The sequence below is a fragment of the Papaver somniferum genome, chromosome 1 (genome assembly GCF_003573695.1).
Source record: "Papaver somniferum cultivar HN1 chromosome 1, ASM357369v1, whole genome shotgun sequence".
In the NCBI taxonomy this organism is placed as follows: domain Eukaryota; kingdom Viridiplantae; phylum Streptophyta; class Magnoliopsida; order Ranunculales; family Papaveraceae; genus Papaver; species Papaver somniferum.
In genome coordinates, this window is record NC_039358.1 from 192,876,846 (window position 1) to 192,948,934 (window position 72,089).

The 72,089-nt window shown below is 37.9% G+C and overlaps 1 protein-coding gene and 3 long non-coding RNA genes across 9 annotated transcripts in view; 2 read left to right on the forward strand and 2 right to left on the reverse strand.

The window, feature by feature from the left end:
* LOC113310681 overlaps positions 1 to 3,299 on the forward strand; it is a 4,038-nt gene extending 739 nt beyond the window's left edge. Inside the window, exons 3-8 of one of the 4 annotated variants that reach the window (XR_003341340.1) lie at positions 50 to 139; positions 1,154 to 1,250; positions 1,422 to 1,473; positions 1,642 to 1,727; positions 2,010 to 2,084; positions 2,842 to 3,299. This is a non-coding gene — a long non-coding RNA (uncharacterized LOC113310681). Of the gene's footprint in view, positions 1 to 49; positions 140 to 1,153; positions 1,251 to 1,348; positions 1,474 to 1,641; positions 1,728 to 2,009; positions 2,085 to 2,841 lie in introns of all 4 variants that reach the window. The other 3 variants (XR_003341339.1, XR_003341336.1, XR_003341333.1) reach the window with 3 other exon arrangements.
* A 1,867-nt stretch (positions 3,300 to 5,166) lies between these two features.
* On the forward strand, positions 5,167 to 9,713 carry LOC113310695. Of its 3 annotated transcripts, XR_003341344.1 has the most exons (3): positions 5,167 to 6,269; positions 6,799 to 6,863; positions 6,948 to 9,713. It is a non-coding gene; the product is annotated as an uncharacterized LOC113310695 (long non-coding RNA). The 3 variants fall into 3 exon arrangements; XR_003341342.1 differs by having other exon boundaries at positions 6,799 to 9,713; XR_003341345.1 differs by lacking the exon at positions 6,799 to 6,863.
* Positions 9,714 to 9,980: 267 nt separating this feature from the next.
* Positions 9,981 to 12,418, reverse strand: LOC113310704. The gene is made up of 3 exons (XR_003341346.1): positions 11,945 to 12,418; positions 11,056 to 11,181; positions 9,981 to 10,265 (listed from the first exon to the last, which is right to left on the reverse strand). It is a non-coding gene; the product is annotated as an uncharacterized LOC113310704 (long non-coding RNA).
* A 17,778-nt stretch (positions 12,419 to 30,196) lies between these two features.
* LOC113356333 lies at positions 30,197 to 37,069 on the reverse strand. Its single transcript, XM_026599445.1, has 2 exons — positions 36,962 to 37,069; positions 30,197 to 30,609 (listed from the first exon to the last, which is right to left on the reverse strand). Exons 1-2 carry the CDS (start codon positions 37,017 to 37,019, stop codon positions 30,197 to 30,199), a joined length of 471 nt encoding a protein of 156 aa, XP_026455230.1. The 5' UTR covers positions 37,020 to 37,069.
* Between the last annotated feature and the right edge of the window lie 35,020 nt (positions 37,070 to 72,089).

Sequence of the window (72,089 nt, forward strand, 5' to 3'; positions counted from 1 at the left end):
TACTAGTACTATCTATACTATATTAATGAATTTTGATCGCTAATCTCAGATGAGAAAGCAAATATTGAGCTTGATGGTGGAAAATGGAGGCTGGAATTTTTAACAAGCAGGATGCACCGTTGTAGTGCATTGCACGAAGGTAAGCAGGATGCACCGGAATTTTTAACAAGCACAATGCCCATTTAAGGTGTTGCTTGACCGTGTTCGATATCTCAGCATTGCACGAAGGGAAACAGATTATTTAAACTGAAGTCGAGAAGCTTAGTGGAACTTGTCATTTTATTTGTCGTAATTGGTGTTTCCGGTCTGTCTTAATATTTGTCAAAAATTCATATGTCACGTCAAAAATTCACATGTCACTAGTCAAAAACTGGTTTTTGATTTTTGTCTACATACTCTGCTACTTAGTAATGAGCTGCACGTGACATTAGGAAAAAAAAAATGAGCTGCTCGTGACATGATAGAGGGACAATACGATAAGTTAAGAATAGGTGACTATATAGTAGTTGGATTCTGTACAACATGAACCCTTTTATAATCTAGTTACATTTTATGAGGTGTGCATATACAATTATGGCATGCATTTTTTTTTTATTGAATTTTTTTAAAGCCACCCTAATCTAGCAAACGGCAGATTATGTTCTGTGCATTCGACTGTGAGAAAATTTATTCTTTCCAGCACCCTAATCGAAAAGTGTTTGTTTTCTGGCATTTTTAAACACATATAAAATGTCTGTACCTTTCTGTTTCATTTTTCAGTTTGCTATTGTTTCATTAAATGGCTTCTTCTTGTCATATGGTAATTTTGTGCATCATAGTAGAACCACATATTTGTTCAAACACTACAGTGCGCCGGTACACACAAGATACACAGACTTCATCTGCTATATTGTGTGCAAGTACGTGCTGAAGTGTTACAGACACTGGTTGTTGGCGTGTCGACAGTTGACATGCCAAAAGCCTGATAATGCATGTCATTGTTACAAGGGTTTTAATTTGTTCTGCATAATTACTTTTTTTCGGGTGTTATATTTGACAAATTTGGTGGACAATTTCATAATTTTGAGCCACAATTTTGTCTAGTTGCTGCTGTAACCTTGTTGTTTGGGATTAATTAGTTTCTGCTGAAACCTTGTTATTTGGGATTTACCAGGAAAAAGCTTGATCCTAGTCTTGAAGCACGTGTACCAGCTGTAATCTTGAGCAAATCACAGTTTTGTCTGTGACTTACGTAATTGTTTCTATTCTTGGTAAATTTTCATTCTTTATGTTTCATTTTGTTATTCTCGTCTTTCTAAGCCTCTGGAGTAACTAAAAGATTTTGTCACTTTTATTGTTGCTTGTTTAGGGGAGTCGGTTTTCTCTGAGTATATTTTCAACTAGTCTGATTTTATAGTTGGGTACTTTTATTGATTTTGGAGTTTGCAAGGGTCAAAGGAAGGATGGGGTTGCTTGTACCGCAGGCACAGATAAGTATGTTACTAGTGCTTCGTCTCTTACTAAGTACTTTTTTGGCTTGCGTTTACAGCAGTGAATCCACAGCAGTGAATCCACTTCTATGGCTTAAATTTATATCTAGTTTCTAACCCCGGATTAAATTCTTATTATGAATGGTAGTTTTATGTTTAGAACTTCATGCAGACTATTATGAACTACTATGTGTACTTGGACTGTCATCAACTATGGTTGCATTAGTTAATGCTGTTGTTGGCAATATTGGATTACAGGTGATGTAATGTGTTTGAGTATTGGGTTTTGGATGGGATAATTAACTGACATGTGCAGGACATGATTTGTGTAAAAACCATTAATATATTACTATACCAGCTCTTGTTTATGAGAGTTCTGTCGTAATTTTTTGCATTTTGATTCAGTAATGCGGCTGACAAATTCTAGGGTCCCTATGTCGTGGCATATTCTTTTAGTTTATTCAAGTTTCTCTATAGCATATTTAGTTCCTAGTGTTATTGCGAATATTTTTCGGATGCTCATATTGCAATCTTGATTAGGTGCGGTCTCCGGGAGCTAGGGATACAAATATTGGGCTTACACACTGTTGTTCCATTGGATCACCAGATCCGCAGGTAATTATGGCATCTGATTTATGGAAACATTGAAGTAGTTACATTAGACAAACCGGTGGTGTAATGGTAGCACAACTGACTCCACGTCAGAAGATGCGCGTGTTCGATTTACGTTAGGTTCACTAATTTTAGTACATCAATTTTTGGGATCAACATTGGTTGTTGACACGAGATTTTGGGGTCAACATTGGTTGTTGACACGAGATTTTTGGGATCAACTTTGGTTGTTGACACCATATTAATTTTTATTTTATTTTTTATTTTCTGAATTTTATTTTTGGGATCAACTTTGGTTGTTGATACCATATTATTATTTTTTATTTTATTCTCCGATTATTGTTTTGGGGATCAACTTCGATTGTCGACACCATTTATTTTTTTTCTTATTTTTTGATTTTTGTTTTTTGGGATCAACTTCTCTTATTGACACCAGATTTTGGAATCTTCGGTTGTTGATGCCATATTATTTTTCTATTTTTTTCTTATTCTCTGATTTTTGTTTTGTGTTTTGGGGATCAACTTTGGTTGTTGACACCGTATTAGTTTTTTATTTTATTTTCTGATTTTTGTTTTAGAGATCAACTTCAGTTGTTGACAACATTTTATATTCTTTTTCTTATTTTCTGATTTTTGATTTTTGTTTCTTGGGATGAACTTTGGTTATTGACACCATATTATGATGTTAACTTTGGTTGTTGACACCATATTTTTTTTTTTTTTTTGTATTTTCTGATTTTGTACTGGGGATCAACTTCAGAGTTGACACCATCGGTGGTGGTGGTGTGGATTGGCAATGGTGGTGGCGACGGTGGATTGGTGGTGGTGGTGGCGGCGGTGGAGTGGTGGTGGTGGTGGAGTGGTGGTGGCGGTGGAGTGGTGGTGGAATGGTAGATGAATGTCGGTGGTGGTAGTAGATATATGGTGGTGGTGGTGGTATCGATGGTGGTGGTGAAGTGGTAGAGAAAGTAATTTGTTGTATTTTATAATAATTAAATATATTATATGAGTGAAAGTGTTAAGGTATTTATTTGTAAATGGATAAGGTTTTTAAAGAATCCTATTATTGGGGCTTGAAACTCAAAGGATTTTGGGGGCTTTATTGGGTCATGAAATAACAAATCCAATAACCCCTGTTCTATTATTTTGTTAATGTCTAATATACCCTCGATTGAATTAGTGTTAATTATGGAAATTAACTAAATTAATTATGATTAGTATATGAATTATGATTAATCATTTTACTAATTTTATGCAAATTAAAAAACTTTTTTTCATCAATTGTTTTGTTCTCTTTTCTTTTTTGTTTGATTTAGTAGAGGATTCTGAGAATGTTTTTTAACTTTTTTGAAAAACAACCATCTAATGTGGTGAAACATATCCTTAAATTACTTAGAATAACCCTATATATATGGAGGATTTTGTTGATTCAAATCGGAAAACATCCATTAAAAATTTGGATTTTTTTTTGCAGTTTTGGCTGGGAAAACATCAAATCTCAGCCGCAATCGGCACTTATTCGCCGAAAATACTTTCAGCAAAAAAATATTGTATACGGCTAGCATAACATTACATCCCAGCCGCAACTCAACAATTTACTGTTGGGAAAACCCTGTCGTAAGCAATCTCGGCTAGGAAAACCTCGTCGACCTATACGTTATATATTCTAATTATCAGAACCATTTACGGCTGGGAAAATTCGATCTTAGATACGGCTGGGACGTACGAGTCGTAAGTTCAATTGCGGCCGGGAAAACCAGGCCGTTTTTCATCTTCTGTTTTTTTTTTCTTTTCTTTTTTTGTGATTATCAGAATAGCTTACGGCTGGGAAATCCCAGCCGTGGGTGTACTAACGTCTGGGAAATACTAGCCGTAATTGTTTTCGGCTGGGAAAACCAATCCGTAATCTAAATTAACGGTTGGGAATTTAAGAACTCCCGACCGTAAACACCTTCAGATTTTTCTTTTTAACTCGAAATTCATCGAATCGGATTTTTTAACCATCCAAAAGCACAAATAAATGATGGGTTTTCTTAGCTTTTTCTTTTTATGATAAGTGCATTCATCATGATGAAATTATGATCATCATCTTTATCATGATCAAAGGAAAATGAGAAGATGATAGTTTTTAGTTTTCTTTATGATCATCATCCTCATCATGATGAAATTATGATCATCATCTTCATCATGATTTATGAATGAGAAGAGAAGGATGAGGAAAAGATAATATAATTAGTTGTCTTTTTATGATCTTCATCTTCATCATGATGAAATCGTGATCATCTTCATCATGATTTGTCAATGAAAAGAGATGCAGAAGGAGGAGATTATAGATTTAGGATATTTTTTTCTGATGAATAGTGAAATTTGAATAAGGTATTTTTGACTTTTTCATATTCCTAGAGTCCCCTATCCACCTTTTGACTACACGTAGCATTTTAAGCCCCAAAATCCATTTGGGTTCAAATCTCAATAATATGATTCTTTTTAAATAATATATGGATATATTTATAGATGTATAAGGATGTATTTGTTAGGTGTCAAAACTAGGGGTATATAATTAATATACCCAAAATAATTTGGGGTTACTAACAAAACGAAATAAAATCACTAAGAAGTAAAATCCAAAACCTGTTATCACTGATTTTTTATAATGATTAATCTAACCTTGATTAATTAATCAGTAAGTATTGATTATTGGGCCGGCCGAACGAAGCGAGGGAGGATCCTATATATGATGACTTTATGTCAATGTGAAGTGACATTTTTTTCTAATTTGACACAAAAAATTGGATTTGGTTCAACGATAAAAGGATAACACCGTCCCTCTTTACTTTTTTTTCTTCATTAAAGAAATAAATAATTACAATGTTGAGGACATTTTTATAAAATGAAAAAACAAAAACACGAAATAGAGTTAGAGGTCCTGGGTCGAATCCCGGCCATCTCCAAAATTTTCATTTTTCCTTACTTTTTCTTCTTCTTCTTCTTCTTCCACTCGATTTCTCAGTAATTCCTTACGCACGAGTAACCTAATTAAATTCACACAATTTCGCCATACATAAATATCAAATCGAAACAGCAAAGTGAATACCTAAATACACAAAAATTAAATGAAAAAACCACCCAAGTATCGATTCATCACTCCAACTTCACCAACAATCGCGACAACCAGTTCCAATACTAAAAAACCCTCAATCCTCAACCCTAGCTTTCCTGGCCAATAAACCTAATTGCTCTATGGAATTTACTGAAAACAACGATACGAACATTAATTCATCAAGTCAAGATCTTTTGCCTACTTAATTCATCTTTTAACCAATTCGTACCATGCCAGTAGCCACAAATTGTTTCAATGGGGATTTATAGAATGAGAATTTAAGGTTTCCAAATGGTTTAATTTAAACCATAATAATCCCTTAAAAATCCATACTTTAAACCCTAATTGAAATCACGAAGAAAAAGATCATGAGTTACGAAATTAATTTATCAAAGAAAAAAAAGAAAAAGATTTAGACAGTGAAAGGAGGCGGAAAGGACGAAGAAAAGAAATGAAACGGAGAAAGAGTTTGGGTGTCTTCTGAAAAATGGGAGAGAAAGAAAATGAAATGAAAAGAGAAATTTATTGTAATAACCCTGAATATTATGAGGTTTACATGTATGGCCCCAGGGTTATTTAATAATCTATGTAAATTATTCTGGAGGCCCTATGATATTATTAAAAGCTAGATTACTAAAATAACTCTACAATAAATATGAAATCGAGGTTACAGAAACATTAGCTCCCCATTTCTCTCTGATGTCTTCGTTCTCGCCTCTCTCTATCCCTCTATTGACACTACCACTTCAGATTCAGAAATTACGATCAAAAAATTAGAAAATCCAAAGATCGGATATCAAAACTCGAAATCAAACTCAAAAACTCTCATCATTACCCTAATTTTGATAACCTAAAATCCATTAGGTTGGCTATAAGAAATCTCCAAATCTTTTCACAATCGTCGTTTTACTAATTATTCATCATCATTTCGATAACCACCATGAAGAATTAGGGTATGTAGGTTCAATCTTTCAATATATTTACCACAGTGAAGCAAATTCAACAAGCCGAAAGAAAGAATACAATCAGAGAGCAGTTTTGGAGAACAAGCAAGCAATAGTCGTTCAAAGGAAACCAGCTAGCAAAAAGTACTAAAATCTCTTCTTATTTTCTTATTTTCATTTTGATTCATCATTAAAAACCCTATTATATTCTAGATTTATATAATGTGAAGTTGTATTTCGAATCTCTACTAGATTTATACAACATTAAACTGAATTTGCATCTTGATTTTCATATACAGATGTGTGAATATCTCATGCACATGAAAAATTTCTATGATTAGTCCACATTAGCTAAATGATGTGGACTCAATTGTGCATATTGCCTGCACAAGGTTTTGTAGTTAATGTTCAAAAATGAAAAACTTATGCAGTTCCCCTGCACATACCTTAAAAATGTTGTCTGTTTAATTGTTAGTTAACAATGTTAAATATTCTTTTTTCCTTGGAGGCGGTGGTGCAAAATAATATAGATACTTAGGATTGAAAAGGTGGACTACAAAACTTGGGAGTTGAACTAATGAAAAAAAGTGATCAAAGTAACAATATGTGTTTGTGGATATATCCTACACAGAATGATTGTTTCGTTTTTCTCTTTTAAAAATTGTTTTATCAGCCGTGCTTCAACATAGATACTTACTCAATGCGCAAAAGGATGTTTCGAGTTCGTTCTATCAGTTAGTAAGTCGAAACATGCATCTATATGTGTTTCTATTCGTTTGTCTTATTTCCTGTAATATGACTCATGGTGTTCTGTTTTTCGAGGAATTTATACATCCTTGAAAGTTGTCGTGCCCAAATTCGAGCACGTAGAGAGTACAAAAAATATACTTACCCTGGTCTCAAAGGATTAGCATTAAACATTGGTCTGCGCATGTATCGAATGTCTACACGCGTGGCCTTACTATCAACTTGTTGCCTATTCGGAACGTAATGGATATGAATACTGGTTATGGAAGATAAGTCACTTATGATATCCAGAAGGGGTGCTTCATCACAGAACACCTTATCTATTGCGATATCCAGCATTCAAAAATCTCTTAAAAGCAGTACTGGACGATAGGGAAAAGCTCGCTATGTCGTACTGATAGGTAAGGGTGGTAATGGTTGTTTTTTGTTGATGTATTTCAAAGAATATTGCATTTGTTCCCTCGAATTATGATGTTTTGACGAGGTTAGTATGTCTCTCTTTACTTATTCGAAGGATTTAGAATCCCCGTAGTGATCTTGCATATGTTCTAATTTGCTAGATCTCACTTCCTATAGGTGAAACCTGTTAGAGATTCAATATCTCAAGCGTTGCATGACTGGAAAAATCCTTCAAGGTTTTTTTGTGTGCAGATATTTTTTTCAAAGAGATCTTTTTTGCTGAGATTCATCATATGTGAATATGAGTGCAGATATTATCCACACTGAAATTTGTGTGCAGATATTATACAGTGTGGATGTTTTCTACGGAGACTTTCTTTTTTCCTTTGGAATCAAGATGCCAAAGAAGATAATGATTTTGTGTCTAGGTTTCCTACAACAACCGATCTTGAAGAAAGATGGACTTTTAGTTTCAAAAATTTGTATGTACATATGAGCAGGTAGTATCTACACTCTCGTTTTTGTGTGCGGGTATTATCCACACTAATATACGTTTTTGTGTGCAGGTATGATCCACACTAACATTTTTGTGTGCAGGTATTATGTACAGTCTTTTTATAGATTTTAGGTGGGTTCTGTTTGTGCATGCTTACCATTGGCATTTGGATAGAAACATGAAAGTGCACCTTTAATGATTTGAATAGTTCAATTCACTTACAAATTCATATATCAATCAGAAACGGAGAGTTTACAAGTATGACATAACATACTAAAATTTGTGTGCAGATATTATGTACAGTGTTTTTATACATAAATTTATTTGGATGTTTTCTACAGAGACTTTCTTTTTGCCTTTGGAATCAAGATGCCAAAGAAGATAATGATTTTGTGTACAAGTTTCCGACAGCAACCGATCTTGAAGAAAGATGGATTTTTAGTTTCAGAAATTTGTATGTACATATGAGCAGGTAGTATCTACACTCTCGTTTTTGTGTGCAGGTATTACCCATACTAATATACGTTTTTGTGTGCAGGTATGATCCACACTAACATTTTTGTGTGTAGGTATTATGTACAGTCTTTTTATAGATTTTAGGTGGGTTCTGTTTGTGCATGCTTACCATTGGCATTTGGATAGAAACATGAAAGTGCACCTTTAATGATTTGAATAGTTCAATTCACTTACAAATTCATATATCAATCCGAAACGGAGAGTTTACTAGTATGACATAACATACTAAAATTTGTGTGCAGATATTATGTACAGTGTTTTTATACATAAATTTATTTGGATGTTTTCTACAGAGACTTTTTTTTTGCCTTTGTAATCAAGATGCCAAAGAAGATAATGATTTTGTATACAAGTTTCCGACAGCAACCGATCTTGAAGAAAGATGGATTTTTAGTTTCAGAAATTTGTATGTACATATGAGCAGGTAGTATCTACACTCTCTTTTTTGTGTGCAGGTATTATCCACACTAATATATGTAAATACAAAGATATTCTTATGCAACAGATTCGTATGATGGTTGGTATTCTAGGACATACATTTTTTATGCTGAAAGACAGATGTAATATTATGAATCATGAAATGTACATTTTTTATATGAATCTGATACTGCTTCTTGCCGTAGCTGTCTACGTGAGGACGATTTTGTTAGTTTTTTTAGGGAGATTTATATTTGGGTTCTTCGTTTCCTTTTATGATTAATAAAGTGGTGCATAAATTGGTTAGTTATGCAGTATGAGTTTTTGCAGAACTTGAATATCTTGCATCTAATTCAGTTTGATAATTTTGTTGCTGTTCGAATTTGAGTTGAGACAGGGTTCTACTAGGAGAATTAGCGAAACAAGAATAAAAAAACTATTGGAAGAAGAGTTGACAAAGTGAATGGATTCTGGACGACGTTCTCCCAATGTCATTGCACTGGTTAAGGACTAATAATAAAGAGATACTGGACTCCAAGGATATCTATGAAGTCTTTGAAACATCGCAAGCAGTGAACATGGAACTCAGCAAGTCCCAAGGAAACAACATCAAATGTAAATGAGGCTAAAATGGAATATAGAAGGCAGAAGTTCTTGGATGCCAAGCGTCTCTCTATTGATGATGTATTGAACTAGAATCAAGCAGTTGCTAAGGTCGAAGATCCACCATAGAAATTCACCATCCCAACAAGATTGTATCATAAACTACTTTGTTGATCTTCTTTTTCATCACAGTCCTCTGTTTCCCAAATAGAATGTGTGAATATCTTCTACACAATTTGAGTTTCTACATATTTTCTAAGCTGGAGAAATTCTTCATCGGTTGTTCTATGACAACAAGAATCCGTAGTTAGAGTTGTTAATTTTTGATATATGTGCATATTTTTCTGGCACTTGAGCGTGTTCATATTATTATTTTTTTTGGAAGATTGAATTTGTACATATTATCTGCACCCAAGTTTGTTCGAAATTTTTAGCATGTAGTTTTACTAGATTAAAGTTTCAGAATCATTTAAAGTGATCAAATGATAGAAACTACATTTACAATATGTTTGTTACAGTAAGTGCATAATAGCTGCACTGAATATTTTTACATAAAGTATTCAAGAAAAGACGAGTCACTGAATATTGGCAAGGCTAAGGATCAAAAAATACATCGAAAAAATTTGAGAGACGAAAGGATGCTAAGTAAATAATATCGGAAGGTTGAGTAAAATTGTGAATAATAGATGCACTAAAAAAAACTGCAGATAATAGCTTGAGACTTGTACATGCATCCAACGTTTTCCCATCTAGATTATAAAAAGAACTCATAATACATTAGCAGACTTTTAGAGTCGCAATTGGAAATTTCATAAATACAGACTCAAACTCACTTGACAATCTAAAATAAAAAGCTTGAAACCTATCAACATGTATCCAACTTTTTCCCGTCTGACGAGGACTGCCTATGCTCTCTTCCTTCCAGTGCATCCTTGTTTGTCTACCGACATTGCTCAATTAACCTAATAAACATATACACAAGAGTAGATAAGCAACATTTGGACAAAATTGTGCAACAAATACTTAGCTATCTAGTTTACGGAAACGAAGTGACACAATTTCTTTAGAACATAGAACTAAGCAGGAATAATTTTACAAGCATCTGCTTGATGAATAAACTTCACCTATAAAATCAAAAAATGTAACATAAAATTAGAATCACAATCTCTTAAAAAAACAAACAAACTTTGGTGCATAAAATTTTCACCCAAATTCTGTGGTGCATAAAGCCTGCACACAAATTCAATGATGCATAAAGTCTACAAGCAAACTATTTGGTGCAGAAAGCCTCCATTTAGTATTATTAGTGTATAAAGCCTGCAAACAAGTTCAATCATGCATAAAGTCTACAAGTAAACTCTTTGGTGCAGAAAGCCTACACGTAATATTCTTAGTGTATATATTGAATGTGTATATTTTCTGCACCGACTGAACTGTAAAGTGTGAACTTTTTTACCAAGATATGATGCACCCAAACAAGGACAATCAGGCAAATTGTGTAAAAAGGTCACTAGAATAGATCTGTAAAAGATCAAACAATCCAATTGCTCATTCAAATTGTGCAATTTGAACATAACCAATGATTCCCACATGACAACTGGTCAAAATTTCTCTGTGCCTTACCAAAATCACCACATCTCAAGTTCATATCTATCATATTAGTACTCAATATTGTAGTTACTGGTATTAGATTAATATCGACAGTGCCAGCTAACGATCACATGAACTTTAACAAGCAGAAAGAAGACAAACCATAGATGTAGAGTTAAGTGCAACATCGCCGCCTCCAAAAACGAATATTTGCAAGAATTAGTAAACTGAATTTACTGCACCAATGGTAGTTCAACATCCCTGGCTCCATAAACCGCATCCAGAGACCTACATAGACCAACCGACCGATAACTAATTTGTTGGTTTCGGTTAGCAACATCTCCAGATTAAAGTGCATAAATTTCTATATATATACAGTGCATTTGTGGAATGAACTTAAGTATGATGAATAAAAATGAAATATATAGCATTCACCAGATGTACAAAAATTAAAGGATATGATTAGATTGAACATGCATATTGCCTGTGCGCATATTTCTACCCCGATTGAATGTGTGCAGAATTTCTACCCAGATTGAATGTGTAAAGATTTTCTACACGGATTGAATATTCAATGATGCTTGTAGAGATATGAAGTTTTTTACCAAGTTATAATCCACCCAAACCAAGCTAATTATGTTGTTGTGGAAGACTAAAAATATATCTCATAAAGTGAATACATAACAAGTCATCACGATAAGCATAAATTTTAGGTGATGCGCAAAACTATTTTAACCTAAATTTAGAAACACATAAATGTAGAAGCTGCATATTCACTTTAATTTCCATAGTTCCCACTTAAAAAATGATGTGTGAGTCATCCTTGAGGTTCATATACAGCACCAGTAAATACTCTACAGTAAAATGTCATGAAACACCACTAACAACCAAGAATCGAATAATGAACGATACTCTAGAGTAAAATGCAATGTACCTCTAAAACAATCAAAAATATTCATTCAGATAAAACATAAATCTTATAAATCCATATGGTTCAATTTGAAGTTTCAATACATAAAAATTAGTTCAGCAAAATCAAAACATTACCTACCTGGATTCATCTAAAACTGATTTCAAAATCTTCATAGGAGATTTTCTGGAACTCTTTTTATTACCATCAGATCCTCCCATAGATATCTCATCAGGATCTCAGAACTTGGAATCTTGTTCAGCTAAAACATTCATCATACCGACCTGATTTTGAAGAGATTCGTCTGAAGTCACTAAATCGAATCTATAACCTAAACCTAATCTCACAAAACTATTGTTTATCTATCGATTTGCATCAGAAGATGAAATCCCAAAATCAAATCTGCTACCTTTTTCTATTTCTCCCGATCTGTCTCTCAAAATGAAATTAAAAACTGAAAAGACTATTTTAGGATCGATCATCATCATCAACAATATCATCAGGATCGATCTGCTACTGTGATTACAAAGAGTATCGTCGTCATTGAATTTGCAGAGGTAGTCTGGTGGTGGATCGAACAACAAAGACGATCTACAAGTTTGAAGGGAAAAAAAATAGTCTTCTCAATTCAACTGAAGGCTATTTTAGGAATATTTTTTTTATTAATGCTGGCGTCAGCAAGAACAATTAATTAAAGTGAAAAATACTAGAACCCCCTACTATATGGTTTAAATATATAGAAGCCCCACTAAATGGATCCTCCCCTATCAACTCCATACTTTCACTTTTTAATATTTCTAGGCCCAGAACTTTAGATATCAGGGCTTGGTAATAAAGTTTAGGGTTTGGGGGAAATTCGTAATACCAAAAATGCCCTTTACTATATATACCTAATGAAATAGGCTATAGGTTTCATTTCCAGATTCATTTTCATTTTAACTTTCTCTCACTTCTCTCTCATCTCTGCTATGAAAATTTTTAGGGTTTTCAGATCGTCAACGTCGCTGTTTTACGGAGAAGAAGAAAACGATTTTAGTTTCATCGATCTCAACTGTCGATGTTTATGATTCTCTGCTGATGATGTTTAATTGATTTACAGCTCAATCAACTCGATTGAACTTAATAGATATGATCTACACGCGTCAATTTTAATCTGGATTTTTAGTTGATTAGAAGATATCTCAGGTATTGACTTAATTAGTTTTTGTTTCAATCGATATATAGATCTAATTGATTTGATTCAAATTGATTTAGCAACTGATCATCAATATACGAATTCTCAATTAATTCCAATTTGTTGTTTGAAACTACTCTATGTAAGATTTGCTGCTTGATTCATTTGGTTTTCCTCATTTGGTAATTCTATTTTCTTAGTTTGATTAGGTTTTGATTATAGTTTTTGGTTGATTTTATTTAGATCGGAGGAGCGGAACCACGTGATTTTTCATGAACCAACATATTTTGCATCTAGGTATGTGTTTATTATTGTTGTTGTTGTTGATGCTGTTGTGAAGTTCGATTTGTTGGTTTTTTATTTTGATTTTTCATAATTTAATTTTATTTTGTTTGATATGTTTTCATAATTCAATTCAGATCTCTTCCTAATATGCTCTGTGAAGATGGATCCTGAGACGAGAAGTGAAGAAATACTTTTTGCAGGGTTGTTATTGGATGAAAAGATTTATTGGCTGTGCAACTGCTAGTTAATTGATGGGAATTTTAATGTCTATGATGTTGAAGTGAATGAGTACTTGGATATGGCCTCAGATATTGCAGTCAATGCACTAGGACATGGTGATGAAGATTGGGTAAATGCAGTCAGCCAATTTTTTTTACTCAGTGCATTAGTAATTGTTAGTGTGAATGTTATTGTCTGAGTTTAGTTAGGTTTCTGCATATTTTGTTCTACGCAGGATGATTATAAATCAATAAATGAATGTTATTTACTTGCCTTTGTGGGATTGGTCATTTCTTGAGCAACTGACTAGGTATGGATTATGCATGGATAAAGAATTTTTCAATATCTGTTTGGTTTGAACTCATATTCGGCAAATATCTTCATGCATCTGGTATGCTAACCGTTGGGCGTCAAAACTAATTTTTCAAATATTTGTTCAAAATACCAGTTAAACTTGGAGCTAGATTTCGTGAAGTTGGAGGGGTCATTAATGGACATGCTACAATGTGAGGGCTATATGTGGTAATTTTAATTTGTTCTTTACAATTTGTTATCCTTACAAATTCTGCTATCTTTAATATGTTAAAATAAGTGAAATCATACTGCGGACAGGGTATTGGCGATACGTTCCATTGTGCTCCTAACATTCCTCACTATGCAAGTATCTTTTGTGAACTGGTCTTTGAATAATATAAGTCTTATTTTTCTTAACCTAAGATATAGCTCCAAGTCACCTGTTTTTTTTTTTTTTTAATCGGTTCCAAGTCACATGTTATCATATCCTAAATATGGCTGTTTGTTTTAGGCTGAATGAATAATGGTGCATTTCATCCCACTTGGCTCTATGTAGTCCGAAAGAACAAAAAAGCACAAGAACATCTAATTGAAACTAGTCCATGATGTGTACATTATTAGTGTAATCTATTTTGTAACTCAAGCGAAGTGGCTTTCTACTGTCAGTTCGTGTTAAACCTTGACAAAAGTACAGGAAATAAAGCTGTTGGAGTGATGAAAGCATCGCAAACTTTTACAATTGAACCTATGATCAATGCAGGTTATAATTTGAGACTTTTAAATTGTGAAAACATTATGTTTGAAAATGCACCTGGATTTTTCAACGTGCGGCTACAATGTGGAGCAACCTAGCAGATGACCGTATAAGTATAAGTATAGATCTACATTATTAATTGAAATCGAAGCATAGATCTACAATTTTCTACTCACTCTGGTTGTTTTGATTTAGATTTTTTGAAAAAACTTGAACAAAAAATCCATATCTATTCGTCGTAAATCTTAATTTGCAGCTACGATCTAAAATAATGTTTTGAGATTCAGTATCAAAGAATCATTGTCTCTGTTACCCATAGATTTGATTTGATTTTTCATCCACTCATATGAACTGGTCTGGTGATGTTGGTGGTGCAGGTAGGGGTTCTTTAGGAGGATGAGGAGGCACTGGTGATATCAGAATTGATAAATTGAATGAGAACTGCTTCATTGGTTAGTTTGTTTATCCAAGTGGCTATAGATGAAACAACAGAAAACACTCTTGAATCACAAAAGAGTTTGATTGCTCAATTGTTGTACTTTTCTGAGAAATTAGAAAGCTCTGATTCATCCTTATCACCAGGCTCATATGTGTTGACATATATGAAAGAAAGCAGTGCTGAGAAGTAGAAGTCAACTGATAAAGATGATTATAGGTACTTCATTTCAGATGTCATGCTGCCAATGTTTTGCTCTTGAGGTAAATTTTTTGGTTGTTTCTTACTGGTTGTGTCTTAGTTATTTGGTTGTTAGGTACTTCATTTTCCGATGATTATAGGTACTTCATTTTCCGATGTCTTAGTTATTTGGTTGTTAAGTATGCCTCTTTTACGAGTACCTAAAGGTGTATTTTTATTGCTCTTTCAGGGGGGAGTCAAACTCCGCTTTCTGTAAATCGTCAAGCTTCAGATGATGCAGATGCTGGTGAGACTTCTATCTATATTATGAAACTGTGGTTCTTTATTGCTTAGAATGTTATCATTTAATTTGCTGTTTGGTGGAAACTCTAAACTAGCCACCTTTTGATGCTTTGATACAAAGTGCACCTTAGTTCATTTTTAACCGAAAGTGCATATTTCATCATGTTGTACACATAACAGCATTAGGACAAATAAAGTATTAAGTACTTATACCCCGGTGAATTTTGGGGCTTGTATTCTCTCAGGTCTCTGTGCCAGGTTATTAAAAATTACCTCACATACCATGCTAAATATTAATGACCCGTGTTCTAAACACCTTTCCAGGAAATGGAATATGTAGCAGGTGTAGCGACTTCTTGGTTATTTGCGTTAGAATTACAGTGTTATACTAAATGAATGCTGGAAACTTGAAACAGTCAATCAGACCTTCACATTTATAATCTGTATGAAGTTGTTTGTCTTAGACCAGTCAAACTAAAAGTTACTGGCATGAATTCTTGTTGACATTAGTTATTTGTCTTAGTATTATACGTAATCACTGATGATCGGTTTTTTTTTTGAGCTCTTCATATTTCTGAACAATCTGTGTGCTTGGCTTGGAAGTCGAATTTAGTCCCATTTAACAGTGTTTCTTTTTTGGTAACCAGAGGTTTTTTGATGAATACCTCGGGTAATTACCACCATGATCTTTTTATGCTTCTAATGTTTGCATTCCTTGGCAAAAGTTTGGGTGTACACATTTGAGAGGCCTACTGGGAAGATGCATCCTTAGCTAATACAACTAGCAAGAACTGGTTTTATAAACACAGCAATATGCTATCTTTTTCTCGAGATGTATAAATGTTGGTTCTAGAATGTGAGTTTGTTTGCTAGGTACACACCGAGTTTCATTTACGTGTCTTTGATAATCTGCATCTGAATCTTTTTTGTAATGATCAGAAGATGAAGTGGAGCAACCTAGCAGCCCACTTAGTTAGATACATGTGTAACTCTTAGTTACACAAGTGAGATGCATGTGTAACTATTAGTTACACATGCTAATTAGATGTGTAGATACCAGTTACACATGCAAATTAGATGTGTAGTTTCTACTTAGATGTGTAACTTTTACTTACACATACTGATTTTGGGTACACATATCAATATGTATGTGTAACTCCTAGTTACACTAGTCATATGCATGTGTAACTGCTAGCTGCACTAGCCAGATGAATGTGTATCTCCTAGTTACACATGTTATATGCATGTGTAACTCTCAGTTACACAATTCAGATGCATGTGTAACCGCTAGCTACACTAGTCAGATGCTTGTGAAACTGAAATATACATTGTTTTATGTACTGTTCATTTTAATCGTATAAATACTGATTGCTTGTTGTTATATTTCAGGTTTTAGATAACTTCATAAAAGCTAATTGCTTAAACGTGGTAATGGTCTCGCTAGAACTGGAGTTGACGCTGAATACACAAGTCAGATGCATGTGTAACTCTCAGTTACACTAGATAGACACATATGTAACTCTCAATTACACTAAACAGATGCGTGTGTAACTTCTAGTTACACATGCTAAGAAATTATTGTAAATGAATATTAAAGTAATAACTTTTTTTTTGTGTTTTTTTTTTATGTCTATTTATTTGCATATATATACAAGTGTAACTTTGCATTACACATATCATAAGGATGTGTAACTTCTGGTTACACATGCCATATGCATGTGTAACTTCTGTTTACACCTTCGCACTGTATTTTAATAATTTCGGGCCTAGATTTAATAATTTTGGGCCTAGATTTAAATTTTATTTAATTATGGGCTTGACAATATGCATAAGGGTATCAAGGTCTTTTAAAAACTCGGGGCCTAGATTTAAACTTTTTTTAATTAAGGGCCTCATATTATGGGTTATCCATGGGTTGGGCCTGAGCCTAATTTCCCCTAAATAACCCTACAAGTTACTGATGTGGCCCTCTATTCCGGTTGGGCTTGAAAAATTCGGATTCATCTCAAGCCCAAGCCCAAGCCCAAGCCCAAGAGACTAAGAATGAGTAAGGAGAGGGTCAAACACTTAATTCTCACAAATGAAAACCCTAAATGCAACTGTGTTTTTTTCGAGCCGTCGATTCATTTTAACCAAGCCACGTGTGAACATTTCTAAAACTCATCTTCTCCGTTGAATCATTCAGCTCATGGACGGTCACATATCTTTCTGAAACTAATTTTTAGTCGTCCAATTATTTATCTCATGGACGGTAAAAGATAGACATAAACTTTTTCTTAAGTAATGGGTAGATTTGTATCCCCACGAATGTATCTTCTCATGTACAAAATAAACGACATTTTGAACAAACATAGCTGCAGTTCACGGGATGGGCATTTTTTTTTGATAAAGGGAAATTTTATAACAACTAACTGGAAAAACATACATTGTTTTGCTTACATAGAATACTTAACCAGATTTTCTTTCTAAAATTCTTCCAACATCTAGAATCAACATGCACATCTGCATGTCTATTAAGGAATTTTGCTAAATTATCCGCTAGACTATTACACGATCAACGAATATAAACATAAGAAGAACTAGCAAGAAAATTTTGAAGATCTAAAGCTTGTAGCAGAAAAGCTTTTGTCCTCCAGTTAACAACAAAACTTTTCTTCTATAGACTACTTATCACATTATGGTTATCGTTGAGGAAGATTAGTCTTTCCTTTCCACTGCTTTGTCCCCATCTTGTAGCTTCTCGGCAAGCTCTGGATTCTGCCTCTTCAGCACTTGAGCACCAGCCTGTCCCTCATGTGAAGTCAACAATTAAACCTTCATTATTTACTTCCACAATACCATAAGAAAATTTGTTAGTTTTGCTCTGAAAAGCAACACCGAAATATATATAAGCTGCATCCTGCAATCTGTTGCAACTCTCATGGATACAGCCTGGATGAGAAATATCACATTGAGAAGTAGACTTCAGATTAAAAGCACAACCTAAACCTTTCCGCAAATATTGGGGACTGTCCTTCTTAATGAATTCTATCAGATCATTAGGATTAGGCGTAACATTATCAAAAGCAACTTTAAACCTATATTTCCATATATACCAAAGGACATAAGCAAAGACATTTCTGTTAGTGCAATCCTTCAACTACATAAGACACCAATTCTTGTAGGATATATTAGCAGCATAATAAAAATTTTGAGAGAAAGAAAGTCCTCTCCATATAGCTTCAGAAAACACACATCTAGTAAAGAGATGATCATTTGTCTCAATCACATAGTTATTACATAAGGACAGTTGACATCAATAGGCGTATATTTTCCTAAAACTTCCCTAACAGGCAAGCAATCACTTGAAGTTTTCCAGAGAAAGAGCTTAACCCTAGGCAGGATATTAAGATTCCATATTCCTTTCCACTCTATAGGTATGTTCACATGATTTCTATTACATAAAAAATTATAAGCAGACTTAACAGAAACAGATCCATCTTGAGTGCTTATCCACATCATGGTATCTTTCGCGTGTCACAGTCCAGCTCGAGCAATCCAATTTTTTTGATAGTATCATTATCAAACACCCTATTGATAAGATTAAGGTTCCATTTACCTTCTACATCAATGATATCTGCAACTTTAGTAACTAACTGAATGCAACTGTTGTCTTTTGGTTTAGGGGAATCACCTTTAGGTAGCCATCTATCAGTCCAGATTTCTATGTCTCTACCGTTTCCTAACAACCAACAATGGTTTTCTTTAATAATGTCTAGACCTTTACATATGCTAGTCCAAACCCAAGACTTAACAGACTTCTTCTTGTACTTCAGAGGATCAGAGTTAGGGAAATATTTATGCTTAAGAATGATGCACCAAAAATTTTCTGGATTCTTAATTAATCTCCATGCAAGTCTAGTAAGAAAAGCAAGATTAAATTTATAAGGACTCTTTATGCCCATGCCTCCATGGCTTTACTAGAGCAAATGAAGTCCCAGGCTTTTATGTATAGACCTCTACTACTTTTACTTTTCTGCCACCAAAACTCTCTTTGCAACGTATCTAATTTATCTAAGGTTTTTTTGGGAAGAAGAAAACACATCAATTGGTACATTGGCATAGCACTGGTGACAGAGCAGATGAGAGTAGTCCTACCTGCTTGAGAGAGAAATTTTGCCTTCCAACCTTGAACTATATTATAAACTCTATCTAACAAATTTTGGTAATTGAAACTTCTGGATCTGTTAAAAAACAGAGGGGTCCCTAAGTAGGTGTCATTTTTTGTGATTCTACCAACTTTAAGAATTCTAGCCAAAAGCTTACAATGTTTGTTTTCAACTTTTTGCTAAAATATATTCCTGATTTCTGATAATTTATAACATGACCCGAATAATCACTAAAGATTTTAAGAATATCTAGTAGGTTTCTAGCTTGAACTATAGTGGCATAAGTAAACAGAAAAGAATCTTCTGCAAAAAAATAAATGAGAAATAGAAGGACATTGCTTAGTAACTGTTATACCAGAAATCTTACCATTAGCTTCAGCATAAGCAAGAAGTCTAGAAAGGCTTTCATACATATAATGAAGATATAGGGTGACATAGGGTCACCCTGTCTAATACCTCTAGTAGGAAAAAAAGTTTCCCCTTGCGAACCATTAACAAGCACAGACATAGAGACAATAGATATGCAATTATAAACTAAGTCACAAAAATCTTTAGAGAAACCAAACTTTTCTAACACAAACATTACAAAATCCCATTCCAACCTATCAAAGGCTTTCGAAAGATCTAGTTTAAGGGCCACATGGCCATTTTTTCTTTTACTCGTTTTCATGGTATGGGGGATTTCATGTGCCACTATAATGTTGTCTGTGAACTGTCTGTTGGGAATGAAGGCCGATTGGTTCTGAGATATAATCTTGTCTAACAATGGCTTAATTCTATTGGCTATTATTTTAGTCATTATCTTATAAAGAGCATTACTAAGACTAATCGGCCTGAAATCACTTGGTGTTTTTGGAATTTTAGTTTTAGGTATAAGAGTAATAAAAGAATGATTAACAGTCTGATTAAAACATACGTCTCTAAAAACATTTTGAACCCAGATGACTATGTCATCTTTAAGAAGTTCCCAATGTTGCTGGTAAAAACCAGGGGGAAAGCCGTCAGGCCCCGGTGCCCCCCAAGCATTCATCATAAATAAAGCTTCTTTTATTTCAGATTCACTAGGAATTTCATTCAGTTTTTCGTTGTCGTCTACACCTATAGAAAGACTTAGAAACTCATCAAAAATGAGATTTATGACGTTCTCATTGCTGCTAGCTATATTTCTGAAGTGATTTGTTAGCAAGTGACTTAGCTGTTATTGACCTTCAATCCAAAGTCTTGTACTATCTCTTAAGGCATGAATCTTGTTATACCTATTTCTATCAGAGGCATGTTGGTGGAAAAATTTAGTAATGCTGTAATTTTTATTAATCTAGGTTTCTTTAACATGTTGGCCCCAATAGGCGTTCTCTATCTCATACCAGTTAGACAGATCATTTTGAAGTTGCTCTATTTCTTCATTGTCAATATTCTCAAGGATATTAGATATGTTCCTAAAAATATTACCAAAGTCTTTTCTATTCCATACTCTCAAATCAACTTCTAGTTTTTTAAGTGTCATAAACAGATTGAAGTTCTATGATTTACTTTTTTGAATGAATGTTTCTATAACTTTACTATAATCCTTGTGTTCTACCTAGCATTTCATGTACCTATAAGGTTTCATACATTTATTACAAGTGGGGTATGTTTCTAACAGTATCGGGGCGTGGTCCGAAGCAACCCTAGTAAGATGTTTATTACTCGATTTTGCAAAAAGCTCTAGCCATTTATGATTTACTAAGACCCTATCAATCCTTTCTTGAATATGTTGTGTACCAGTTCTTCTGTTTGTCCAAGTAAATGGGGGGCCTGTGAAGTTAAGATCTAGGGTTTGTATATAGTGAAAAACGTAAGAGAAACTACTAGTCGAGGGACTATTCCCTCTTTCCTTATCATCCTTATGAAGAATAAAGTTCATATCACCAATAATAGCCCAAGAAGCATTCACAAAACTAATACTTTTAATGAAATCCCGTTGTTCATTCCTAAGATTATTATCTAAAGCACCATATATAAAAGTAACGAAAACATTCATGTTATCTTTAAGAACTTGAAAATGAAAGACATTATCTTTAAACATGCAAAGTTTTGCAGAGACTCCCTGATTCCATGCAATGGAAAAACCACATGATCTGCCAATTGATGGCATAATAAACCAATCTTTTACTTTTAACCTCTTAAAAACTTTCTCCACTACTGAAATGTTAACTTTTGTCTCAAACAGGAAAATCATGTCCAAATTATGGGATTTATTTAAGTGCTGCAAATGATCTTGTTTTAACATAGACCTAATACCCTGGAGATTCCAGGATAAAACCTTGAAGTCATACCCAAATTCCTTATCTTTCATGACCATGTAACAGAAAAATAGCTTTTTATACAGTGGTAAAAAACTATCCATGATGCAATTGAGGAAAAGACATAATAAGTGCAAATGCCTGTAACACACTTTTTTGAACAAATCTCTTAAAAAATAAACATGCTTGACTCTAGTTTAAAGGATTTATAGATCATCGTAAAGGACATAGCTATGCAAAATTTTATATGTAAGATATGCTTATAATTTAAACAACTTAAAAAGGTGAAATCTGTAAAGAAGTAGTTTTCACAGTTTACCTCATGAATAGTAGTTTGCTGCACATGGAAAGAATTATCAGAGCTAGTATCATCTTTGGCCATCTCCATAGTCTTCCCATCAAACTTTTCAGCTTCCTCTTCAATAATACTTCAGCAGAGAGCATTCTCCTCCTCATTAGTAATTATCTCAGCAGTTTTTCGGGTTCCCCCAACCATATCCACGACAAAGTCACTGTTATTTTTCTTGACCATGATCCAAGAGTCATCTTTCTTCCTATCCATTGCAGTATACTGACTTAGGAGTCTAAACCAGTCATCTTACCTTCTCTTTTGTTTCAATTCCTTCTGACTAACTCCACTGTTATCAGTAATAGGAGATTTTCCTTTCATTAATCTTCTTATTTCTGCGTTCACCCTATCTTCAAAGTTACTGCTACTTCCCTCATTAGGATTTTCTCCATCACCACATGCAACTCTCCTTCTGTCGCCAATCACACTTACTCCAGCCATCTCCTCATTATTGAAGGTGAAACTGTTGTCTTCATCTATTTTCCTCCTTTTTATACCTCTTCTTTGAACATTTTCTCTATCAATTTCACTATCATATATTCTTATTCCAGCAGCAGAGGCTAAGTTCTCCATTCCAATATTGTTTTGAGTAGACTGATTTGGTTCCCTTGTTTGCTTCTCTTCTTCATTATAAACAAACACCTTAGGACAATTTTTGTTGTAAACTCCTCTTCTAACTTTGCACTTCTCCTCAGAATGAGCAGCATCAACATGCCAGCACTTAAAACAGGTACCATGTGGAATCTCCATAAAGAAATTTTTCACTTTGATTGTTTCTCTGTCATTTGAGTCAATAAGGATAACTTTAACTTCATGGATAAGAGCTTTTCCTTGGGAAATATCTGCAATAATATGAGATTGAAACTCTTCTTGATTATTCAGAGGACCAATAAGAGTAAGCACTTTTCCAATTTTTTCTGCCACTTGTTTTGCCACAAATCCCTTCTCTACCAAGTCACCTCTTCAGATGAATTTGACCAATAATCCTGAGCCGTAAAGTCTACTTCTTCCGCTCTAGTTTCATTGTTCCACATTCTCATAGAAGTAAGATAACCTTGGACTCTATTTGGTATTGAATAGATGGCAGCAGCTAAATCAACAGCATTTGAGAATCTGATGATGAATATCTTGGGATTAGCTGTCTTCCTTACAATTATTCTGCCAGTTGGAGACCAAGACAAGTTAAGAGCATGTATTACTTCTCCAATTTTAAGACCCATAGGATCATCAATTTTCTTTATTTCCTTAAAATTTTTGACAATAACTCTAGGAAATTTTTTATTTTCTATATCAACTGCAGCATTTCTAAGAAACTCTACATATTTCTTAACTGAAATTGTAAGAGGTAGTATTATCCTCTAGAATGTCAGTAAGATGTGTAATGTGGTTCCTAGTTGGAATATCAGACATTTCTCTTGGTAGCAGAAGAAAGAAAAGTTTATGGTTTTTTGTGTGAAGTGTAGAAAGAGAAGCTGTGGATTTGGTTTTTTGTTTCTTATTTGTAAAGGTGTACTGAAAGATTTGGCTTATGGGTTTTTAAGAATAACAAACATAGGATTTATGTATATATAAATGTATTCTCTGAGGTTAATTGACACTCGTATGCAATGGAAAGGAGGTCACTGAGAACTGATATGATTACTACTACGGATTTTCTGATTGCATGCAATCCTATAACTGTAGCTTCTGTAAAAATTTGCCACTTGTGCAGACCCTCTCAACATTTCTGATTTATGAAGTCTAGAAATAGTTTTATAGTTTTCAGAAGAAACATTACTACTCAAGGTAAATGACACTTGTAGCAGGAGATCGATATAACCGAAGTTCTGATAAAAATAGTCACTGAGATGAAGGATAATGTTGATGCTATCACTGACAAGAAGACTACTACTGATACTATTCCATTTTTTAGAAGTATCTCCCAAGTAATTTCTGAACATGATAGTAATGATTACTTCTTTAAAATAACAACCAGGAATTGACTTGAGGGGATTGTCCTTACTCAAAAAGAAAGATCCTTTATTTGCACCCAAGGAAAGTTCCTTTTGCTGACTAGAGAAGCAATTCTCTCCTTTTCTAAAAGAAGTTGTTGACCGGAGATGGACTCAACTGAGCATTATCTCCAATAATGCTTTCCCTGCATAAACAGAAAAGCAGGCAACAAATTGCGATAATTAAACAAGAATTGTAATTTCTCATATTAAAACCTAAAATAAGACTAATTTAGAAACTTTGAAAATCAGAAATTAAACTATCAAATTGGGCACCAAGAAGAAAAGAAAGGAGAAATTGGCTAGGGAGAATCCAAATATAAGAAAAGTTTGAAAGAAATAAGGGAGGAAGATAATGATGAGAAAACAGGAGAAGACCTAGAATCGTTTTGACAAGAGAAATCGATGAAACTAAAGAAAACCGGTGAAGAAACTAAAAATTAAACCCAAAAAAGGTTCAACAGACGAAACGAAAATAAAGAAAAGGAAGATTAGGGCTAGTAATAATTTTCCATCTACGAAGAAACAGAGTTTCATGGAAATTTTTTGAAGGATTTTGAAACTGGGTTGACTCGGTTTTATCGCCGATCCGCAGAGCTTTCTTCAAAAATTTAATGTTATGTTGAATAACTAAAATGACACCGGATGGGCATTTAATATATCCTGGAAAAACCGTGCGTATTTTTTAAAATACATTTCCGCGCATCAACAATTTCTTAACATTCTTGAGTTAAACTAATTCAATCACTGTTATAAAAAAAGGTGCACTTTGTCTCCTTCATCAAAGAGTCAATCAATGGACATGATTGATTCGAGAGGCCCATCACACGGTCCATGTCGTCCGGATGGAGATTTGGCTTCGACGGCCAGGAAAACTTCGATGCTGTTACGCTTTGGTATGTGGGACAACAAGTTTCGGCTATCTTTTTTTATTTTTTTCAACCCTAATATTGGCTGTTTCCGTTTCTGAATTCAGTCTATTCTCTCTTACTTTTCTCTCAGTTCTCTCAATTCTTTTGTTTGATTTTATTTCGATTGTTTCATCTTATTCACCGCAGGGGTTGATGCTGAATCAAAAAGAGAGGTTTATGGTTCTTTGCTTAAAAGAAGTTGTGATATTGGAGGAACAACTATCGGGGCTTTCTTTTGGAACCTTTTCTTTCGCGAATATTAAATCAAGTGGGATTGCATGAAGCCATCAACTATCTTATCTCTAAATTGGTTTGATAATATAATTTGAATTTATAATTGGGATTCTGAATTTTCTAGGTTAAAATCCTCAAATTTTGTTGGTGGAGAAGATGTGATGTTTACTGTCTCAAATAGGTGCTGCATCTAAATCTTCTCATTCCCAAATTTTGAGTTTCCTATGGATTAACATTAGTAAATTAGTTTTGTCTAGGATTCACATATAAAGGTATGCAATTGTTATCGATTTTTTTCCCAGGGGTTTATGCCTTTCACGGCTCCCTTGAGGGGTTCTATTTCTGCTAATTTTTATTGAATTATATGTGAATTAGTCTTTTTGATCTGATTGGTTTTAAATAATAGATTATATTTTTTGTTGCAGGAAATTTGGGTGGCAAGGTTGAATCAAAAGAAATATTATTAGAATTTTGTATCTGAAAAGTTTATTAAGTTTGAATTAAATCTAAACAGGTGTAACACGGTTCCAATTACGATAATGAAGATTGAAATCTTAACTTTATGCTGAATTTTTGTGAGGTATGCCATTGCTAGAAAAATACTGAGTTTCTGCTTTTCATTATGCAGGCAAAGTTGGCCAGTTATGTGCATCACCAGGAACAGCAACAACGTGGACCATTCCGGTTTTAGGCCAACACGGGTTGCACAACCAAAGTAAGGGTTAATCATAGCAATAGCTAAATTTGTAAGGTTAATATCAAAACTTCATTTTGATTCTCTTATTATTTGATTCTATTACTTTTCGGTTCTCTTCTCTATCTGAAAAAAAGCTATTAAGATGTAGAAAATGTAAGGAGAGAGACAATGACTCTCCCAGAAGACAAATTTGAGAATGATATTGGGAATTGATCTACTAAGTGGATTTCTCATCGATTCATTATCAATATAGAGTGTGATATAACCTAATCTGCCATCAAAACAGAACGATATGGCTGTTTTCTTAGCTAACACCTGAAAATGTTTTCTGAAATGGATACGACCCTGCACATATGATTCTACTTTGCCCCTGTAAAAAAACCTGAACTTGAATATGTGCAATTAAATTAAGTGACCTACATTAGAGAAGGTTTCAATATATAAATTTCTTCCCTTGTGTTTTTTAGTGCATTGCGATTTTTCCTCCCAGTGTTGGACATGTACTACCACATTCTGTCTTGTAGACCTATGCAAGTGTTGGTATGTATATCATGTGGCAGTATGTTCATTATGTCCTAATAACTCTTTCACTAGGAAAGTCGTCGTTGTTTCATCTGCTGATGTTGTAGGAGAAATCCGCACTATGAGCTTTTTTTTGCAAAATCCTGAGTTCCAGACCTTATGCATTTCCCTCCCTCATACTTCATACACTATGGTGCTTATCTGATTCTTTGACAATTCCTATAAACTAAAGCTCAGGTTTTCCTTGGACTTACTGTGGAGCCTGTTTATGAATGTTGCAATATACCTATTACTATTGAATTACAATCTCAATTCAATAATTTACCGTCTAGGGAAGGATTTTAATTCTGTGTATATTTTGTACATGTAGGATTATGCAGACCAGCATGGTTCTTCTTCAGTTATAAGGATGGTGTGAATGTGGGATCAACTGCACCACTCCTCTATTTATTCATGGACCGCTTATATGCTCATTCAGAAGGTATCACCACCCTTATAGTTTGTCCTTCAGACATGATTGCCTCCAGTGTTTCTGCTATATTTTCGGAGTAATTATTTTCGTTATGTTGTTGATGCGTTTCTTATGCCCCTTCGTCAGTTGTCCTCAAGACTTTCTTCTGCACCGAAAAATCAAGGTAAGTTTGAATTTCCAAAGCCCTTTTGGCTGGAGCTCATTAACCTAATGAAAAAACTTTTTTTGGAACACAAAGTCTTGCATGTTGCACTATTGCGGGTCTTCAGAGGCTAATATGAGAGCATAGTTCATGTTCTCGATGACGATAAATCAATTATGAGTTTGTTTCTAATTTATTTTTAAACTTAGTAGACCAGTAGGGCATTTATTTGTCGAGCTTTAAACAATTTGATTAAAAAGGCGTATAAAATTGATTATGCAGCTCGGTTTTGTCTATGTTCAGATCCTTTCACTTTGACTTGAAGCTTAATCATTAGCAGAAGAGGACTAAACTCAAATAACAGCTCACCCACTTAAACTGCTAATTAAAGTAAGTTGTTGTCTGTACAAAAATGACACCTTCCTTAGAACGGAAGAGGCTAAAATGAGAACAAATTACTTGCAGCAGCTAAGATGCTCAATGTTAGGGAAACAGTGAGTATTTGATTTTTTTTTCCCGTCCGATCAATCCATTTTTTCAGTTTTATAGTCACAGAGTAATTTTAGTTATATTATGAGTTTCAAACTCAAGTACTTGCCATATTTTCAGGAAAACATCAAGAATATCCAAGTACGATTGCAAGTTAATCGGCATAAGTTGTTCCTTATATTCACTGTATTCCTACACGTAATTCTAAATTGTTTGAACAGATCTAATAACATTAAAGTTGGGTGCTGAATTTGAACTATGGAGATTAACTCCAAAATTATACTTGAATTTTGATAGTTTGGGTACTTCTGGATTGGGTTGTTGTTTGGTTACTTCTGAATTGAACTTGACTTGAACCTGAACTTCAAATTAGCTGGAGTTGTGTAGTTAAAACAGTTAAGGTTCGACTTGCTTCGTAACAGGCATTCTGCTTTAATAGTAAGAGGCACGCTTTAAGATTTGTGGTTTCTTATATTTTTTTATTACATTGGTCTCTTTGATATAACACATTTCTAAATTATGCACAGACATTGCTGACGATGATGTGGGGGAAGACATTGCCGATGACTTCGTCGAAGATGATATCTTATTAATAGCAAAGGAGGACAAAGACTTCAAAAACGAAGAAGATTGAAGAACCGAGGTTCACTTGTTCCTTGAAGAAGGAACGCTGCCTGCAGACCTGAAGCAAGCTCGAAAAATACAATCAAAAGCAGGGAGGTATGACCTTCGTAACGGAGTTCTTTACAAAAAGTCCTTCCTCGGTCCTCTATTATGATGCTTATCCAGAGAAGAAGGTCATCGTATTCTGAAGGACATCCACTATGAAGACGCAGGCAACCACAGCGGAATGAGATCACTAGCTGACAAAGCTAAGATGCAAGGGTATTAATGGCCACAAATGATACAAGACGCAACCAAGATGTCTAGAATATGCGAAGAATGTCAGAGTTTTTCTAAGAGAATCCATGCCCCGGCAACGAAGCTAAATTCAGTAGATAGCCCCTGGCCATTTGCAAAGTGGGGAGTAGATATCGTCGGACCCCTGATCGAAGGATCAGGGAAAGACGATTCTTGATCGTAGCCACGGATTACTTTAGCAAGTGGGTGGATCCCAAATCCCTAGCCAGAATCAGAGATGTGGACGTATTCACATTCATTTTTCATAACATTATTTGCAGATTTGGCATTCCCGCGGAAATCGTCTCCGACAATGGTAAGCAGCTACAAGGAAGAATATAGACATGCTCTTTGATACCTTCAAGACCAGGAAGAACAAATCGACTCCCATCTACCCCCAAAATAACGGCAAGGCCGAAGCCACGAACAAGACTCTGGCACTTATCCTCGAGAAATCATTAGATGAACACAAGGGTCGATGGCGTGAACGCACAATGTGCTATGGGCTTACAGAACCACACGCAGGTATGCCACCGGTAAATCTCCGTTCCTTCTCACTTATGGGGCAAAAGTAGTGATTCCGACAGAAATTATCATGCCAACCACGAAGACTGAAGCATGGGAGAAGAATCTAACAACAAACATTATGTTGGAAAGGCTCGATGACCTAGAAGAACGAAGGGAGACAACGCTACAAAGAATGGAGAACTACCAACGAAGATTGGCAAGAGAGTACAAAAAGAAAGTTAAGCTTAGAAATTTTGTGGAAGGACAGTATGTGTTAAGAACTATACCGCAATATCAACGAGAGAAAAAGTGGGGTAAATTGGCACCAACTTGGGAGGACCATTTGTAATACACGACATCGCAGGGAACGGATCCTACTACCCGCGTAATCTGAAAAGAGAAGTCCTCAAGCACCCCTGGAACGCAAAATACCTCAAGCCATACTATCCATGAAGCAATGCAGTTCTGCACCTGCATGAAGAATACCAGAAGAAGAAGATGGCACAACCGCTTGACATGTTTCTACCTCTGGTCGAGGAGTAGCAGACCTCGTCGTATCAATCAAACAAATCTTTGACAAGAACTCTATTGGGAAAAGTAATTACATACGATCTCTCGGGACTCCTCTGTCAGCGTCTATAAGTGTAGGACCATGGGGAAGGATTCCAGTATAAAGAGATACCCAACCAATTAATAAAGCATCAGATCAGCGGAATGGATGCATGTAAATATTTCAATAACGCAGCACATATCCAGGAACGCTGCATCAACCCCCACCGTTCGGTAATCCTCTGGTCCAGGGTTAGCCGACGGGGTGACAGGTCCAAAGTCAATGACGAAGGTACCTCCCTTCGTTATTGTTGTCAAACACTTTGCATTACTTATTCATTTCTCAATATTTAGATTTGCTCGGTATCTAAAAGGTTATATGAATTAACAATGCAGACAAATCAGAGTTATACATACCAAAAACAAACGATGATCCATTCCATGAATGTTGATTACAAGATTGGGGAGTTAAACAAAAAATACATAAGATACACAAAAAATGGCCTGAAACCAAGTAACCAACAAAGATCAACTCTCTATGATAATCTTAGAAACCTACTTCCCCTGGGAAGGCTCGACAGGACCGGCTACGTTCTTCTTCTGATACGAAGGTACGCTTCCACCCGAAGAGGGATCGGAAGTGTAGGTGAATGGCTCGGGCACATGACGACGAATGTATTTCTTAACGATGCTATGCTCCTTCAAGAGGGATTGCTCTATCTTGGTTAAAGTATTATTAACCTCCTCAGCGAGCTGGCAGCGGGCCTTATGCGCAATAACATCGATCTTGAGCTCAGATTGGGATAACGAATATTTCAACCGCCCCACCTCCTGGGCCGCCTCCTTTGCTTCTTCGTCCCGGGATCCAGCTAACGCGTCATAGTACTTGGTATGTCCCTGCTGATACACTAAGGAAGATTGAGCCTCTTTAAACTTTTCATTTGCACGGCCAAGCTGTCCCTTGAACTCTGGAAAAGAAGAAACAAAATGATTAGAAGAAATGAATTATAAGGCCATCCACAACCAAACAAGCATATACCTTCGACATTAGCCGCAGTTATCTCAAATTCATTACCTACAGCGTCCCGAGCTTCGTCAAGGAAATTGTACTCGCAGGAAATTTTCTTATAATCCATTTGAAGGTTTTTGAGGGTAAACTGACACTCATCCAACTCTACCTGCTTCATGGAATCCAAATGATGCAGACGGTTAACTTCATTAGTCATCTCCTCAATTGCTTTGGTCAACCTGTACATATTGACTTCTAGGTCTTTCTCTGCTCGGCCAAACGAGCAACATCAGCTCGAGAGGCAGTCAAGGCTTTACTGAGAGCATGTGCCTCTGCTCTGGCGTCGTTCCTCTCCCGAACAATCCTCTGCATGTAATCCCGGATGTCGGGGTCATGAGACGAACGTGATTGACGAAGCTCTAATTGAAGATTTGTCACTCTAGCTGCCAACCGAGAAGCCTCATCCCGAGCGTCATGAAGAGATTCACGAGTCTATTCCAAGGAACCTTTAAATTGGAAACGTGCGACTGATAGGATATTACGCATTTCAAATAAAAGATCCTCCTGCCTTTTGTGCTCCACCAACAACTTATTGTGCTGAGCAAGCACGACCATTTCACTTGTCAGCCTCCTTTATAATCTTTGCAACTAACTCCTTTTTCCAGGAAGCTTGGCGAGTTCTCTCACCTCGAATCCATATCAATTATTTGGCATCGATCGTTGAAGACAGGGATGTCTAACTCAGAACGAACACTAAAATACGAAGAGGAAGAAAAGGCAAGGAAACGAACCTTTGACCGATGCACCAGCAAACGACGCCTCTCCTCGAACTTTCTCCAAATCAGCCTTAAGAGAAACCATTTATTGGCGAAGCTCTGTCTCTGTAGCACCCAGCTGTAGTTTCCTTGCAACTGTTCCTTCAGCTCCAGTATCTCTTTGTCCTTAGCCGAAATTGTCTTCTCAGCGGAATTCAGCTGGTCCTCTCTATGGCGTAGCTTTGCCTCTAGCATAAAGGTCTTCGCCCTAAAGAATTGGTATAAGGTATGGTTGCAATGTTCGCTCCTCATCAGCTGCATCAACAAGGGGCAAATAAAGATCAAACATTCAAAAGATGCAACCCCAACTGACTAAGAAGAATCTACAACAACTTACTTCTAGGACGCGCTGTTGAGGAAATCCATACTGGTACCCATCGTCTATAGCCATCATATCAACAATGTACGAAGGGGGATCAACCAACAGACTAGTCGAGGTAGCTCCCAAGTCTTTTTCTCAGACCATAGTGACTTTTTCCTCAGAATACAACTTCATCCTTTGGCGTGTGAAGGCATCAGAATCCTTCTCACCTGGAACTGCATGGCAGAATGAGGAACGCACATTAAACCTCTTTTCATCAACCAATCAAAGGTAGCGTCGTCCCCATCGTTCACCACGGACTATATGAATCCCCCAGAAGATGCACTAGTAGCGGTACCCTTATCAGCAGCGGTACCTTGACCCTCGGTATCCCCATCATCGTCCCTCTCTCCCTCGGTCCCCTTTCACCATAATCCTCGGCAACGACGTCCCACTCATCGTTCGGAGAAAGAAGAGAGAAATCTGTGGCCATGCCACAGCTGCACTAATATCATCCTGATCCCCGGTAGAATATACTTTGCCAAAAGAAAATTCTTGGTTGGGGTTCACTTGTTGAAAATCCGAACCCTCGTTCCTATGAACATGAGAAGGGCCAGTAGAAGGATCGTTCACTGGAGTTTCAGGAACAACTTTCCCTCCATCGCCCTTGCCATTAACGCCTTCGTCATTCTCATGAGCGGGTTGAGAAGTATTAGTACTTTCTTCATCATCAGTATCCTCCTCTTCGGAATTCACATTTTCGTTCATCGGGCTGGTAACCTCAGGAATCTCCATTTCTTCCACACCAGTGGTAGAAGACTGAACGGGACCAAGCTTTTTCTTCCTTGTAGCGTGCGATAAGCACATAATCAACGTCTAATTCCTGGGGAAAACATACAACTACCACACATTATTATACGAAATTATACCTTAACAGTGGCAGCATCCTTCGAAGGAAGAACAACATCGGAACTCTCCTCTTCGTCAACGTCAGCGACGTCAACAACATAGTCGAAATTCATACCAGCAAAATTTAACTGCCAAGGACAACAGTCACCATAGTGGGACGGGGCACAGTCACGGGGCTGGCTACTAGCAATAGGGCGCCATCCATGTGGACCGGGCACCCCAACCATGAGCCCAGGGGCCTATGACCTCGATGGGTGTGGAATGCCACTCATAATCATGGTCATGTTTGAGACGCTCGTCTTTTGGAAAAAAGGCGAGGATTTCCAGCTTCTTCAGTACCAGGGATATACTTAAGCTTCGAATCACTTACTTCCCTCAGAAGACGAACCTCACCCTGGGAAGCTTCCATTGTTCGAAGACCAACACTGCATGGCTTCCGATTCCTACCATTGACATAATCCCCAAAAGAAGCATTAAAGTTCTCGGGGGTATACCAGTCTCTCTCTACAGGATTAGGAGCATAGCAAGTCATCATCGTTTCACCTTTGCTCCGAAGATAGCACTCCTTAGCGTCCGAAGGTAGTTCCCACTCAGCTGAACTACTGAACGACGGTGAGTATGAGAAGTGGAACCCTCGCGGTTTTCCAAAGCATATTTTTAGGAGTCACCTGATTTATATAAAGGCAGCATAAGACCATCTTCGAGATCCCCTACAGTCGTCAGCAGATGAAAGGCATCGTATTTGTAGTTCACAATCATATCATAAGTAAGATCATCCCCTTGGTTATAAAATTTAACTTCGAAAGCTCCAAGATCATGCTTCGCCTTGAAGACTTCAAGATCAACATGGATGTAAGTTACTTTCTTCTTCTTCTTCGAAACTAAGAACTTCGGATAACTGGATCATCCTCGGGAGAAACGATCTTATCCGACGAAGGCTTCTTTAGTGGTCTCATTTCCGAAGCCTTTCTCTTAGTTGCATCATTCATTGATAAGTCTACCTTCGATGCAACCCCTTTCGAAGAATGATCTTTCACCAAGACAGTAGTTTGCGAAGCCTTGGGTTTTTGAGAAGGCACTGCAATAGAAGGAGCTAGAGAACGAAGAGGCTGAACATTCATCGGCTCCGAACGCTGAGGAGAAGGGTTAGGTGAAGGACGATTAACATCATAACGAGAACCCCTAGGCGGATCCCCTTTTTCCTGAGAAGAAATCCTAGGCCCCGATGAGGATGAAGTCTTGAGGGAACGAGGATCTGGTTGAGAAGGTTTAAACGGACCACCCCTCAGCGGAGATTTATCGGGACTTCTAGACGGAGGATGTTTATAAGGACTCGAAGGGGGAGTATTATAGGGAACACGAGGACGATCCGCCATGTATGCAAGGGGCAGAGAGAAGAACGAAGATCAGAAGATGGAACAAACAAAGATCAGAAAATAGAATCTACAATTATCACAGTTCCTCAGGAACATCAACAAGGCATGAGAAAAAGACTGCAAAAATGATCAGTTTTGACAAAATTCGCGAAGTCTAAAGACCTTAATCTAATCACAAACATTAGAACACGAAAGAAACTATGGCTTGGCGGTCAACAGAGAAGCTCTAGGTTTTGTGATAAAGAACAGGGGAAAGTATATATACTTTCGTATATCATGTTCTTCATCACAAACCCAGAAACAACAGCAGAAAAGGTAAAATCAATCAAAACCAAAAACAGGAAGAACACCATACCTGAATTAAAAACGCTATGGATGAACGAAGATGGTTAATAAGCACCTAATGAACAACGACAACAATATAACTCTGAAGATCTTGTCAGATTTAGATAAAAGCAGTAAGTTAAGAGGTCAGTAGTAGCAGAAGTTAAGAACAAGAAAACAAAAACGAATCCCACAGAGAAAGAAGACAGGGAAGAGAATAAGGAATGAGAGAAAAGAATAAAGAGTTAATGTTTGGGTCTTCTCGTCTATTTATAACCACCATTAACGAAACCCCCCGAAAAACGAGAAAGTGTAAATGCAAGAAGTGGGAAACGTGCTCTAAATTCTAGCGGGAGTTATTGCGAGAAGATGAGGAGATTGTGAAGACAGTTTTCTTCAAACTTTGACCAACTTCAAACTTGAAGAAAAGAGGAAAATTGTATACACATAATTCATCATCTGAAACGTGTTGAGGGAACCACACATGGAAGACACATAACCTTGATACATCAAGATATGATGCCACGTCTCAACACCCAAGGGGAATCTATCATCTACATATACCCATCATCAGATCAATCCAACGACGAAGAATCAAGGGGCATCATAAGAGCAAGCCATCGAGAAGCACCATAGAAGATCAAGAGCTCTACTTTACTTCATCCCAAGGAAGATCCAAGATCAAGGGTTGGGGTGAGTCCCGCCGACAGGATGTGACAGGGGCATCAGATAGCTGTCTGACGCATGCAGACTGCCCCAACCACCCGCATTAAATACGCTAGACATAGGGTACGTGTCAAACGCCTTGTGGAGAAGAAGAAGGTCCATCTTCGTTCCTACATAATGTCGTTGGAAGACGCTGGGTCAGAACGAAGATAGCATCGGGATGACGCAATAACCAAGACGATAAGGACAGCTGTACTCGAAGAAAGAGACCCACATAAGCAGTCTATAAATACCCAACTCACTAAGGAAGAGGGGTCGACCATTTTTTAGTGAGAGTGAAAGAGATTGCAGGAGAGAGAAATTGTAAGAGTAAGTATGAGTATTGTTTCCCTCCTAGCTTCGTTCCTCACCCAAAGTTGTTCGACTATCTTTGTAATCTTTAATGCATAGTGAAACACCAACCCTCGTGGACGTAGGCCTTAGTGCTGAACCACGTAAATCATAGTCTCATTTACTTTCTGCACTTCACTCTTCGTATTTAACTGTCATGCACCATTTATGCTCATCGTAGTTTCCATTGTGATGAATGACGAGGACGAGCCCAAAGGCTATGAGTCTCCCTTATCATAATTTTATTTATATTCTGCCATTTACTAAGCTTTGGTTATATTGCGACTATTGTTTGTGGACACGAAGATACCATCGTTACTTCTGTGTTCACAGAAATAAAACAAACCCATTTGTGAGATGGAAGCTTAATTCTGTGTTGTATTAATGACTACATTTTAGAGAGTAAAGTGGACTAACAAAATTACGTCCAAATGGACAAAACAGGTTGATAAGTAATAAACAATGAGACTTGAAAAATAGATTTATGAAAACTTACCCATCTCCTGATCCCATAATAATACTTACGGGCTTCCCACTCACTAGTTTCTTAGTCTAACCGTTCGACAAAAATGTATCGATCCTTGTGTAGTCCACCTAGTTCTCCTACCATGCATCGGAAAAAAAGATGTTGTCGACCCCATTCAAAGATAATAGATCCATATCTTCTAGGCGACTCCTAGGTCATCGCTCTAATAATTTATGGGTATCGAGCCAACTATTGGCGATAAAACAAGCGAATATCTACACCATTTATTTTCGCTAAATGATGATAATACGACTGAAAACACTATAACTTGACTGCCACCACAACCCTACGACACTTACTTTGGCCATCAATATGCTATGACTAATAAGGTTAAGTGTTTCATTCGTTGCGCAGCACCTAGTTGTGCAAAAACAAAGCTATGGGAAAAATATCCATTCCAACGTAACAGGCACACATCAATGCTCATTGATTACAGTTCATAGCTAGATCCCGTATTAGTAAAACTACTCCTACTGTACCGTAGGCACTCAGTCCAAGTCCTTAAAAAATCATTAGTTGACTATCCTAGCACCCTCTACGAGCTCAAAAGCTTTACAATCTAAGCCTACCTATTGTTTTCATACATCAACAACTCTGGGCACTTACTATTAATTTTTTTTCTTCTTTAGTCCATTAAAGTATTAAACAAAATTCCAAAAGAGATCTGATTCTTAACACCTTGTTCACAGTAGACGACATATGAGATCGAACATACTCATTCAAAGGAGAAACTAACAAACCTATCAGAGGTTAATAGGTAAGTGCAGGATTAAACTCAAAACTAACTATCAGAAGAAAAGGAATAAAACATCCATCACGACTACACATACTACTACACAAACTACTAGAAGTATATCCTAGACATCAAGAGAAGTCGTTCCCGTCCCATCGTACTAATCACAGATCAAAGCAATTGTTGGTATTTTTTCTTTTAATCTGATTCCTTAAAATATTTCTAAACTCATTAGATCAAGCTTATAAGGCATAAGAGTTAGAAAACCTACCTGATTTCGCACCAAAAGAAATCCTCCAAACGGTAACACCTCTTTGCTTCAAATCCATCTCTCCCTTCTTCTACCTTCTTCACAACGACTAGGGTTCCGAAAAGAAAGAGTTTAGTGCGGATGTTTATTTTCTTTTTGTGAAAACCCTAATCTCCTAGTATATTCTCTTAATTAACTTGCCAAAATAGTCGACATATTTCTTTCTCCAAAATATCAAGACCATTACTGTTGGCAGAATAATTATGGAAACCTAAAGCCAAGGCTATTACTAAACAACATGAAATTCTGGATAAGGGGATTTTACAATCTTCCCCTAAAAGAAAAGGATTTCGCCTACGAAATGAAGTTGTACATACCGGATCGTCGAAGAGATCAGGATAACGTTTTAGCATGTCTTCCTCGCGCTCCCAGGTGACTTCTTTATCATTATGATGTTGCCACTGAACTTTAACCATTGTGATGGTCTTCTTTCAAAGAACATGTTCTCTACGGTCGACAATCTTATACGGTTTCTCCTCGTAAGAAGCATCTTTTCTGTAACTCCAAATCATGATAGTCTATTAATGAGTGCTGATTCGCGTCATGTACATTCTTTCGAAGAATAGATACGTGGAACACATATGAACTCCAGCTAATCTCTCCGGTAAAGCAAGACGGTAATCGACCTTCCCAATCCTTTCAATAATGGAGAACGGCCCAATGAAGCGAGGAGCAAGCTTTCCATTTTTTCCAAAACGCAAGACACCCTTCATAGGTGACACTTTGAGAAGCACTAGGTCTCCTACCTCAAACTCTCTATCTTGACGTTTCCTATCCGCATAGTTCTTCTGCCTACTCTGCGCCGTGCGTAACCTTTCCCTAATTATGGCAATCTTTTCGGAAGATTCGCGAATAATTTATGTGTCCAGGAGGTTGGAAGCTCCAGCTTCTGCCCAACATGAGGGTGAATGACATGGTCTTCCATACAATGCCTCAAACGGAGCCATGCCAATGCTAGAATGATAACTATTGTTGTATGCAAACTCTATTAAGGGTAAGTGATTCTGCCAACTACCTCCAAGATCAATAATGGTGAATCTCAACATATCCTCAAGAACCTGATTCACACGTTATGTCTGCCCGTCATTTTGAGGATGAAAGGTCGTGCTAAAGTTCAATGAAGACCCCAAAGACGACTGAAAACTCTTCCAAAACCGTGATGTAAAGGATGAGTCTCTATCAGAAATAATCGATACCGGCACTCCATGAAGCTTGACTATCTCACTCATGTATACCTGAGCTAGTTTGTCACCAGTATCAGTCGTCTTGATCGGTAGGAAATGTGCTGACTTCGTCAATCTATCAACTATCACCCAAATTGCATCGTGACCCTTACTCGATCGCGGCAACCCAGTAATAAAGTCCATGGATATGTTCTCCCACTTCCATTCAGGAATAGGTAAGGGATACAAGTTACCAGTCGGGTGTTGGTGTTCGATCTTAACTTGTTGACAGGTCAAACACTTTTGAACATACTCAGCTACATCTCGCTTCATTCCTGACCACCAGTACTGTCACTTCAAATCATTGTATATCTTGTTTCCATCAGGATATATAGTGTACTTGCTTCGTGAGCTTCATCTAAAATAGCTCGTCTCAGATCATCAACTTTGGGCACACATATCCTTCCACGGAATCTGAACCCATCATCTTGTCCCACAACATAGTTTTTATCCGCTAACTCCCGAATTTTCTCAAGCTGATTCTTACACCACTCATCATAAGCTTGAGCTTCCACTATGCGACTCATCAGAGATGGTTTGATAACCATACTGAAAAAGAACTAGTCTTGTCTTCCAGATGTTCCCATGTCGAAGTCGAAGGGAGAAGCCTCTTCTAACATACTCCAGTGTTGTACCATCGTTGAAGCTATAATTCCCATTGGTTGTCGGTTTAAAGCATCGGCAACCACATTAGCCTTCCCGGGATGATACTCCATTTTGAAGTTATAATCTTTAATCAACTCCATCTATCTCCTCTGATGCATATTCAGCTCCTTTTGAGAAAATAGGTACTTGAGACTCTTGTGGTCAGTAAAGAGCTCAAACCTTTCACCATACAAGTAGTGTCTCCAAATCTTAAGCGCAAACACCACAGCTACCAACTCGAGGTCATGTGTAGGATAGTTTCGCTCGTCAGGTCTCAACTATCGCGAAGCATAGGAAACTACCTTATCACTCTGCATCAACACACATCCCAACCCCTGAATTAAAGCGTCTGTGTAAATTACCTTCTTGACCTCACTTTTCAGAATGATCAGAACTGGTGCAGAAGTTAGTCTACTCTTAAGTTCACAAAAAGCCTTCTCACACTCAATAGTCCACTTGAAAGGAACATCCTTCTTCGTCAAATTTGTCAAAAGACCAGCAATAACCGAAAACCCCTTGATGAATCGACGGTAATAACCAGCCAACTAAGAAACTTCGGATTTCAGTTACTGTCTTTGGTTGCATCCAGTCTGTCACAGCCTGAACCTTATAAGGATCGACCGATATACCAGATCCCGATATGACATGACCTAGAAATTTCACCTCTTGCTTCCAGAACACATACTTCTCAAACTTAGTGTAGATGGTGGATTTTCGACAAAGGGTATAATTGTAAAACTATACTCCAGATTCGGCAACCGGATGAGTATTGAGGCTCATGTCTCTCATCAAAGCATGAAAGATCATGCCATAAAATCTCTGACTGAGAAGGCCGTCTCTCAGAGTACATGTAGATGTGTAGTCTCTCAGCTGAGGCCACGGCACATCTCATGAATACTGAGCAATTTCAGTAATTATTCCGGATCCAGCAATCGGATGAGTATCGAGACTCATGTCTCTATGCATGAAAGCTCATGCCACCTCTGATGGAGAAAGTCTCCCAGGGAAGATGAAGATGTGTAATCTCTCAGCTGAGGCCACGACACATCTCATACTGTATAGAATCGAAAGATTGGGCGGCTCCTAGACAACATGTCTGCTAGTATAGAGCGACAACGTCTTCGGGATGTAACCAGGTTTTCCCCGACTATGCAAGAGGAATATGACACTCCAGCAAGTTCATATTGCTCAACCCTCAGATAATTAATGCTCCTAGACAGGAAGCCCTTCAAGTATAGAGCCATCAATTAATTATCTTAAATCGTCTGAATATCCAGTAATATTCTACGAGCCATCGTCTGAATATCCAGCAATATTCTACGAGTCGTCAATTAATTGCCTGAATATCCAGCAATACTCTACTATTCCTCGTTATATTTCGTTACTTCAATCTGTGGTTCTTCCCAGCATAATTCCACAGGTTAGTAATAAATATTCAACAAAACAGGCATCTGAGCATCGAATAAGCCCTGACAAAAATGGTGCAAGTGTAGTTAGCAGATAATACACAAACCAGCATTTTGAATGCACGAACGAGCATTTCAAAAATACGAACGAACGAGGAACCTATGCAAAATAGGAAGGGAAAATAATAATAATAAAATATTAAGCAAAAGCGCCAGGGGACTAGGCTCACCAGCCGTCCAGTCATGCCGTGACTAGTCCCGCGCCCAATTTTATATTTTATCATATTTTTTACTATTTTCACGATCTCATGAAAATCCTCTTGTTTGAGCAAATTTCCTTTATTTCAAAGAAATTATCTAAATCACATGATTTTATCAAAAATAATAAAATTAGGGAAAGGTGTCGCGGGACCGAGAACCATCCGGCCATGTCTTGGCCGTGGCCGGTCCCACACCTCACGTCCCATTATTTTATTATTTCTTCTCAAATTATGAAAATTCCTTGATTTTATGAATTTTCCCTAAAATCATGAAAATTACCTAATTTCATGTATTTTTATCTAAATCACAGGATTTTATCAAAAATAATAAAATTAGGGAAAGGTGTCGCGGGACCGCCGGCCGGCCGGTCATGCCTTGGTCGTGGCCGGTCCCACACCTCACGTCCCATTATTTTATTATTCCTTCTCAAATTATGAAAATTCCTTGATTTTATGAATTTTCCCTAAAATTACCAAATTTCATGTATTTTCTCTAAAATCATGGAAAATATTAAAAAATTAGGAAAACTTATGGGACCGGGCTCTAGCCGGTCGGCCATGCCCTAGCCGGTCCCACACGCCCATCATTTTATTATTATTTGGTGTTTTGTTTCCTGATTTCATGAAAACTCCCTGATTTCAACAAAACATCTTGATTTTCAAAAAATCCCTTTGATTTTATGAAAATTATCTAAAATCATCAAAATTACATAAAATTTGGAAGAGTGCCTTGGGACCCGCGCCCATTGGCCGGGCGGCCATGCCACGGCCATTGCCGGTCCCACACTCATATTCCCTATTTTATATTTTAATTTATGTCTCTCATCTCATGGAGGTTCCCTAATTTCGCCAAACTCTCCAGTTTCATGGAATTTCCCTTAAATCAGAGAAAAATACATAAAATCACATAAAACTGGGAAAAGAATGTGGGACCGCGTGTCATCCGCCCGGCCATACCCTAGCCGTGGCCGGTCCCAAAACTTGTAATTCCTTGTTTTATTTATTATTTTCATCATCTCATGTATTTTTGCCTGTTTTAGCAAAACCATGGATTTTGCATATTTTCTCCAAATGTTGCTCAAACGTGCACCAGAAAATATCAAAATTCCCAGGACTGAAGCGCGAACATTTGGTGACATAGGCACATTCCCTTGATCGACCAAGGGTGACCCTGAGGCTTGCAAATAGCTGGTCCCGCGTGCTTTAATGATTTTAACCTAATTTGCTCAGCTGCTCATATAAGGTTCAAACTCTTTCCAAACAATTGGAAGTTTTCTCAAATGACCATCTACTGGTCCCACGGTCATCAAGAGCTGGTCCCATGACCTCTTGGCCGGTCCCTCATATTTTCCATAAAACCAGGTTTTATGATTTGTCGCTCACACGAGCATTATTTCAGTAAATGATTAAACCAACATTTAATCATTCTTTCACCAACCGGTCCTCAAGAGACTTTGGTATTTTTGCTCATTCGAGCATCTGGGCGTTATATGGTGAACCCGTCATCCCATGTAGCCGGTCTTATGTGATTTGCAATAAATCATTATCTCGGTAAAATTAGGGTTTTGAATCCAGAGCTCTGCAGAAACGTAATTCTGAGCAGATTCGAACACTCTGATAATTTTATGTTGATTTCATGATTAACATTCGTATTTATTTTGCTCGACCCAACAATCAGTAACTTAAATTAATATTTTACTTGGTACAGCTAGCAACAATTCATTAAAAGAACGATATTTGTTCAAACTAGCAATATTTGCTCGAACTAGCAATATTCGCTCGAACCGGCAATATTTACTCAATTAGCAATATTCGCTCGGACTAGCAATATTTTCTCAAGCCAGAGAATGTTGGTTCAACTATCAGTATTCAACAATTTAGCAACACAGTTTTGCTCGTCTTAGGTTATGATGATACCTCGTCTCAATAGACACGTTAAATTCATGAGTTTCGAAACATTTACTCACACATGTTCAACTTAGCGCTACATGGACTCATCGTCCCATAAAGTCAGCAAATGAATCCAAAATCACTAAATTTCAACCGTGTCACATGGGGGGATATTAACTAGGGTTTTGGTCTGGCGGTCTACGGCACGTGTGTTCACCCACGATGAGAATGTGAGCAAGTCGTGCAATCAGTTGGAAGAGTCAGCAAAGTAGTGGGTGGAAAGTTAACCAAGTCTCCGCACGATGAGTAATTGGTTTTAACATGATTTTCCCATTTCCCATTCTCTGATTCCAGCAACTGTCACACTTCATGGGATCATGGTGTTTTCAACTCCGACATTATAAAATGTCCCTGAATCCTGATTGAAAAGGGAGAAGTTTTCGAACACTCGAACAACATTCGCCAAGACGAGCAATTTCTCATCAAAGTTCATACAGACAATCTTTCGTCTACACGAACTCACAGAAATTACTCTCAATTGAGCAAAATTCAATCATTCAGAGCATTTTCACGCTGAATTCACAACACACCTACAATCTCAGATCACCATTGATCTCACGTATTTCTCAGCTTCCCTCCTACAGATCAACCCATCCTCTCTTGTGACCAAATTGACTCTGGAACGGCCATTTTTCTTGGTTTAGGCCTGGGTCTTACAGATTGATCTCTCGAACTTAAAGCACTCCCTTCTTGCAGTGCATCTGTGTGAGGTTCAACATTTCGTTCGGTTCAAGGAGTCTCCACACGGTCGACTCTTCAATTCCGTAAAAACCAGCAAATCGTTTTTCCCCACTCACAGATTGGCGACCACAGTGGGAGATTAATCTCTCGGTTGCAATCTCACGATTTCACAAGGATGGTCGGTCTTAGGAATGACTCAACAGCTCCAGATCCCAACCAGAATCTCTCGAATGGTAATGTCTCTCACACTCCTTCGAACAATTCTGGTTACAATGAATTATCATATTTTACAACTCCATTTACCTCCGTTGAACCGGTGGATGGAGAAATCCCAAGCTTGGCTGAATTAGCACGAAGACAAGAAGACCTGTCAAGAAACGTGGACCGGCTGAAAAGGGAAATCGATAGCCTGTTCACTTGCCTGGAACACGTGACGAGGATTTTAGGAGCATAAATGGTGGAACCTCCAAATCCTTCGACTAGTAATCCTACCCATACCAACATTTTCACCATATATGAGGAACCAGTGGAACAGGAAGTTGCACATTTGATCAAAAATGTATGTGAACTCCTACACTTCTCTAAGGAGCAACGCACGGACACATTTGCTGCACTCAGACAGATATCGTCCGATGTACAAATAACTTCACCAACCCCAGTAGTTGAAGAAGTTTCTTTGATGACTAGACATTCAATCGACAACATCACTCTTGGAGAAGAAGATCGCATGGCAGACGAAGAGCACAATCGCGCGTTGTACGTGACTGGCTTCATCAAAGGCACCGAATTTAGAAGAGCTCTCATCGACACCGGTGCTTCCACCACCATTGTCACTATGAAAACTCTTAGAATGGACAGATTCCAGCGAGGTAAAATCATTCGCCATCCCATCCTAATGACAGGGTTTGAAGGAAGCCGAAGCCACACATATGGATACGCGTACATAGATTTGAGGGTAGGACCAATTCAATCAAAGGTGAAATTCCACGTGATCGAACAAGAACCTGACTACCACATGATACTTGGGCGACCTTGGCTCCGTGACAACAAGGTGGTTCCATCAACCTACCATCAATGCATGAAGGCTTTACTCAATAACAAGATCGTCCGCATAGCTGCTTCATCATCTCCGTATGCTCTGTCCTACGATGCGGAATTCATCAAGCCCCAGAGAAGCGCCCCTGAACCTCCTAAGAAAATATACACTACTCCACTTCCAAGTTGGAAGGCTATTGAGGCATCTGCGGCGTCATCACCATCTTCAGAAGAAGAACCAGTCAAGTCACCTGCTACAGGGGTCAAACACCGGAAAGATGAAACTACGATCCCAGGATCCAATTTTATGACCACCCATGACGCAGAAGGAAGGGTCATTTACCGGCGACGCAAAGATTAGCAATTAATAGGGGATACTGATCAAAAGTCTCCTCGCACTGGTAAATCGTGTCAGAATGAACAACCACCTGAAGATGAAGTTCAGGAAGCTCCACAGAAGTTGCAAGATGGCACGAATTCTACCACTGATGATCTTGAGACGGTTAACATCGGCACAGAGGAAGTTCCAAGACCAATCTTAATCAGTTTTGCGCTATCACCGGAAGAGCGTACAGTCCTGGTAGAGTTACTGAAGGAGTATCGTGATATATTTGCTTGGACGTATGAAGAAATGCCTGGTCTGGATGACAAATTGGTCACTCACCGTCTACATATCATTCCTGGCTCCAAGGCTGTCAAACAACCACCCAGGTAGTTCAGGCATGAAGTCGAGGAACAAATCAAGGCCGAAATTCAAAAATTACTGGTAGCAGTATTTATCAAGCCTATTCAACACCCAACATGGCTGGCTAATGTCGTCCCAGTTAAGAAGAAAAATGGTCAAATCAGATGATGTGTAGATTTCAGAAACCTGAATAAATGCTGCCCGAAGGATGACTTTCCTTTACCGGACATTGATATGCTCGTTGATGCGACCAGCGGCCACGGTATGTTCTCGTTCATGGATGGTTACAACGGGTACAACCAAATCAAAATGTTCGAACATGATGCTGCCAAGACCGCGTTCCGTACTCCCATTGGGAATTTTCATTACACTGTGATGCCCTTTGGGTTGAAGAATGCCGGCGCCACCTACCAACGAGCCATGACAAAAATATTTCATGATATGATGCGCAAGCAAGTAGAAGATTATGTTGACGATGTCGTGGTGAAATCGAAATCTCGAACATCCCATCTAGAAGTTCTTATACAAGTCTTCGAAAGATGCAGAGAATACAAGGTGAAGATGAATCCTCTAAAATACGCTTTTGGAGTTTCTTCTGGAAAGTTTTTGGGATTCTTGGTCACTGCCGAAGGGATCAAAGTCGACCCAGACAAAGCAAAATCCATCTCCACCATGCCTCCTCCACGCACTGTGAAGGAACTACAGAGCTTCATGGGTAAAGTGAATTACATCAGACGCTTCATACCAGGATTGGCTCAACTTATTGCTTCGTTCACTCCTCTACTAAAGAAGGGAGCGAGTTTCACGTGGACGGATGTCCAGCAGGAAGCATTCCAGAAGATACAACAGATACTTTTATCACCCGCAGTCATGAGGTCTTCAGTGCTGGGACGACCGCTGATACTATACACAGCCTCCAGTGACGTTGCTATTGGAGCCATATTAGCTCAGGAAGATGAAGAAGGCGTCGAGCATCCGATATACTATTACAGCCGAACCATGAAGGATGCTCAACTCAGATACTCGAAAGCTGAAAGAGCATACCTGACGTTAACTCATGCAATGCAAAGATTCAGGCATTATTTACTCTCCAACAGAGTCGTGCTTGTATCCAAAGCTGATCCCGTAAAGTTTTTTCTCTCAAAACCTTCTCTGATAGGAAGACCTGGGAAGTGGCTGCTTCAGATGTCAGAATTCGACATAGTATGTGTTTCCCCCAAAGCAATCAAAGGTCGAGCAGTGGCAGATTTACTGGCGTCCTTCCCAGGAGAAGATTCTGTGACGTTACAAGATGATGTACCATGAGAACTGCCAGGAATCTCAGTCGTTAAAGAGGAAACATGGTTGTTGTATTTTGATGGATCCGCCACTCCTAGTAATGATACCGGTGGAGCAGGCATAGTCTTGGTCTCGCCATCAGGAGAGGTATTCTCACATTCATTCAAGCTGGATTTCCACTATACAAATAATTCAGAAGAGTATGAAGCCTTCTTGCTAGGATTATCCTTAGCTAAACAAGCAGGAGCATCTGGAGATCATAGGAGATTCAAAGTTGCTAGTTAATCAAATGAATGGGGTGTACTCTCTCAAAGAGATAACACTTGCTCCATTCAGAGCTGAAGCACATCGACTCCTGACTCATTTCACCGACGCGACCATCACCCATACTGGCCGGATCAACAACATGCATGATGATTGCTTAGCAACCCTTTCCTCCAAGTTGCAATTCGAAGGGTCAGATAAAGGTGTCATAGTGCAAAGACGAACTGTATCATCCACGTGGCTTAATCAAACTGAAGAAGCTCAAGCAAATGACTGGAGAGCACCTATCATTCATGAACTGAGCAGCTCCATTACAGAAGGGACAATCATCTTTAAAGAGCTGAAGAACTTCTTCTTGCTTCATGGTGACTTATACCATCGCAACCCCGATGCCTCTCTATCACGATGCCTGGGGATGAAGAAGCGAAAGAGAAACTTGAAAGTGTACATCAAGAAGTGTGCGGACAGACGCTGGTAATAACACTTTATAGAAGACTCCAGATACTCGGGTACTATTGTCCTTCCATGGAAACACAGTCGAGGACTTTGTAGGGAGCTTGTCCTAATTGTCAGACACCTCCTCATCATTTGGAAGTGCTAACACTCCTTCACACCGGGGACTGGAGGCAGCCTTACATCGAATATCTTCGAGACAACAAATCGCCACCAGAAAAGAAAAATGCAATCAAACTCATACAAAGAGCTAAGAGATTTGTTTTTATTGACGGAATCTTTACCGCAAAAGCTTCGGAGGAGACTTGTTGAGATGCCTAGCCGAAGATGAAATCTTGACAGTCCTGAAAGAAACTCATGAAGGAGAACATCAGGGGAAAAATAAATTGTTTCTCCAAATCCATGAGAAATATTACTGGCCAACTATGGAAGATGATGCAGCCGCATACGTTCAGAAGTGCCATAAATGCCAGATTCACGGAAATCTTATTCATACCCCTTGTCTTCCATTACACTCTGTGAATAGTCCATGGCCTTTCTATAGCTGGGGAATTGATATCATCGGGAAGATCAACCCAGCATCCTCAAAGCAGCATGAATACATCATCACAGCTACTGAATATTTCACTAAGTGGGTCAAAGCAATCCCGCTCAGAGGTACCACAGGGGTAACTATTGCAGCCTTCATCAAGGAGCATGTTATATGTAGATTTGGCGTCCCTAAACATATCATCACAGATAATGGGACTCATTTCGCCAACCAAGATGTCGAGAAATTGCTCAAGGAGTACGGGATTAAACAGATATTCTGCATACCATACTACCCCCCAAGGAAACGGCCAAGCAGAGAGTACCAACAAAACTTTGATCCGGATTATCAGTCGAACAATTCATGACAATCCACGATCGTGGCATGAGCAACTTCCCATGGTTTGCGGGCTTACAGAACTGCACCGAGAAGCTCAATTGGAACGTCACCGTATTCGCTCGTCTACAGGGCTGATGCTATACTCACAGCCGAGATAAAAATTGATTCAGCAAGGATTGCAGCGGCTAGTGGAATACGATGGGATGAAGCTGAAGTGTCCAAGTCAAGAGTTGCTGAACTAGACATACTTGAATCAAGGAGAGCTAAAGTAGAAAAGTACGTGGAGGCTTATAAACAGAGGATATCCAGGGCTTACAACAAAATGGTAAGACCCCGAACTTTTCAAGTAGGAGGTTTGGTATTAAAGACGGCAAAGCACATTCAACAAAATATGTCTGCTCCCAAATTCTCTCAGAAATGGGAAGGGACGTATGTTATCATCAAAGCGGTGTCTAATGGATACTACAAAATTTTAGCAATCAGTGGAGGAAAGGAAGGAAATGTTATCAATGGAAAATGGCTCAAAACCTATTACGCTTGATCAACAACAGATAATTAACCTTTATTTCAAATACATCTCAAATGTAATCTATTTCCTTCAAAGAGCATGCAAGATGCTCATTTGTTCATCAAATATTCATCAATTGAACAAAAACTCCTCATGTTATCAGATTATTCTACCTTGTCAGAAACCTACATTTCAACTCTCCTGAATATTCACTCAGATCAAACCATCCAGCAATGGATAATCCCTGTAGGAAACCCTATCGAGTTTCTTCTAGAAGATCCTAGTCTTTGCCTTAAAATCCTCAACCGCCTTCTCGACCCTCGCTGACTCCAAAGCCAGTATATTTTCCTCCTCCAATAAAGCAGTGGTCATGGAAATCGCATCAGCAGCCTCCGCCGCCTTATGGATCTTAATTATCTCAAGACGACGGCGAAGCCAGCTCACATTGAATCGCAATATCTTGCAATTGGAAATCATCTCATCCCACTTGTGTAGTTCCTGATTCTTGACGTCTCGCAGGTGCATTTGGTTCATTTCTTCAATGATCCGTAGCAGCCCTGCAACTGTAGTAAGGAGGGTGGGTATAAAACCTTTCCACACTTCTGTAGTGGCAATATGCCCATACTTTTTCCAGATCTTAGTATACAGAGGTGCATGGCACTTGGGAATGACGAATCCATCAACCACCTCATTATATGGGAAAGTGTTAATCAATGGAGCTTCAAACAAGAGCCCAGCTGTCGGGTATTCACGGGCATGAATACTGTCTTCTGTCTCCACGGATTCTGCAGAATCTTCACATGCTTGATTGCTACTATCTTCAACCTCGACCACAGTCATGGACTTTCCACTCCTTCTCCTTCTAGCATAAACAACGACACGAACATCCGCCTGTGATGAACGGGGAAGTGTTTAATTTTGCCTGAATTAGACATGGTAAAATTTTAAGGATTATAAGACTGCTTACAGATGATCCAGTCTCAACAGGAGCCGACCTATACCGGGCAGGAGTTCTAGCAGTCCGCTTGGGCCTTGAATTGTGAGAAGAAAGATTCTTCTGGATATCCTGCAACAAATCATCTTCTACGATCAGTAACCTCAACTGAACGAGACGGAAAAGATGTGCAACTTACCAAGATGGGCGCTTCTACTTCATGTTTCGACTGAAGTCTTGTTTTGTGAAAGGATGGAGGTTGTACTGCTTGTTAATCAGACGTCTGCTACCTCGAGTGTCTCGCGGTTCTTCAACCTTTGTAGCTTTTTTTTTTTCCATTAAAGCGGGTGCAGTAGTTTCCGATCTCTTCGCCGCTTCATGAAGCTCTGAGAAGGTCTAGTAACGAAGATTTTCCAATAAAGCTTTGTAGACCGGGATCATGCCGTTGATGCACAAGTCTACCAGTTGTTGGTCCGTGACATTTGGATCATGACAGTCCAGGGCCTGGACTTTGAATCTTTTCACGTAGTCATTGGTATGTTCATTGCTCCTCTGAAATATTCTTCCAAGATCATAGAGAGTAATTTGCTCTGACACAAAGAAGTACTTTCTGTGAAGGCGTTAATCATTTCTCTCAAATTGTTGATAGTTCCTGGTGTGATGTTGTTGTATCAGGTGAATTCCCTGCCTTTCAAGGATTTTTAAAATTCTTTGAGGCGAACAACATGGTTATGTTCATGTTCACCCAATGATTCCAGAAACCGAGGAACATATTCTCGAGCATTGCATGTTCCATCATAAAGAGTGGATGTCGGAGAGGTATAACCTTTTGGAAGTGGAATCCTCTGTGTGGAAGCAGGAGGTTGGTGACGGTGGACAGATGATGTCTTTTTTTTCCTCGATCCTCAAAATAGCGTTCCACGTCTTCACGAGTGATGAAACTTGCAGGTTCCATTGTTGGCGATTCATATGCAGCTTTGCAGACTTCTTCATCGTGTACAACATGGATTTGAGAGATTTCAGGATCAGCAGTAGAAGATGTTTCTTTAGTTTTTCCTTTCTCGCGCTGAGGTTGAGTTCGTTCAGACGCAAGCAGTAGAAGATGGGCGCTTGACAGGGAAGAGGCACAACAACAGCTTGACAGAGATGAAGAGGATCAACAGTAGAAGATGGGCGTTCAGACAGAGATGAAGATGATCCTTAGGTTGAGTTCGTTCAGACAGGATCAGCAGTAGAAGATGGGCGCTTCTACTTCATGTTTCGACTGAAGTCTTGTTTTGAGAAGAAGTATTATCAGCAGACATGATATGAGAGGTATGGTGATCGAAATTTCTTCTGTGATGAAACTAACTTAGGAATGGAGGAAATATTGGCGTAAGTGATAAACCCTAAATCTACAAAGATATATACAAGATACGGCAGTCACTTATCTCCGATTCAGTTACGAGTTTTACTGAAACCCTAAGTCTTGAACAAGGTCAAACTGGAGATGCGGAGTAAAATAGTGCACTGGGGACTGACCAAAGTTAATTGTGATTGGCAAGTCACACGGACCCATGTACTATACAGCTTATGTTTGGATATTTTCATAAGACGAAGAACCACAAGAGTTAGGGGAGATTAAAATGAGTTCGGCATGAAAATTGGCTCGGTTTGCATAATTCAATCAAGAAGAACTCATGTTAATAAAAACTCTCGTTCGAAAGGAATACCTAAATACTTCAATAAAATTGTTCGAATGAAGACATCTACTACGAAGATTGACAGTATTCAAGTACTAAAAAGAAAAAGAGATCGAAAGTAAAGCTACTCGTCAGATCCATCTGAGTTGTCAGATTCATCATCACTGTCCTTCTCAGAGTCTTCATCACTATCCTTCTCGGAATCCTCTTCTTCGGAATCACTGTCATGACTATTGGTGACGTCTGGATGAGCATAAAAATCATCATCTGAATCTGAATTTTCTTCCGCTTCAGCTTCAGTGTCAATCTGCTCCATGGGAATTTCGAGTTCTCTGGCACACTGATCAGGCAAACCCAAAGTGGTTTCTTCTTCAGGAACATCAGCATCAGAGTCAGAGGGTACCCCGTCCAAGAATTGGCGTTTTTCCTCAGCTCTCTGTATTTTGCGCCGGATTTGATCCTTTTTGCGCTGAGGATCAAAAAGGATCAAATCCTTTTTGCGTTGAATCTTCTTCGTCTTTTCTTTTCCTGAGTTCGGTAAAAGTAACTCTTCGTTCATTCAAGGGTACGCCGGGCTTTGCTCCCTCGTCGCGAATCACCTTGACTCTCGACTTAGCTATGGGAGCTTTGGGATCTTCGTCAGACCCGGAGGAATAACTACGACTGCTGGAAGCCGACATTTTCTGAAACCAGGAGCATGGAGTTATCGACATGCATATAAATTCATCCACAAAATGGTAATTCTTGAATCTTACCTCTTTCAATTTCACTAACAATAGTGGTTGCAATACAAGAGTTAACACACAAAATCAATTCGTTCCTTGAAATCTGCAATAACGAACAAAACTTCATTAGTTCATGGAAAATGATTTTCTTATAAAAGCATATACATAATTTTCATAACGTGAACATTCACACAACTGAACTATGAAATTTACAATAAGACATGACTTCATCATAAATAAGTTGTCTAGTTTGAAGGTTACTCAAAACCCATGTCTTGATTTTATAAATCAATAATTAATGCAATTTGTTCATATAAATTTTCAGAATTTATCTAACAAGAAAAAATCCATGTGAATAAACTATGTCATCATGTTTCACATAAAATATGTCACGGCTATATATATATTAAAAAAAATCTATTTTCCTTCGTATTAGTGCTCTATTAAAAAAAACGAAGGTTTATGCTAGTTTTGTGAAAGCTCACACCTATCGTGATAAAATACTAATTCTCATGAAAGCTCATAAATAAAGTTTTATCACTGGACATAAATTTACATACATAAAAATATATATGTCTATTTTCCTCGAACGAGCATTATCCTCTAAAACGGGGTTTATTTCGGTTTTGTGAAAGCTCACATCTATTAAGGTAAAATCTTGGTTCACATGAAAGCTCATACACTAAGTTTTTTCATTGGACCTAAGTCCACATATATAAAGAAATCTCTCATAAATCAGGGATTTTTATTAGTTTTCAAAACTAACGATCGAACGAACATACGTTTGATAAAACAAGGGTTTTTCTACAAAACTCACATCAACATATACACATGTATAGAATTTTGACATGGTGAAAGCATGAAAAACTCATGAAATCAGAAAACTCTGAAATAAAAAAAAAACAAAGGGATTAATTCCTTTTTATACCTAATTTTATTTCCGAAACCTAATTCCTTAAGAATTTCCTTTTTGGGCCCGGGAATTGGCCCATGAATCCTAAACCAACCAAGGTTCCACCATCGAATCAGCGGTTCTACATCAATTTATGTTCAGTGGATGATGTTCTATTATGCCACATAGGTTTCCGCTCAAACCATGGGTTGCTCATTCAGTCGAAATCCGGTAATATCTTATCTTATGACCAAGTTCAATTACTTATTTTTGTCTGTACCTGGAAAATCACCATTCAATGCTGACTGAGGAACATGACTGTTCCTCACTAAGCAGGGGACTTAATGTAGATGGTGGATTTTTGACAAAGGGTAAAATTGTAAAACTATACTCCGGATTCTGCAACCGGATGAGTATTGAGGCTCATGTCTCTCATCAAAGCATGAAAGCTCATGCCATAAAATCTCTGACTGAGAAGGCCGTCTCTCAGAGTACATATAGATGTGTAGTCTCTCAGCTGAGTCCACGGCACATCTCATGAATATTGAGCAATTTCAGTAATTACTCCGGGTCCAGCAATCGGATGAGTATCGAGACTCATGTCTCTATGCATGAAAGCTCATGCCACCTCTGATGGAGAAAGTCTCTCAGGGAAGATGAATATGTGTAGTCTCTCAGCTGAGGCCACGGCACATCTCATACTGTATAGAATCGAAAGATTGGGCGGCTCCTAGACAGCATGTCTGCTAGTATAGAGCGACAACGTCTTCGGGATGTAACCAGGTTTTCCCCGACTATGAAAGAGGAATATGACACTCCGGCAAGTTCATATTTCTCAACCCTCAGATAATTAATGCTCCTAGACAGGAACCCCTTCTAGTATAGAGCCAACAATTAATTATCTTAAATCGTCTGAATATCCAGCAATATTCTACGAGCCATCGTCTGAATATCCAGCAATATTTTACGAGTCGTCAATTAATCGCCTGAATATACAAAAATACTCTTTGATTCCTCGTTATATTTCGTTACTTCAATTTGTGGTTCTTCCCAGCAGAATTCCACAGGTTAGTAATAAATATTCAACGAAACAGGCATCTGAGCATCGAATAAGCCCTGACAAAAATGGTGCAAGTGTAATTAGCAGATTGCACAGACCAGCATTTTGAATGCACGAACGAGCATTTCAAAAATACGAACGAACGAGGAACCTATGCAAAATAGGAAGGGAAAATAATAATAATAAAATATTAAGCAAAAGCGTCAGGGAACTAGGCTCACTAGCCGGCCAGTCATGCCGTGACTAGTCCCGGGCCCAATTTTATATTTTTATCATATTTTTACTATTTTCACGATCTCATGAAAATCCTCTTGTTCGAGCAAATTTCCTTTATTTCAAAGAAATTATCTAAATCACATGATTTTATCAAAAATAATAAAATTAGGGAAAGGTGTCGCGGGACCGAGCACCAGCCGACCATGTCTTGGTCGTGGCCGGTCCCACATCTCACGTCCCATTATTTTATTATTTCTTCTCAAATTATGAAAATTCCTTGATTCTATGAATTTTCCCTAAAATTACCTAATTTCATGTATTTTCTCTAAAATCATGGAAAATATTAAAAAATTAGGAAAACTTGTGGGACCGGGCTCCAGCCGGCCGGCCATTTCCTAGCCGGTCTCACACACCCATTATTTTATTATTATTTGGTATTTTGTTTCCCGATTTCATTAAAACTCCCTCATTTCAACAAAATATCTTGATTTTCAACAAATTCCTTTGATTTTATGAAAATTATCTAAAATCATCAAAATTACACAAAATTGGGAAGAGTGCCTTGGGACCCGCGCCCATTGACCGGCCATGCCACGGCCATTACCGATCCCACACTCCCAGACTCCCATTCCCTATTTTATATTTTAATTTATGTCTCTCATCTCATGGAGGTTCCCTAATTTCGCCAAACTTTCCAGTTTCATGGAATTTTACTTAAATTAGAGAAAAATACATAAAATCACATAAAACTGGGAAAAGCATGTGGGACCGCGTGTCAGCCGGCCGGCAATGCCCTAGCCGTGGCCGGTTCCACACCTTGTAATTCCTTGTTTTATTTATTATTTTCATCATCTCATGTATTTTTGCCGGTTTCAGCAAAACCATGGATTTTGCATATTTTCTCCAAATGTTGCTCAAACGTGCACCAGAAAATATCAAATTCTGAGGACTGAAGCGCGAACATTATGGTGACATGGGCACATTCCATTGACCGACCAAGGGTGACCCTGAGGCTTGCAAATAGCTGGTCCGCGTGCTTTAATGATTTTAACCTAATTTGCTCAGCTGCTCATATTAGGTTCAAACTCTTTCCAAAAAAATTGGAAGTTTGCTCAAATGACCATCTACTGGTCCCACGGTCATCAAGAGTCGGTCCCATGACCTCTTGTCCGGTCCCTCATATTTTCCATAAAACCAGGTTTTATGATTTATCGCTCACACGAGCATTATTTCAGTAAATGATTAAACCAACATTTAATCATTCTTTCACCAACTGGTCCTCAAGAGACTTTGGTATTTTTTCTCATTCGAGCATCTGGGCGTTATATGGTGAACCCGTCATCCCATGTAGCCGGTATTATGTCATTTGCAATAAATCATTATCTCGGTAAAATTAGGTTTTTAATCCAGAGCTCTGCAGAAACGTAATTCTGAGCAGATTGGGAACACTCTGATAATTTTATGTTGATTCCATGATTAACATTCGTATTTATTTTTCTCAACCCAATATTCAGTAACTTAAATTAATATTTTACTTGGTCCAGCTACCAATAATTCATTAAAAGAATGATACTTGTTCAAACTAGCAATATTTGCTCGAACTAGCAATATTCGCTCGAACCAGCAATATTTACTCAATTAGAAATATTCGCTCGGACTAGCAATATTTGCTCAAACCAGAGAATGTTGGTTGAACTATCAATATTCAACAATTTAGCAACACAGTTTTGCTCGTCTTAGGTTATGATGGTACCTCGTCTCAGCAGACATGTTAAATTCATGAGTTTCGAAGCATTTACTCACACATGTTCAACTCAGCCGCTACATGGACTCATCGTCCCATAAATTCAGCAACTGACTCCAAAATCACGAGATTTCAATCGTGTCACATGGGGGGATATTAAATAGGATTTTGGTCTGGCGGTCTACGACACGTGTGTTCACCCACGATGAGAATGTGAGCAAGTCGTGCAATCAGTTGGAAGAGTCAGCAAAGTAGTGGGTGGAAAGTTAACCAAGTCTACGCACGATGAGTAATTGGTTTTAACATGATTTTCCCACTTCCCATTCTTTGATTTCATCAGCTGTCACACTTCATGGGATCATGGTGTTTTCAACTCCGGCATTATAAAATGTCCCTGAATCTTGATTGAAAAGGGAGAAGTTTTCAAACACTCGAACAACATTCGCCAAGACGAGCAATTTCTCATCAAAGTTCATACAGACAATCTTTCGTCTACACGAACTCACAGAAATTACTCTCAATTGAGCAAAATTCAATCATTTAGAGCATTTTCACGCTGAATTCATAACACACCTACAATCTCAGATCACCATTGATCTCACGTATTTCTCAGCTTTCCTCCTACCGATCAACCCATCCTCTTTTGTGACCGAATTGACTCTGGAAAGGCCATTGTTCTTGGTTTAGGCCGGGGTCTTACAGATTGATCTCTCGAACTTAAAGCACTCCCTTCTTGCAGTACATCTGTGTGAGGTTCAACATTTAGTTAGGTTCAAGGAGTCTCCACACGGTCGACTCTTCAATTACGTAAAAACCAGCAAATCGTTTTTCCCCACTCACACTTATCATACAACTGGTGATCTTTCAAATTTTAAAGCACTCGATGAAGATGTTCTGCATGATCTTCGAGGGTCTTAGAGTAAATCAGGATATCATCTATAAATACGATTAAAACTGATCCAAAAATTCCCGAAACACACGATTCATTAAATCTATGAAAACTGCAGGAGCATTTGTCAACCCAAATGGCATCACCAAAAATTCGACGGAGCCATAACGGGTAACAAAGGTTGTTTTGGGAACATCACATTCACGAATTAATAATTGATGATACCCAGTCTTCAAGTCAATCTTGGAAAACCAATTTGCATCTTTTAATTGATCAAACAAATCATCATTCCTCGGTAAAGGGTACTTGTTCTTAATTGTAACCTCATTCAGTTTACGGTAATCAATACACATTCTCAACGACTCGTCTTTCTTTGGCACAAACAATACTGGTGCACCCAAGGAGAATTACTTCTTCTAATGAATCCCTTCACAAGAAATTCTTCAATTTGCTTTTTCATCTCACTCATCTCTAGCTGTGTCGTTCGATACAGAGCTTTGGTTATAAGTGCAGTACCAAGTTCTAACTCAATACAAAACTCCACCTCTCTCTGTGGCGGCAAGCCTGGTATATCGCTGAACACCTCTGGATATAAACTTACCACTTTAATAGACTCCAATGACATACTCTCCGCTGATGAATCCTCAAGTAAAGAACTACACAACTTAAGAGTCTTCTCTGAACTTCCCGACAAGTCAGACACAACAACATCACTTTCCTCAGGATTAGGAAAAGTGGATGTCTTAGCATAACAATGTAACTTAGCATGATGGGCAGGAAGCCAATCCATGCCTAAGACAACATCATACACGTCTATATCCATAACAAAGAGATATGTAGAAAAACTATCGTGCCCGTACGAATAATGCACGACTTACACATGTGATCAATAGACGCTGAACCACCGATCAGTGACATAATAACATAGGAACAATGCTCTAACACAACAGTCAAATTTTTCACAAACATAGCAGATATAAAAGAATGAGTAGCTCCAGTATCCGCAATACTCTACCATGAAGAGTGTGAATAAGGAAAGTACCTTCTAACATTACCACAGGTCCCTCGTCATTCTGAGGCAAGACAACATTTAATCGAGGCTGAGGCCCTCGGCCCTGAGGCTGGTTCTGTACTTAACGTTGCTCATACTTAGCAGGAGGAACTTTTCCCTTTTTTGGACAATCACGAGCCTTGTGTCTTGGTGTCTGGCAGTGATAACAAGGTCCCTTAAATACACCCTCAGTTCTCATGGGCTGAGGTGCATAAACCATGGCTCCATTACCATGTTCCCTTCCTCTGTTCGCGACTTCTTCCAACCCTGACTACCTTGGTGAAAATGACGTTTTTGTCCATTGGCATTTCCACCCTTATTATCCTTTTTCTCAATGACCTTGGTATCCATTCTACTAGCTTTCTTCTTCTTTGCCTCTTGAATCTTCAAGTAATATGCCCTAGCACAATTCATAACCTTGGCATAAGTATCGAAAGTGGGGTTACCAATGATGTGTCGAGCAATCCCATTATGCAATCCACCCAAAACCCTTTCGATCTTGTCTACTTCGGTAGGAATAAGATGAGTAGTAAAAATCGACAAACGATCAAATTCGCACTCTTATTCGACCACTAATTGATTTTTCTTCTGCTCTAGTTCCTCAAACTGCCTAATCATAGCTTGACGCTCGGCCGGAGGAAAAAAAGTGTTCAAGGAACAAATCTTTGAATCTTGTCAAAGTATTTTTTTTTGTTAAGTCCAAGGTTTATTATAACAAAAAAAAACGTAATTACAAGAATTACAGGATTGAAGCACAAAGCTTCCTACCCCCAAAAACCAAAGGGGTCGAAATAACTATTAAGAAACTATTGTCAAAGTAACCTCCATGGCATAGACTGTCCTTCCCATCGACTCCCGCCATGTTGCTGCATTCCCCTCCAATAAGAAAGCATCCATCCTCTGATTATAAGCCTCAGAACAATCAAACAGAGCTAGTATCCTATCCACTTTTGTGCACCATTGATCTGCTTCAGTTGCACCTTCCTTCCCTGTGAACAAAGGGGGTTTCATTTTTAGAAAATCTTGGTAATACTGAACCCAAGACTTCGTGTTTCTCTCTACAATTGCAGGTCCATTCATTTCTAGGGGTGACACATCTTCTATACCTCCACGTGGACCAAGCCTCTGATCTAATGTCGTTGTGACTGCAATATCCAACATTGTCTGAAGATTCTCTAATATTCAGGCATTTGGACCACCCTCCCCGATACGAACAAATTCAGATCCATTTGTGGACCTAGTCCTATGAGATCGAGAGCCACCTGTGGACCTAGTCCTACAAGATCGAGAGCTACCTGTGGACCTAGTCTCATATTGACTATGAGATATACTACCAACATTGCGTGAGTTACTTTCTGCCACAGAATCCTCAACAAAATCCTCACCCCTTCGGCCACGGCCTCTACCACGGTCTTCAGTATTACGTCTATCGAGACCATCCATCATATAAGAATAGAAAGAAAGACAAGAAACTATCAACACATAATCACAAAAAAAAACAATCAAAGTGCTCATAAAACTCGTGCCTAATGTGATCAAACAAGACCCTACACCCGCTCCCAAGGATTTATGTTACCAGGGATCTGATACCATTTTGTGACGCCCCACTTCGAATTCGAGGTCGGTCGCCCTAAAATCCCAAGTGTTGCATACACATGGACCACTTCACACACTCAAACCTTCAAGCCAACAAATGGAGATCGGGCTATTGTATGGAGAACGTTGATAACAATCCATAAATAAATGAATTTTACTTAATAAAATTTGATAAAAGTTATAACGTATAATAAATTTTTAGAAATTTAATTTTCGAGACGCAGGTCGATCCCCAAAAGTAAACGCTAAGAATTTATTTAAAAGAAGTAAAATTCCGGTGTTAAAGAAAACAATAAAACATTTAAGCTAATTAAACACCTTAAAAGAGATGACGAAGTAGCTTTTCGAATCAAAAGTGCAATCTACAAGCTAGGTTATTCCACGGTCATGGTTTCCTGAAAAAAGAGTAAGTTGGGTCAGATCCCAACTAAAAGTAGACTTTCACACCCTTATAACCATTATAGACGATCTAACAATCCCTAAATAATTCACATGTATTATCTAGAAGTAAAACAAACCCATTTGTGAGATGGAAGCTTAATTCTGTGTTGTATTAATGACTTCATTTTAGATAGTAAAATGGACTAACAAAATTATGTTCAAAAGGACAAAACAGGTTGATAAGTAATAAAAAATGAGACTTGAAAAATAGATTTATGAAAACTTACCCATCCCCTGACCCCATAATAATACTTACGGACTGCCCACTCACTAGTTTCTTAGTCTAACCGTTCGACAAAAATGTATCGACCTTTGTGTAGTCCACCTAATTCTCCTACCGTGCATCGGAGAACAAGATGATGTCGAACTCATTCAAAGATAATATATCCATATCTTTTAGGCGACTCCTCGGTCATCGCTCTAATGATTTATGGGAATCGAGCCAACTACGGGTGATAAAACAAGCGAATATCCACACCATTTATTTTCGCTAAATGATGATAATCCGACTGAAAACACTAGAAATTGACTGCCACCACAACCCTACGACACTTCCTTTGGCCATCAATATACTATGACAGTAATAAAGTTAAGTGTTTCATTCCCTGCGCAACACCTAGTTGTGCAAAAACAAAGTTATGGGAAAATAACTGCATGATCTTCTGCAAAGCCAACATGACAAAATGCAACAACCTCATCAAGATCTTCCAAGACTTTGGTTAATCATCTGGACAACTGATCAACTTTGCTAAATCAGGAATTTTCTTCAGTAAAAATACTTCTCTAAACATTGCAGATGATATCAGTGAAGCTATGCATGTTCAAAGGATTAAAAACACTGATAAATACTTAGGCTCACCCCTCTTCACCAACAGAAGCAAGATACAATCCTTCAAACCTTGTGTGGAGAAACTAAAGCAAAGATTTGCTAGTTGGAAAACCAATCTCTCTACAGCTGGAAAAGTTACTCTCATCCAAACTGTTACTTCTACTTCAAGTATTTACCAAATGAATTGCTTCAAGATCCCCAAAGGTACCTGCAAAGAACTAAATGTTATTCAAAGGGATTTCTTCTGGAACAAGGAGCAAGACAAATCTAAATGATTATTCTACATTGCTTGGGATGTTGTTAACAAACCAAAATAACTAGGTGGTTTGGGTTTCAAAAATATGGAATTCTTCAATTTAGCAATGATCTCCAAAATTTCCTGGAGATTAGTGGAAGATCTAAATTCCCCCTGGAGCACTACAATGAAAGCTTCCCATTACCTTAATCAAGAAGTTATCAGAATGGAAACCAAACCAAAGAGCACTGATTCTTGGATATGGAAAAGAATTCTAGAGGGTATCTCTTGCATTCAACAATACCACATTTGGAAGATTGGAGATGGAACAAAAATTAATATTTGGGATGACAGATGGATTGAAGGCTCTTCATACATCATCCAAAAACCTCCTCACTGCCCACCTAATCTCAAAACTGTCAACCAACTTTTCAATGCTCATGGAGAATGGGACACTACAATCTTAGCCCTCTGGTTTACCCAAGACATTCAATACCTCATTATCCGCACTCATCACAACCCAAATGCTGAAGATACTATAACCTGGAAACTGACTAATACAGGAAAATTCTCTGTCAAATCCCTGTATGACAAACAGATCACTGTCAAGTATGCCAATGATATTATCATAGCTCCTTGGATAAAAATTTGGAGTCTAGACACCTCTCTAGCTATCCATCTTTTCATTTGGAAATGTGCTCATCAATTCTCCCTACCAATACCAAGACTGCCAGTATCCTGCACTATATTGATCCAATTTGCTCCATTTGCAAGAATTCCTCTGAAGATATCACTCATGCTCTTCTAGCCTGTCCAGCTGCATCTGATGTTTGGGCTAAACTGTTTGGAGAAAATCACCAACTTTTTTCCACCTTCAGGTCTTTCCATAATTGGTTCAATAGCTGGTTTACTCAGAATAATCCAACAGCTAGCTGGAATGCAACCTTTGCTACCATTTGCTGGTTCATCTGGAAAGCTAGATGTGATCATATTTTCAGGAATATCAATCCTTCTGCTACTGATATTTCCCTGAAGGTCACTCAATACCTATGCAACTATTATAGAGTGCATCACAACCCATGCCATATCTTAAACAATCCTTACTATCAACAGGGTTTTCAAATGCTCATCATACAAGCTCCATCAGTCTGGACAGAAATCATGGGGGATATTTTGGCATCACTATTAGCATAGACATTCTATAAGTAAACAATAAAAAGGATAATAGTGATCTACCATCTTATACTAACTTTGCGTTTTTGGCAATGTCGTCTACAGGTCAATGCATTGGATCCAGAAACATCAAAGACATTACAACTAGATTCAGTAGAACGGCCAGAGCAAGCAGAGGAGCTCAACTTGCACTGAATTGGGGGAAGGAAATGCACCAGCAACATATTGATTATGCAGCATAAGAAGAAGGAATTCTACAAACTATTCAGTCTCTCTATCAACTACAAGTCCAGGAAAGATTTCAAGGAGATTTCATACAAAACACCGACAGAAGCATAGAACCTATCGATTTTGTGTTGGGCAGGCTCATCACGATGACGCCTCAACAAAACACTGTTGTAGCCAACTTATATAGAATAGCTAGTCACTCTATCTTATTTCAAAACTTTAACTGGAAAGGTCCTAACCTCCGGTCTCTTTGGACCTTACTACAGTATCCACCAAACAATACTCTTGAGGATAACTGTAATATTCGTACTCATATTTTGATGGATCACCCTGAAGCTAGACTTGGCTCAGGTGATCCTTTGGTTGTAAACCAGAGGTGTTAGCTTTGACGAGCTCTCTTACTCTTTTTCTTATAAAAAAAAAGGATTTGTTTCTTTTCATCGGTGTATGCTTGTACTGGAAACATAAGGTTATCAAAAATGTTAGTTACGACAGTTGTTAGGGAAATGATCTATATCTATTGCTCTACTATCTTTGTTTAGTATCTTTTTGTGTTTCTGGACGCCCTAGATATTAGACAATAAACTTAATAGTTCCTGTAGCTTCATAAATGAAACTTAAGGGTGAATCATGTTTAGACTCCAACGTTTCTTTTAGTGATTAGTTTTATTATTTACTATCGAAATGAAAGACACTAATTTTAAGTGTCTGTGGTCACGACACTAAAATCTCATCTACTTCCCTTCCACCATTCTTGCGACTTTTATTCTAAAATGGCTTCCATTGCTTTGTATTTGTACTTCATGATGCGAGTAACCACTATACACTAATGTCGTATATATTTGTGCCTTCGGCCTTATCTCGTTCCTGTTTTTAAACTTGTCTGGAAGTTAAGGGATTTGTGAATGGGAATTGTGTAGCTCATGTGATCACATGAGATGTATGTCATAGGATTAATTTTTCACACTGTACTTAAAGTTCTATTAGTACAAATGATAATGGTGATGAAACGGGTGGAGTCAGTGACACTCTCCAAGGTAATCAATTACTTGCCTTTTTGTCGACATTTACGTTTCTATATTAAGTTCATGGTTTAGTAAGAATGATAAATTATTAAAACTAAGTTGTTTATCTTTTGACAAATTAGATACTATAATGTTAGTGGAATTTTAGCAGTACTAGGAGTCAACAACGTGATAATTTAGAATATGGTTTGACTTCACTATGGATGATGGTGATATTAATCTATACATTCTTAATAGTACGGAATACAGTAATGGGAATATTCAAATTAAATGTATAAATACAGGTGCATAGTTCAGATGATCATAATGAATGCTATATTAAAATTAACTAGGAAATGATTACTCTTGTGTGGCTGCCAGAGGTTATAAGACACTGGTACGTGAATCTCATCTTATAAAACATTTTAATTGCGGTAAATAAGAGGGAAAGTCGACTAGCTGCTTCTATTTTTGTGGTGCATGACAATGGCGAACTACGGTCGTGCTTCAAGCAACGGAGAGGATATGTAGGGAATCGCTATGCGGTTCAGCACAAATCTACAAAGTTGTTCATTCATTTGAATATGTTGGTTGTTGTTTTGGCAGTTCATATCATCTATTCGGAGATGATTGCAATCTTGGTATTGGTAACTGGCCATTTTAAATGTTATATTGGAAACTGGCCATCTAAATGGTTAGAATTGGCAACTGGCCATATACTATTAGATAGGCAACTGGCCATCTAAACTGTTAGAATTGGCAACTGGCAATATATTATTAGATAGGCAACTGGCCATCTGAATTTTCAGAAATGGCAACTATCATCTGAATTTGTAGAATTGGCAACTGGCAATCTGAATTTGTAGAATTGGCAACTGGCCGCATCTTGACAACTGGCCATCTGAATTTGTAGAACTCGCAACTCGCCATCTAAATTTGTAGAATTGGCAACTGGCCATCCCTCCCCATTAGCAACTGGTCGTTGGTTATTTTTGGCAACTGGCCAATGGTTATCTTTACAGGATAAATTTTGAATCGGTTCGAAAAAACTTGAAGGCCCAGTTTTTTTTTTTTTTTGAGTGGCGTATCGGAGTGTTGGAGTTTGCCATGCGGGCCGAAACCCGGCTCGTTGGAAGTCCAGATTTTCTGGTCTGCTACATTTATACCCAAATATGAAAGAAGCATGGACACATTACCATGACCAAGAAATCCACGAGCCATATTTCATTAGCCAAACGTGTAGAGGAGACTCTGTCTTCGATTGGTGACATGTGTAACGTGACCGGACACACAATTTCTGAAGAAGTAGTTGCAAACTGGGAGTACCATCGGGACATGTGCGTGAACTTCGGCTTCAACGCTTCCTGGTTTTGTGAAAGGTTTTCCAAAATCCAAAAGTTGCAGACTGAAATGAATGAAGCTCCTTCCATGGATCTCATTAGTCAGAGAGAGTCAGAGGTTGAGAAATTGTCCCAGGAGTTGAAGTTAAAGCAGGCGGCTCTTCAGGACATGAGGAATGCTTTCTCTAAGAAGGATGCACTGCTATCGGATGATTTCCCTTGAATGTTTTGTTTTCTTTACACATTCCCCTCTTAGGTGTTTTTTGAAAGATACAAGATGTTACTTTCATGGTTTGATTTTCTGTTTTTGAATTAATAGGTAATTGTTTTGCGAGGATTTTGAGTTTATTTGAGATTTTGTTTTTGAAGATTAACTGATAAACTGAAATCCTAATTATGAATGCAAGCCAGTGCAATCATTTTGGAGGAATTACAAACATTCCATAAAAATAGGGAAATGCTAGAAAAAAGGTAACATGACATTCTAGGAATTGAAAGGTTCTAGCCGCTTGGTGTGTATTACTACGCCTTTTAGCTTGTCAGTATTGATGAGCTTGCAGTAACCCCCCAAGATAACTTATGCTACGAGGAACGACTCGTCTTTTTCTACTGGGAAATCGTGTAGAGCAGGTTGAGCAGCAATCCTTACTACCATATCTCTAACTTGAAAGGGATCTGGGTGTTGTATAACTACTTGATTCTTAGATTTATTATATTTGACTGAGATAGCTTCTAAACACTTGATAAAATATTTGAAAGGACCGGCATCCCACTCACATCTTCTAGTGACAGCTGGGTTGATAATTGGATCGAGTCCCCAGGTCTTGACGGAATGAGGAGTGACTGGTTGAAAAAAGGGTTGTTCAATAAGACTTAATTATGTTCGGAACCTGCGGATAAATGCTGCTCCACTCTCTCCAGGTAATTGTGTCACATTTGAGAGTTGTCGATACAGCAACAAATAATCTTCAGGGTTGGACGGCTTGTTGGAGCCCTCTCAGGTATAGACACTGGCAAAGAACATACTCCTAGATTCGCTTTGTTGTTATATATCCATGAGCGCCCCAATACCATATCATTACTTAGATATTCCTTAACAATATGAAACTTGGCGTGTGTTAGGGCATCTCCTACCTTGATTTTGAGATTTATGTACCTAAAGGCATCTTTGGGATCTCTTTCTGAGTTTTGGATCACAGTTGGGTTGTGAACAACTTCTTGCTTTGAAATTCCTGCAGCTTTCAGAGTCTTGATGGTAACAATGTTAAAGTAAGAGACTGCATCAATCAGTGCGCTTTTGAACTCGACGCCTTTGAGGTGAGGAGTAGTTATGAGTTCCCAGTTACATACACCAGTCGTGTCCTCCAGAAGAGATTGGGGTTTAGGAGCAGCTTCTCCGATTGAAAACAATCGCTTGGTTGACACAACACGGTTGAGAGATGCGAATATATCTTGACGTTGCGCCTTGGATAAAAAGATAATCTCATATACATGCTCCATCATAGACTACACAGTTTTGGGGATGGAGTCCCCAAAAAGCATGCAGCTTCTAACAGGAAGATGGTCTCGGTGCACTCCCTCAATGCCTAATTGAAGTTCTCTTGCATCCACCTTCTTTTTGAAAATGCACTTCAATTTGTTTCAGTTACTGGTTGGGTGATTGACAAACCTATGGAACCGACAATACTTGGTGTTTTCCATTTCTTTGTTAGTTGGTGGGCATATGATAGGAGGTAGCTTGATAGAACCGTCTTGAATCCATGCTTCTAGGAGCTCGATTACCTCGTAAATCAGAAATAGAAAGTTTGGTGCATCCTCTCTTGTCTCATGTTGCTGTGCAAGAGTTTTAGTTGCAGCTTTCCAAGGTTGAGTTATCTGTTGCGCTGGTGCCGCACGTTTGGGTTGTTTTTTTGTAGCTGGAGCTTTCTTCTTTCCTCCTTCGCTCACCACACTTACAGATGGTGGAACATTGTACTTCTTATTAATGAGACTCCTACTCCCTCGAGTTTCACTCGCATCTTCATTGATGGCAGGCCTGGATCTTTCCAGCAAGGCAGGTGCCGTTGTAGCCGATCGCTTAGCAGCTTCGTGGAGTTCAGAGAATGTCTGGAAGCGCGGGTTCTCCAATAAAGCGCGATAGAAATGACCATGCCATTAATGCATAACTTTACTAATCTAGCGCCTGAATTCAGAATCTCTTGACATAATCATTTGGATGCTCATTGTTTCGCTAAAACATACTTACCAAGTCTGATAAAGTAATTTGCTCAGACACAAAGAAATATTTCTTGTAGAAAGCGTTAACCATCTCACCCAATTGGTTATGTAGTTTGGTGCAATGTTGTTGTACTAGGTGTATGCTCTCCCAGCGAGTGATTCTGGGAATTCTTTCAGGTGGAGGACGTGGTTGTATTCATGCTCTCCTAGTGATTCCAGAAAACGAGAGATGTGTTCACGAGCGTTACCAGTACCGTCATGAAGAGAAAATTGTGGAGAGGAATATCCTCTTGGAAGAGGAACTCTTTGCACGTAAGGAGGGTAAGGAGGTTGATGTTGATGAATGGTAGCAGGGTTTTCCTTGCCTCGATTTCTGAGAAGTCGTTCCAAATCCTCACGGGTGATGAAATTGGATGGTTGATTCCTTTCTGATTGAAGTTCAGGAGCAAGGCAAACCTCTTCATTTATAAAGGAACGCTCTGTTGAAGTGCTTGCACCAGGATTCATGAAAGCATTCCTTGTCTGCTCCATTTGGGGTTGACGTGGCTCTAGAGGTAGCCGCTCTATTAGTTTTTTGATAAAAGTGAGTACCTCCTTCTGAGTTGTAGCCATGTCTGTCTGAGCCTTAACGAGGAATTCCTGTCTTTCCGTTAAATCGACAATGGTAATAGGAGGTTGGTTTCCTCGGGTACCTCCAGCTTCCCGACTTGATGGAGGAGTGGTAGTAGCTCTGGTGGTGATTGGAGGTGTCACACTCGAAGAAACATTAGAAGGGTAGCAGCGGCTCTGGCTCTAGTGACAGGAGGTGTCACACCTGTTAGAGCATTGCTCAGTCGAACTCGCATGCGTTGCTATCTCAAGCATGTTTGTCAATGTTAGTGATCAAAACTATAAGTCTTGATTTCTAGTCTACTATAGCTAAGGTCTCGTACTAGGATAGAAAGTGTAGTTGAGCTCAAGAACTCCTTGGCAATCATCATACAAGACGAAGGATTACTCAAGAAACCGGTGGATATTCATCGACTAAAAGGTATGTGGAGACTTGAAATTATCTATCACTCAAAATTCTATTTATCTATTATCTTGAGACAAAAGTCGTTTTGCTATATAGACTTAGATTATAGACATTTATTATTTCGAGTCGAGTTTATCTCTCCTATCTATTTCTCGAAATATGTGTTAGTAAGCTTTCGCTTTAGTCAAGTTCATCTTTACCTAGTGACGAAAGTCATGACAAGTTTTAATCACTTTGAAAATTGCTTACTTTGACGAAAAATAGTTTGTGAATAACAACTATAGAATATCAATGTCCTCTAAGAATGTTTCAATGATTGAAATGAGAGTTTAGATTATATAACTATTGGAGGATATAAGCATTGTTGTGAAAACACATATATGTATAAGTCCTTATTCCTTGAAGCGAAGTTTGCGAACTTTGTTAATCAAGAGAACCGGCATATGGTGGCGTTAGCCAAGTCCGCGAACTGGCGGAAGTTCTCGTCCCGAGAATTTCTGTTGGAGTTTGTGAACTCCGTCCGGGAACTTAAGTCCGCGAAACCAGTACGCTAACTTGAGTAGGTTATATCTAAAAACGATGTTTGTGAACTTATTCTTATATTAACTAAGGAATACAAATTGCAAATCGTGGTTATATAGTTCATGAACCTATTCGAGTGAATCTAATCGTTTTTGCTTCGATTGTGTCTTGTGTAGTTACATAAGATTTCCGTGCAATTGAACAACTCTCTAACTAGTTCATTTGAGTCACTTGAACTAGTTATGGTGAAGAAGAATATAGTTGATATGAAAGTGATCATATGGATAACCATTTGGTTGACTATTGTTAAACCAACAAATGTACAAACGTGCATTTCATTTGTGTGTAACAAGCTAGTTTTCGATCTAAAGGTTGAAAGATATTAGCTTGAATCTAATCAGGTTTTCATCTAACGGTGAATATTGAATGCTTTTTTACCAAGCTAACATTGATTGCAAACCCTGATTTGAAAGATTATATAAGGGAGAACTCTAGCAACTGGAAAACCTAATCCCCACACCTTCTGTGTGATACTAGTTCTCCTAAGCTAGAGTCGATTCTCCTTTAACCTTTGGTTTCTTCTTCTAAACCAGGTTAACGACTTAAAGACTTTATTGGGATTGTGAAGCCAGGCCGATACTACTTTCTCGTAGTTGTGTGATCTGCTCTTGTAGTTTCTATCGTACAGGTACAATTGTAATAATTGGCTTGATATTGATATCTACGATAGGAAAGATATAAAAGTAATCACAAACACTTCGTCTCATCGTTTGTGATTCCAAAATATCTTTTTTCGCTGCGTCGATTAAGATTATTGTGAGGTGATTGATAATACTAGGCTGTTTTTCGGGAATATAAGTCTGGTTTATCAATTGGTTCATGTTCACCTTGATTTATCAAAATACGGAACAAAACTCGTAGGTATATTCGCGGGAGACGGATTTATCTATTATCGTAGACTTTTCTGTGTGATACAGATTTTTTTTATTAAAGTCTTCGACTTTGAGTCGTAGCAACTCTTAGTTATGGGTGAGATCAGCTAAGGGAATCAAGTACGTAGTATCCTGCTGGGATCAGAGACGTAGGAGCATAACTGTACCTTGGATCAGTGTGAGATTGATTGGGGTTCAACTACAGTCCAGACCGAAGTTAGTGTCTGTAGCAGCTTAATACAGTGTGTTCAATCTGGACTAGGTCCCGGAGTTTTTCTGCATTTGCGGTTTCCTCGTTAACAAAATTTTGGTGTTTGTGTTATTTCTTTTCCGCATTATATTTTGTTATATAATTGAAATATCACAGGTTGTGCGTTTTTCAATCAATTAGAATATCCGACCTTTTGGTTGTTGATTTAAATTGATTGATACTTGGATATTGGTCTTTGGTACCATCTAAGTTATCTGTCTAGTATTTGATAAAGGCTCGCAGATTTCTATTTGCTTGAGTATATATCAAATCGAGAGATTGAGATATAAACTCTTTGATATACTTTTTATCTAGATTGAGTCTGACTATCTAGTTGATTCTCTAGAAAGTATATTAGTGTTTGTCCATATAGATTGCTAAGCGAAATATTGGGTGTGGTTGTTGTACCCCCGCTTTTTCAAGGTGCAAGAATCCCAATCGCATCCGAGGTAGATAATCTTTTTGTCGAGATAGCACCTAGTAGTGAGGAAAATTCAAACATATCTTCTTCAACATCTTGATCGATTTCTGAGTCACCATCTGCAGAAATTTCATCAAGTTGTTTTTCAAGGCAAGTTTGCCAATCATCAGAATCTACATTGTATGGATCATATTGTTCAGTAGATTCACAGAAAATATCATTTTCAGGTGTTGATCTTTCATCTTGATTTTCGCTAACAAAATCACCCATTAGATTCAATTCTTATAGGTTGGACCGCACCATACACAGATTGTTTGATCTTTTCGTGTTTTCCTGCTCTGATACCAATTGAAAAGACGAGGGTACCCAAATATACCACAATCTTGAACTTTTCCACCTATAAGTCCTCTTACCGAAAGTGATTGTCTATGGACTGAGTCGAGATAATACAACGAATCGGTACTCACACTTTGTGTGATCGTCTATGGATACGAGATCGAGACATTACAATAAAGTGATTACTTGATAATAGGTTCGGACTTAACCAAACTCTATAGGATCACTATCAAGTAATACGGAGTTAACGTTACTTTAAATTATAATAACAACAATTATAATTGCGTAAATCAAAAGTAAACGATACAACAAGATTTTGTTAACGAGGAAACCGCAAATGCAGAAAAACCTCGGGACCTAATCCAGAATTGAATACTCTCAGAATTAAGTCGTTATAAAAAATCAAACTAACTTCGTATAGTTGAGACCAAGTAACTAAACCTATAGTTCACCTAGTTTCTTCAGTATCCCTGCACTTACGACATTCAGTAAGTACACGCACTGGAAAAATTCATTTGGTTTGTATTCCAAACAGTAAAGGAACAACAAATCTGTTCGGTAACAACTCTATTCAATCTCAGTGATATGAGTTAGACAAAGGCTCTTCTGTTTAATCTAATAAACTCCTTTGTCGGGTTTAGATCAATCTATATAACAACTACCAAAGTAGCTGAGTTTAGATTATGCAATCAATAATAGGATCTTATCATGATGCTAAATACTGATGCCGATCTACGCAACTAATCAATCAAATCTATCAAGGATAAACCGATTATAGTTGGATCCCAACCGATCAAGTTTTTTGCACACCAAATATTATGAACCCAAATCAGAAATCTTCTTCTTCTTCAAATCTTTTTAAATCTTCAATAAACACCTGCACACCACAACTTGAATCTCTTGTGATCAATCACGCACATAACGGAGTTTGTTAACAATGGATTATCACAAGACGTCTTTAGATCTACAAACAGTTCTAAAGATCCCATTGACGCTTCGATCTAGTTTGAGTGAATCTTATTTCAGAAGAGAAGATTCTCAAGAATAAACAAACTAGGTGCAATCAAAGTTCAACAAACGTTATTCAATCAAATCAAATTGAAAACTAACAATACTGCAATTATCTAGTTTCACACGAACGGTACTCGTAGAGCTTATTGATCCCACAGAAGTCTTTAAACGAGCGGTCGTAAGAGATTTTGCCTAATTAGGGTACTTTCCTCTCCGAATAGACGGCTCCACCAGTAACAACACAACAAGGTAGTTTTGCTGGCTCTTAGGATAGTTTGCTCGAAATGCAAACTTGGGTATTTATAGACCAAAGAAGTTTGGACACCAAGGAATTTCTAAAACCAAACATATTCTCAAGATATGCAATATATTTCCAAATTCGGTTTTCATAATTCCTAGAAATGCTCTGTCCAATATTAACCGAAATCCTACTAGAAAATCTCCAATTAGTACATGCACATTACCAATTTTTATTTTCCAGAGATATGCATTTTAATTGCTGGTAATTAAAAGCATATAAAATTAACAACCTTAATTAAAAGATTCTCAACTTATTTCGGTCCAGGATCTCCTTGAGTTATTGAGGAATATCTTTGAACAATAAAAGATAAGAGTTATTGAACATGTTCAAAGTATGTCGACATCTTATTTCTTTGTAAATCATCTTTCATATTTACAATCTTGGAACCGATTATACCACACTTCCAAACAAGTTTAGAACTGGTTATCTGATTTCCAAGAACTATGTGATTGATCAAATCAACACACTAATCATGGGTTTATGGTTCTACCAAACACAAGGATCGGTTCTACCTTAATATGGTTACTGGGACCGGTTACATCAGTTACCAAATTGGTTGCATCAATTACCAGGACCGGTTACCATATTCTCATGGTATTACTTGTTATCGGTCACACCAGTTACCAGAATAGGTTACACCAATTACTAGGACCGGTTACACCAATTACAATGATCGATTACACATTCTTTTGTGATCGGTCACACCAATTACTAGGATCGGTTACACCAATTACTAGGATCGGTCACACCAATTACAAATATCGATCATACCATCTTAGGTGAGTACTT

Coding starts and splice junctions, on each gene's coding strand:
- LOC113356333 (XM_026599445.1), bottom strand. CDS start 37,019: ATGGATTTGAAGCAAAGAGGTGTTACCGTTTGGAGGATTTCTTTTGGT. Junction 30,610..36,961: donor TTCTTTTGGTGCGAAATCAG/GTAGGTTTTCTA, acceptor CTTCTTTTCCAG/AGTTCAAGGGACAGCTTGGC.